This window comes from Oncorhynchus mykiss, chromosome 8 (genome assembly GCF_013265735.2).
Source record: "Oncorhynchus mykiss isolate Arlee chromosome 8, USDA_OmykA_1.1, whole genome shotgun sequence".
Lineage (NCBI taxonomy): Eukaryota > Metazoa > Chordata > Actinopteri > Salmoniformes > Salmonidae > Oncorhynchus > Oncorhynchus mykiss.
The window spans coordinates 7,632,082-7,704,170 of record NC_048572.1 but is presented as its reverse complement, the minus strand read 5'-3'; the positions used below and the strand labels follow the sequence as shown (position 1 = coordinate 7,704,170).

General features: G+C 45.5%; 1 protein-coding gene and 1 long non-coding RNA gene across 2 annotated transcripts; both read left to right on the top strand.

The window, feature by feature from the left end:
• Positions 1-14,461: 14,461 nt before the first annotated feature.
• LOC110529176 (thrombospondin-1) lies at positions 14,462-33,376 on the top strand. Its single transcript, XM_036984653.1, has 22 exons — positions 14,462-14,663; positions 14,956-15,037; positions 15,295-15,854; positions 16,125-16,200; positions 17,144-17,236; positions 17,455-17,564; positions 18,798-18,923; positions 19,847-19,943; positions 21,254-21,427; positions 21,718-21,894; positions 23,086-23,259; positions 23,497-23,777; positions 24,179-24,397; positions 24,644-24,751; positions 25,583-25,742; positions 26,397-26,515; positions 31,215-31,449; positions 31,604-31,831; positions 31,984-32,255; positions 32,331-32,428; positions 32,542-32,681; positions 32,831-33,376. The coding sequence occupies exons 2-22, from the start codon at positions 14,974-14,976 to the stop codon at positions 32,836-32,838; spliced, it is 3,519 nt and encodes a 1,172-aa protein (XP_036840548.1). The 5' UTR covers positions 14,462-14,663; positions 14,956-14,973; the 3' UTR covers positions 32,839-33,376.
• Positions 33,377-33,949: 573 nt separating this feature from the next.
• On the top strand, positions 33,950-36,424 carry LOC118965488. Its single transcript, XR_005052767.1, has 2 exons — positions 33,950-35,521; positions 35,633-36,424. It is a non-coding gene; the product is annotated as an uncharacterized LOC118965488 (long non-coding RNA).
• The last annotated feature ends 35,665 nt before the right edge of the window (positions 36,425-72,089 follow it).

Sequence of the window (72,089 nt, the reverse complement as noted above, 5' to 3'; positions counted from 1 at the left end):
TAACAGACTGGAAGCTTCAAAAGGAGGGTGGTGCTTGGAATCATTGTTCTTCCTCTGTCAATCATGGTTACCTGCAAGGAAACACGTGCTGTCATCATTGCATGGCACAAAAAGGGCTTCACGGGCAAGGATATTGCTGCCAGTAAGATTGCACCTAAATCAACCATTTATCGGATCATCAAGAACTTCAAGGAGAGCGGTTCAATTGTTGTGAAGAAGGCTTCAGGGCGCCCAAGAATGTCTAGCAAGGGCCAGGACCGTCTCCTAAAGTTGATTCAGCTACGGGATCAGGGTACCACCAGTACAGAGCTTGCTCAGGAATGGCAGCAGGCAGGTGTGAGTGCATCTGCACGCACAGTGAGGTGAAGACTTTTGGAGGATGGCCTGGTGTCAAGAAGGGCAGCAAAGAAGCCACTTCTCTCCAGGAAAAACATCAGGGACAGACTGATATTCTGCAGAAGGTACAGGGATTGGACTGCTGAGGACTGGGGTAAAGTCATTTTCTCTGATGAATCCCCTTTCCGATTGTTTGGGGCATCCGGAAAAAAGCTTGTCCGGAGAAGACAAGGTGAGCGCTACCATCAGTCCTGTGTCATGCCAACAGTAAAGCATCCTTAGACCATTCATGTGTGGGGTTGCTTCTCAGCCAAGGGAGTGGGCTCACTCACAACTTTGCCTAAGAACACAGCCATGAATAAAGAATGGTATCAACACATCTTCAGAGAGCAACTTCTCCCAACCATCCAGGAACAGTTTGGTGACGAACAATACCTTTTCCAGAATAATGAAGCACCTTGCCATAAGGCAAAAGTGATAACTAAATGGCTCGGGGAACAAAACATCGATATTTTGGGTCCATGGCCAGGAAACTCCCCAGACCTTAATCCCATTGAGAACTTGTGGTCAATCCTCAAGAGGCGGATGGACAAACAAAACCACACAAATTCTGACAAACTCCAAGCATTGATTATGCAAGAATGGGCTGCCATCAGTCAGAATGTGGCCCAGAAGTTAATTAACAGCATGCCAGGGCGGATTGCAGAGGTCTTGAAAAAGAAGGGTCAACACTGCAAATATTGACTCTTTGCATCAACTTCATGTAATTGTCAATAAAAGCCTTTGACACGTATGATATGCTAGTAATTATACTTCAGTATTCTATAGTAACATCTGACAAAAATATCTAAAGACACTGAAGCAGCAAACTTTGTGAAAATTCTCAAACCTTTTGGCCACGACTGTAGACTCGGAGTCACTGGCCACTTTAATGATGGAACACTAGTCACTTTAATAATGTTTACATAGTGCTTTACTCATTTCATATGTATATACTGTATTCTCTTCTACTGTATTTAGTCAATGCCACTCTGACATTGCTCATCCTAATATTTATATATTTCTTAGTTCCATTATTTTACTTTTAGATTTGTGTGTATTGTTGTGTATCGTTTGATACTACCGCACTGTTGGAGCTATGAACACAAGCATTTCACTACACCCGCAATAACATCTGATAAATATGTGTATGTGACCAATAAAATTTGATTTTGATTTCATTTAGGAGTATAGGGCCAACGGTAGATGGATTTCATCCCAATTTGGATCACTGTCTTGCACGCCAAGGGGGAATGGGAGTGTGTGCGCATGTCCTCACATTCACTAACACCTCCTCTAGCAGGTCCCGCTCAGAAAAATCTTAATTGATGACTCACACTTTTGAATGGAAACCTGACTCCCTGTGACAATGTGACTGGACAATGTTGTTGTCGTGACTCCCTGTGACAATGTGACAGGACAATGTTGTTGTCCTGACTCCCCGTGACAATGTGACTGGACAATGCTGTTGTCGTGACTCCCTGTGACAATGTGACAGCACAATGTTGTTGTCGTGACTCCCCGTGACAATGTGACAGGACAATGCTGTTGTCGTGATCACCGGTGACAATGTGACTGGACAATGCTGTTGTCGTGACTCCCTGTGACAAAGTGACAGGACAATGCTGTTGTCGTGACTCCCTGTGACAATGTGACTGGACAATGTTGTTGTCGTGACTCCCTGTGACAATGTGACAGGACAATGTTGTTGTCGTGACGCCCTGTGACAATGTGACTGGACAATGTTGTTGTCGTGACTCCCTGTGACAAAGTGACAGGACAATGTTGTTGTCGTGACTCCCTGTGACAAAATGACAGGACAATGTTGTTGTCTTGACTCCATGTGACAAAGTGACAGGACAATGTTGTTGTCGTGACTCCCTGTGACAAAGTGACAGGACAATGTTGTTGTCGTGACTCCCTGTGACAATGTGACAGGACAATGTTGTTGTCGTGACTCCCTGTGACAATGTGACAGGACAATGTTGTTGTCGTGACTCCCTGTGACAATGTGACAAGACAATGCTGTTGTCGTGCCTCCCTGTGATAATGTGACAGGACAATGCTGTTGTCGTGACTCCCTGTGACAATGTGACAGGACAATGCTGTTGTCGTGACTCCCTGTGACAATGTGACAGGACAATGCTGTTGTCGTGACTCCCTGTGACAATGTGACTGGACAATGTTGTTGTCTGACTCCCTGTGACAATGTGACAGGACAATGTTGTTGTCGTGACTCCCTGTGACAATGTGACTGGACAATCCTGTTGTCGTGACTCCCTGTGACAAAGTGACAGGACAATGTTGTTGTCATCAATGTTGTAGCACACTGCCACACTACACATACAATACTGGAGCATTTACATTATCCAACCACTGTCCAGGACTCCCTCAGGACGTAAACAGGCCAACTGGACTCTGGACTCTCTGACCAGAGACGGAGAGAAGACAAATTGTTGTCGCACGAATTGTGCAAATAATTCAATCATTTGTCAAGATTATGATCCACATTTTTCACCCTGTCCTGATCGTAGGCCTAGACAGAGGACAGGATCAGGTCAGTTTCATTGACAGGTGGGAGTGAGTCGAATAGATAGATACGCTGTGTATCCAAAATATATTTTCATGACATAGACCAGTGGTCGAGATCACTTTCTGAATCAAAATGCTGAGATCTACCTTTTTCATTTTTTATTTACATGACTATGCAACATTAACCAATTAAAAACAGTACTGTAGCAATGAGGTTTGTGCAGTAAACTATAGGCCCAATAGATTAAAACCGCATGCTGGCTTTGCTTGAATTTACATGTCAACACAGCAGACTGAGGGTCCATCTCTCAATATCCTTCCACTCTCCCTTTCCTCCACTGACACTGACTGAAAAGGGACACTGTCTTCCAGCTGATGGCGAAACTCGAGTCGCACAGCATTATTTCTGCCTCATGCACAAATGCATGTTGTTAGTCCATGACAGAGAAAGTTAAATATTCCTCGATATTAAAAAAGCCCCAAGCCGCTAACAATAACTACAACGCCTATAGATCCACGTTTCTCCTCATTCACTGCTACTCTGCTTGTTGTGGCGCTGAGTGGAAATAGGAAGAACGCGCATTTTATGAGTTATAAAAGTGTTGAATACAAAGTGTTGACAGTGCGGAGTAAGAACTCATAAAAACAGCAGCTCTTTGCTGCATTCGTTGACAATCTTTCTCTAGTCGTGGTTTTAAACGTTAAGAAATCTCACAGTATCAATTTTGCCCGTAGATTTCTTCTATGCCTGCTACGTTACTGCAGACTCGGTCATCGGAGCAATCTGATTGGCCAGCGGTGCCATAACGCACATAGTTTCCTCTCCAGGCCCACCGGGAAGGTAGAGTTTGTACCTTCAGACACATGAAACGGCAACAGTTTGCCTACCCGGCGCGCAGGGCAGCTGAATTGACTACACCTACCACCAACAGCCCGAGAAAAAAAAAATAGGGACACAATGATTTATCGTTGGGTTTTTTACAGAAATGTTTGACAATCGACTAGAAATGACTTGGAGATCGACAAGTCGATCGTGATCAACAGGTTGGTGACCACTGACACAGACTGACCAGGTGAATCCAGGTGAATGCTATGATCCCTTATTGATGTCACTTGTTAAATCCACTTCAATCCGCATAGGTGAAGGGTAGGAGAGGTTAAAGAAGGATTTTTAAACCTTGAGACAATCGAGACACAGTGGCGGTTCTAGACCATTTCAACTGGGGGGGGGCCAAGCTGGGGCCAGTTGTACTGTTAGAGGGGCCAGTTGTACTGTTAGAGGGGCCAGTTGTACTGTTAGAGGGGCCAGTTGTACTGTTAGAGGGGCCAGTTGTACTGTTAGAGGGGCCAGTTGTACTGTTAGAGGGGCCAGTTGTACTGTTAGAGGGGCCAGTGGTACTGTTAGAGGGGCCAGTGGTACTGTTAGAGGGGCCAGTTGTACTGTTAGAGGGGCCAGTTGTACTGTTAGAGGGGCCAGTTGTACTGTTAGAGGGGCCAGTTGTACTGTTAGAGGGGCCAGTTGTACTGTTAGAGGGGCCAGTTGTACTGTTAGAGGGGCCAGTTGTACTGTTAGAGGGGCCAGTGGTACTGTTAGAGGGGCCAGTTGTACTGTTAGAGGGGCCAGTTGTACTGTTAGAGGGGCCAGTTGTACTGTTAGAGGGGCCAGTTGTACTGTTAGAGGGGCCAGTTGTACTGTTAGATGGGCCAGTTGTACTGTTAGAGGGGCCAGTTGTACTGTTAGAGGGGCCAGTTGTACTGTTAGATGGGCCAGTTGTACTGTTAGAGGGGCCAGTTGTACTGTTAGATGGGCCAGTTGTACTGTTAGAGGGGCCAGTTGTACTGTTAGAGGGGCCAGTTGTACTGTTAGAGGGGCCAGTTGTACTGTTAGAGGGGCCAGTTGTACTGTTAGAGGGGCCAGTTGTACTGTTAGAGGGGCCAGTTGTACTGTTAGAGGGGCCAGTTGTACTGTTAGAGGGGCCAGTTGTACTGTTAGAGGGGCCAGTGGTACTGTTAGATGGGCCAGTTGTACTGTTAGATGGGCCAGTTGTACTGTTAGAGGGGCCAGTTGTACTGTTAGAGGGGCCAGTTGTACTGTTAGATGGGCCAGTTGTACTGTTAGAGGGGCCAGTTGTACTGTTAGAGGGGCCAGTTGTACTGTTAGATGGGCCAGTTGTACTGTTAGAGGGGCCAGTTGTACTGTTAGAGGGGCCAGTTGTACTGTTAGAGGGGCCAGTTGTACTGTTAGAGGGGCCAGTTGTACTGTTAGAGGGGCCAGTGGTACTGTTAGAGGGGCCAGTGGTACTGTTAGAGGGGCCAGTTGTACTGTTAGAGGGGCCAGTTGTACTGTTAGAGGGGCCAGTTGTACTGTTAGAGGGGCCAGTTGTACTGTTAGAGGGGCCAGTTGTACTGTTAGAGGGGCCAGTTGTACTGTTAGAGGGGCCAGATGTACTGTTAGAGGGGCCAGTTGTACTGTTAGAGGGGCCAGTTGTACTGTTAGAGGGGCCAGTTGTACTGTTAGAGGGGCCAGTTGTACTGTTAGAGGGGCCAGTTGTACTGTTAGAGGGGCCAGTTGTACTGTTAGATGGGCCAGTTGTACTGTTAGAGGGGCCAGTTGTACTGTTAGAGGGGCCAGTTGTACTGTTAGAGGGGCCAGTTGTACTGTTAGAGGGGCCAGTTGTACTGTTAGAGGGGCCAGTTGTACTGTTAGAGGGGCCAGTTGTACTGTTAGAGGGGCCAGTTGTACTGTTAGAGGGGCCAGTTGTACTGTTAGAGGGGCCAGTTGTACTGTTAGAGGGGCCAGTTGTACTATTAGAGGGGCCAGTTGTACTGTTAGAGGGGCCAGTTGTACTGTTAGAGGGGCCAGTTGTACTGTTAGAGGGGCCAGTTGTACTGTTAGAGGGGCCAGTTGTACTGTTAGAGGGGCCAGTTGTACTGTTAGAGGGGCCAGTTGTACTGTTAGAGGGGCCAGTTGTACTGTTAGAGGGGCCAGTTACATTAATAACAGATGTAAAAAAAGAAAAAAAAAGAAAATAATGACAGCAAAAACTAGTTATGTAAAAATGATTTCATACTCCACATTTAGCGGGGCCGCAAGGGGGTCCAAAATAGTTGTCACAGGGGCACTGCCCCCCCCCCCCCCCCAGAACCGCTAGTGTTGAGACATGGATGGTGTATGTGTGCCATTCAGAGGGTGAATGGGAAAGACAAAATATTGATTAAGTGCCTTTGAAAGCACACCGGTTTGAGTGTGTCAAGAACTGAAACACTGCTGAGGTTTTCATGCTCAACAGTTTCCCGTGTGTATCAAGAATGGGGGGGGGGGGGGGGGGGGTGCAACTCAATATTAGGAAGGTGTTGAAAACGCCACATGTTTCAGCTTGTGGTTTTGATAGCTGAGCTGGACGCTGGATGGTGTATGAAAACATGTCTTTAGCCAAGACTCAGGGAGCCGTCTGGTGAAGGAGAGCCAAGAGACCTAGGGGCTAGTGAGGATGCCACACACAGACATCCACGAACATTAACAAACACACACACACACACACACATGTTGCGAGTGTAACCGATGTGAAATGGCTAGCTAGTTAGCGGTGGGGCGCACTAATAGCGTTTCAATCGGTGACGTCACTCGCTCTGAGACCTTGAAGTAGTTGTTTCCCCTTTGCTCTGCAAGGGCCGCGGCTTTTGTGGAGCGATGGGTAACGATGCTTCGTGGGTGACTGTTGTCGATGTGTGCAGAGGGTCCCTGGTTCGTGCAGAGGGTCCCTGGTTCGAGCAGAGGGTCCCTGGTTCCAGCAGAGGGTCCCTGGTTCCAGCAGAGGGTCCCTGGTTCGAGCCCAGGTTGGGGCGAGGAGAGGGACGGAAGCGATGCTGTTACACGAGCAAGCACTCACACTCACACTCACACACACACACACACACACACTCACACTCACACTCACACACACACACATACACTCCAGCAGTATACCCTTGCTGTGACTGTGAAAACCCCAGGATGAGAATGTCAGCTGATGTCTTTGTTATACTTTATTACCTTGCACATCATCATGTCTGACCCAGACCTTCCTACCTACCACATCATGACTGACCCAGACCTTCCTACCTACCACATCATGACTGACCCAGACCTTCCTACCTACCACATCATCATATCTGACCCAGACCTTCCTACCTACCACATCATGACTGACCCAGACCTTCCTACCTACCACATCATGACTGACCCAGACCTTCCTACCTACCACATCATCATATCTGACCCAGACCTTCCTACCTACGACATCATATCTGACCCAGACCTTGCTACCTACCACATCATATCTGACCCAGACCTTCCTACCTACGACATCATATCTGACCCAGACCTTCCTACCTACCACATCATCATATCTGACCCAGACCTTCCTACCTACCACATCATGTCTGACCCAGACCTTCCTACCTACCACATCATCATATCTGACCCAGACCTTCCTACCTACCTACCACATCATCATGTCTGACCCAGACCTTCCTACCTACCACATCATCATGTCTGACCCAGACCTTCCTACCTACCACATCATCATGTCTGACCCAGACCTTCCTACCTACCTACCACATAATATCTGACCCAGACCTTCATACCTACCACATCATATCTGACCCAGACCTTGCTACCTACCACATCATCATGTCTGACCCAGACCTTCCTACCTACCTACCACATCATCATGTCTGACCCAGACCTTCCTACCTACCACATCATGACTGACCCAGACCTTCCTACCTACCACATCATGACTGACCCAGACCTTCCTACCTACCACATCATCATATCTGACCCAGACCTTCCTACCTACCACATCATGACTGACCCAGACCTTCCTACCTACCACATCATGACTGACCCAGACCTTCCTACCTACCACATCATCATATCTGACCCAGACCTTCCTACCTACGACATCATATCTGACCCAGACCTTGCTACCTACCACATCATATCTGACCCAGACCTTCCTACCTACGACATCATATCTGACCCAGACCTTCCTACCTACCACATCATCATATCTGACCCAGACCTTCCTACCTACCACATCATGTCTGACCCAGACCTTCCTACCTACCACATCATCATATCTGACCCAGACCTTCCTACCTACCTACCACACCATCATGTCTGACCCAGACCTTCCTACCTACCACATCATCATGTCTGACCCAGACCTTCCTACCTACCACATCATCATGTCTGACCCAGACCTTCCTACCTACCTACCACATCATATCTGACCCAGACCTTCATACCTACCACATCATATCTGACCCAGACCTTGCTACCTACCACATCATCATGTCTGACCCAGACCTTCCTACCTACCTACCACATCATCATGTCTGACCCAGACCTTCCTACCTACCACATCATCATGTCTGACCCAGACCTTCCTACCTACCTACCACATCATCATATCTGACCCAGACCTTGCTACCTACCACATCATCATGTCTGACCCAGACCTTGCTACCTACCACATCATCATATCTGACCCAGACCTTCCTACCTACCACACCATATCTGACCCAGACCTTGCTACCTACCACATCATCATGTCTGACCCAGACCTTGCTACCTACCACATCATCAAATCTGACCCAGACCTTCCTACCTACAACATCATGACTGACCCAGACCTCGCTACCTACCACATCATCATGACTGACCCAGACCTTCCTACCTACCACATCATCATGACTGAACCAGACCTTCCGACCTACCACATCATCATGACTGACCCAGACCTTCCTACCTACCACATCATCATGACTGAACCAGACCTTCCGACCTACCACATCATCATGACTGACCCAGACCTTCCTACCTACCACATCATCATGACTGACCCAGACCTTCCTACCTACCACATCATCATGACTGACCCAGACCTTCCGACCTACCACATCATCATGACTGAACCAGACCTTCCGACCTACCACATCATGTCTGAAACAGACCTTCCTACCAACCACACCATCATGTCTAACCCAGACCTTCTTACCTACCACATCATATCTGACCCAGACCATCCTAACGACCACATCATGTTTGACCCAGTCCTTCCTAACGACCACATCATGTCTGAGCTTCCTAACGACCACATCATGTCTGACCCAGTCCTTCCTAACAACCACATAATGTCTGACCCAGTCCTTCCTAACGACCACATCATGTCTGACCCAGTCCTTCCTAACGACCACATCATGTCTGACCTTCATACCTACCACATCATCATATCTGACCCAGACCTTCCTACCTACCACATCATCATGTCTGACCCAGACCTTCCTTCCTACGACCACATCATTTGTCTGACCCAGATGTGTCATAGTCAATGACAGTTCACCTGTGTAACGGTTTTCTTCGTGAGAAGGAGAGTCGGACCAAAATGCAGCGTGTCGATTGCGATTCATGTTTAATGAAAAAAACACACTAAACACAAACACTACAAAAACAATAAACGTAACGAAAACCTAAACAGCCTATCTGGTGAAAACACATAGACAGGAACAATCACCCACAAACACACAGTGAAACCCAGGCTACCTAAATATGGTTCCCAATCAGAGACAATGACGAACACCTGCCTCTGATTGAGAACCATATCAGGCCGAACATAGAACTAGACCAAAACATAGAAAAACAAACATAGACTGCCCACCCAACTCACGCCCTGACCATACTAAATAAATACAAAAACAAAGGAAATAGAGGTCAGAACGTGACAGTACCCCCCCCCAAAGGTGCGGACTCCGGCCGCAAAACCTTGACCTATAGGGGAGGGTCTGGGTGGGCGTCTGTCCGCGGTGGCGGCTCTGGCGCGGGACGCGGACCCCACTTCGCCATTGTCTCAGTCCGCCTTATTGTCCGCCTCCGTGGCTTACTCACCATGCCCACCCCTCTCAATGACCCCACTGGACAGAGGGGCTGCTTGGGACAGAGGGGCAGCTTCTCGGGACAGAGGGACAGCTGCTCGGGACAGAGGGACAGCTGCTCGGGACAGAGGGACAGCTGCTCGGGACAGAGGGACAGCTGCTCGGGACAGAGGGACAGCTGCTCGGGACAGAGGGACAGCTGCTCGGGACAGAGGGACAGCTGCTCCGGGCGGAGGGGCTCTAGCGGCCCCTGGCTGACTGGCGGCCCCTGGCTGACTGGCGGCACTGGCGGCCCCTGGCTGACTGGCGGCACTGGCGGCCCCTGGCTGACTGGCGGCACTGGCGGCCCCTGGCTGACGGGCGGCATTGGCGGCTCCTGGCAGACGGGCGGCACTGGCGGCGCTGGGCAGACGGGCGGCACTGGCGGCGCTGGGCAGACGGGCGGCACTGGCGGCGCTGGGCAGACGGGCGGCGCTGGCGGCGCTGGGCAGACGGGCGGCGCTGGCGGCGCTGGGCAGACGGGCGGCGCTGGGCAGACGGGCGGCGCTGGCGGCGCTGGGCAGACGGGAAGCTCCGATGGCGCCGGGCAGACGCGAAGCTCTGGCAGAGGCGCCGGGCAGACGGGAAGCTCCGGCAGAGGCGCCGGACAGGCGGGAGGCTCCGGCAGAGGCGCCGGACAGGCGGGAGGCTCCGGCAGAGGCGCCGGACAGGCGGGAGGCTCCGGCAGAGGCGCCGGACAGGCGGGAGGCTCCGGCAGAGGCGCCGGACAGGCGGGAGGCTCCGGCAGAGGCGCCGGACAGGCGGGAGGCTCCGGCAGAGGCGCCGGACAGGCGGGAGGCTCCGGCAGAGGCGCCGGACAGGCGGGAGGCTCCGGCAGAGGCGCCGGACAGGCGGGAGGCTCCGGCAGAGGCGCCGGACAGACGGGAGGCTCCGGCAGAGGCGCCGGACAGACGGGAGGCTCCGGCAGCGCTGGAGAGGAGGAAGGCTCTGGACGGATGGGCCGGAGAGACAGCCTGGTACGGGGAGCTGCCACCGGAGGGCTGGGGTGTGGAGGTGGTGACGGATAGACCGGGCCGTGCAGGCGCACTGGAGCTCTTGAGCACCGAGCCTGCCCAACCTTACCCGGTTGAATGGTCCCGGTCGCCCTGCCAGTGCGGCGAGGTGGAATAGCCCGCACTGGGCTATGCAGGCGAACCGGGGACACCGTGCGCAAGGCTGGTGCCATGTAAGCCGGCCCAAGGAGACGCACTGGAGACCAGATGCGTAGAGCCGGCTTCATGGCACTTGGCTCGATGCCCACTCTAGCCCGGCCGATACGCGGAGCTGGAATGTACCGCACCGGGCTGTGCACCCGCACTGGGGACACCGTGCGCTCCACAGCATAACACGGTGCCTGCCCGGTCTCTCCAGCCCACCGGTAACCACAGGAAGTTGGCTCAGGTCTCCTACCTGGCGTAGCCATACTCCCTGTTAGCCCCCCCCCAATAAATTTTTGGGGCTGACTCCCGGGCTTCCATCCACGACGCCGCGCTGCCTCCTCATACCAGCGCCTCTCCGCTTTCGCCGCCTCCCGTTCTTCCTTGGGGCGGCGATACTCTCCTGGCTGAGCCCAAGGTCCTTTACCGTCTAATTCGTCCTCCCATGTCCATACCTCCTCGCGCTGCTCCTGCTGCTGCTTTCTCCTTTGCCCATTACCACACCGCTTGGTCCTGTTGTGGTGGGTGATTCTGTAACGGTCTTCTAGGTGTGAAGGAGAGTCGGACCAAAATGCAGCGTGTCGATTGCGATTCATGTTTAATGAAAAAAACACACTAAACACAAACACTACAAAAACAATAAACGTAACGAAAACCTAAACAGCCTATCTGGTGAAAACACATAGACAGGAACAATCACCCACAAACACACAGTGAAACCCAGGCTACCTAAATATGGTTCCCAATCAGAGACAATGACGAACACCTGCCTCTGATTGAGAACCATATCAGGCCGAACATAGAACTAGACCAAAACATAGAAAAACAAACATAGACTGCCCACCCAACTCACGCCCTGACCATACTAAATAAATACAAAAACAAAGGAAATAGAGGTCAGAACGTGACAACCTGCACCAATACCCAGACATATTCATCATGTCTGACCCAGATGTGTCATAGTCAATGACAGTTCACCTGCACCAATACCCAGACATATTCATCATGTCTGACCCAGATGTGTCATAGTCAATGACAGTTCACCTGCACCAATACCCAGACATATTCATCATGTCTGACCCAGATGTGTCATAGTCAATGACAGTTCACCTGCACCAATACCCAGACATATTCATCATGTCTGACCCAGATGTGTCATAGTCAATGACAGTTCACCTGCACCAATACCCAGACATATTCATCATGTCTGACCCAGATGTGTCATAGTCAATGACAGTTCACCTGCACCAATACCCAGACATATTCATCATGTCTGACCCAGATGTGTCATAGTCAATGACAGTTCACCTGCACCAATACCCAGACATATTCATCATGTCTGACCCAGACCTTCCTTCCTACGACCACATCATTTGTCTGACCCAGATGTGTCATAGTCAATGACAGTTCACCTGCACCAATACCCAGACATATTCATCATGTCTGACCCAGATGTGTCATAGTCAATGACAGTTCACCTGCACCAATACCCAGACATATTCATCATGTCTGACCCAGATGTGTCATAGTCAATGACAGTTCACCTGCACCAATACCCAGACATATTCATCATGTCTGACCCAGATGTGTCATGGTCAATGACAGTTCACCTGCACCAATACCCAGACATATTCATCATGTCTGACCCAGATGTGTCATAGTCAATGACAGTTCACCTGCACCAATACCCAGACATATTCATCATGTCTGACCCAGATGTGTCATAGTCAATGACAGTTCACCTGCACCAATACCCAGACATATTCATCATGTCTGACCCAGATGTGTCATGGTCAATGACAGTTCACCTGCACCAATACCCAGACATATTCATCATGTCTGACCCAGATGTGTCATAGTCAATGACAGTTCACCTGCACCAATACCCAGACATATGCATCATGTCTGACCCAGATGTGTCATAGTCAATGACAGTTCACCTGCACCAATACCCAGACATATTCATCATGTCTGACCCAGATGTGTCATAGTCAATGACAGTTCACCTGCACCAATACCCAGACATATTCATCAAGTCCCTTTTTGTATTCTCACTCGTCTTTACTTTCAGAGAATGTTAAGGAGTTGAATGAAATACATTTATTTTTTTTGTATTTTTTTTTTTCACCTTTATTTAACCAGGTAGGCTAGTTGAGAACAAGTTCTCATTTGCAACTGCGACCTGGCCAAGATAAAGCATAGCAGTATGAGCAGACAACACAGAGTTACACATGGAGTAAACAATTAACAAGTCAATAACACAGTAGAAAACAAAGGGGGAGTCTATATACAATGTGTGCAAAAGGCATGAGGAGGTAGGCGAATAATTACAATTTTGCAGATTAACACTGGAGTGATAAATGATCAGATGGTCATGTACAGGTAGAGATATTGGTGTGCAAAAGAGCAGAAAAGTAAATAAATAAATAAAAACAGTATGGGGATGAGGTAGGTGAAAATTGGGTGGGCTATTTACCAATAGACTATGTACAGCTGCAGCGATCGGTTAGCTGCTCAGATAGCAGATGTTTGAAGTTGGTGAGGGAGATAAAAGTCTCCATATTGCATTCATTGGAGAGTACTCACAGCGGTCTTCTGCAACTAAACTATAGTTATATTCATTCTCACATAGAGTTGGAACTATAGTCAATTTTAGCTATACAAGTACAAAAATGGTGACCCCGAACCACAGATATCCTATAAATGACTATGCCCAGAACATCCACAAATGCATTTAGGCCATAGGTCACATGGAATATAATTGTATTTTTTGACCTGATAAAAATAACAACAGGTAATAAGTACATGACATCTGTGTGTGTGGATTTTATGGAAACCCAGGTGTTCTCATCCGTATCATTGCAGAATGGCCCCTCGGCGCCTCTCTAGTGAGCTCACAACGACTCCTAGCGGACAAACCCGGAACAGCAGTAGGGAATAAAATCCCTTCCGTTGCCTGATTGAGCATCCTCTACCAAACCTCTGAAGCGCAGTCGGGGAAACAAATAAGGACCCGTTTCTATACGATTTCTAATAGCGCCTCTATTTTCATTCAACTTTTCACATAGATGTACAGCAGTCTGGTGATAAAGACACATGTGCATGACTTGCCACTTGGCCAGAAAACTTGATTGATAATGGCAATTCTGGGATTGAGAATTAAAACAACATTTATCAAACATGCGCAAAAGGTTCAAAGATAGAGAGGTGGATTTTTGTTATAAAACGAGAACATTTCAGACTGGTGTGTGAGACAATAACCGGAAACGATGTTCTATTAAGTGTGGATCCAGTCATGGAATTTGGCCTCTGGAATGTGGCGCTTTTTTTTCTCCCCCTCTCACCAGAAGCTCGTCCCTTTTTCCTTCTACCATCCGATTGGGCGAGACGCGTTCTTAGGAATGTCATGAAACTATTTAAATAGCACTTTGTCCCCTGGTTTACAGTTAAATTCTAGCGTGCGATACCGGAGAGAATTACCATTAAATTAAAGCAACAAAAGAAACGACATTTCTGCGTATTAAATCAGAACTCATTCCGTTAAAAAAAAAGATCAAGAAACGCTTGAATCTTGTGGATTATTATTGGATTTCCATTTCTATTTGGATTTGACAGTTTCTCTCTGCTCTTTTCATTCAACAGGTGGGTGAGCAATATTTCGATTTTCTTTCAAGGAATCTAATCCAAATATATATTTTTTTTTTATTATATTCTATTATAAATAAATAATGTGACATAATAAAGTGTGAAATAATAATTTGTTTTGATGATTGTTTATTTAGATGTTTAAAAAATGTATTTTATATATAAATATTAATATAATATATGACATTTAGCAGACGCTTTTATCCAAAGCCACTTGCAGTCATGTGTGCGCATACATGAACTTTTGTGAAAAGTGGACCTTTGACGTTTCTATGTTTATTTTTCATAGGTAAAAACCAGTTTCACCATGAAGTTGACAGGAATATTTCTGCTATTGATGCTTTGGACCTGCGAGAGCGTACGAGTTGCAGGTGAAATCATTTTCCTGATGAGTTCGTCTACTATAGAATGAAAGGAGTTTGAGCTTCGATTTGAACATTAAACTATAGAAAAACATCAACGTTTTTAAAAGCATTATTAAATCCTTTTAATGTATTGATTTACCCTGACAATGGTTCAACATAGAGATAATTTTAGAGTTTATTCTTCACAACAACAATAATCTATTCCCAAGACAAGTAGACAAAGACTAACTGTTTACGCTCATTCCCCGGTCTCCTGCACACAGAGAGCCGAGACGACAATAGCGTGTACGACCTGTTCGAGCTGGTCCACGTCTCCAAGAAGAACCACGGAGTGACCCTAGTGAAGGGCGACGACCCATACAGTCCCGCCTACAAGATCCTCAACCCGGACCTGATCCCCGAGGTCCCCGAGAGCTCCTTCAGGGACCTCATTGATTCCATCCACGCGGAGAGGGGATTCCTTCTCCTCCTCAACTTCAAGCAGTTCAAGCGGACCAGGGGCTCCCTCCTAACGGTGGAAAAGCGTGACGGATCCGGAGCCGTGTTCGAGATCGTCTCCAACGGGAAAGCGAACACCCTGGATGTGGTTTTCTCCACCGTGAATAAACAACAGGTGGTGTCGATAGAAGATGTGGACTTGGCGACGGGCCACTGGAAGAATATTACGCTGTTCGTGCAGGAGGACCGGGCGCAGCTGTATGTTGGCTGTGAGGAGGTGAACACGGCGGAACTGGACGCTCCCATCCAGAGCATCCTCACTCAGGAGACTCCCATCACCGCGCGTCTCAGAATCGGGAAAGGAGCGGTGAAGGACCGGTTCATGGTAAGTGAAGCGCACATGCAGAGCTTGATGGACGCGTGATGGACCCAGATAATATACGTTGTCGAGTTGCTTTAGATGTTTAGTAAGTGTTGAATATAGGATTGTGTAACACGTACACGCGTAAATATTATCGTGCGTAAAACCCATAGACCGATGCGTTAAAGTTATACACTGTATTGAAACCCATCTAAGTGATCCATAGTGTTGCATAGAGCGGAGTGATAGTAACGGGGAGGTACTAGAGGTAAAATGTACCATTGATTCTCGCAGGGGGTGCTCCAAAACGTTCGCTTTGTCTTTGGAACCACCTTAGAAGCGATACTGCGCAACAAAGGATGCCAAAACTGTAAGTAACATATACATTAAAAACAGAAAGCATCTTTGTGTGTTTATCCGTACATCACTGGTTGTTATGCTGAAGCCAGCAAGCCATTCCTAAGATTATGCATGACTGTTTAAAAGCCTCATGGGAGTTGAGAGGGGGGGGGGGGGGGGGGATCACGTTTATATTGCCATGGAAAAGCTGGGAAGTTTACTAACACTTCAATGCCTCCCCAGGGCTGGGCACATTAACTCATTAACTTTTTGGGTGATTCAAGATAGTATGATGCTGCAATGTTCTGTAATACCCTGACTGTAGTTACATATCCCCAACTGTAGTTATGTCACCAATGAGCCCTGGGGACTGTGTGTCTGTTGTGGTCTGATGTGGTCTAGTGGGTATTACCAATACAGTCTACAGTGTGTCTGTTGTGGTCTGATGGGTATTAGCATTACAGTCTACAGTGTGTCTGTTGTGGTGTAGTGGGTATTACCATTACAGTCTATAGTGTGTCTGTTGTAGTCTAATGTGGTCTGATGTGGTCTGGTGGCTATTACCATTGCAGTCTACAGTGCTCTAACTGTCTCTCTGTGTGTTCTTACTCCCTCCCTCCCTCTTTCTCCCAACCTCCTCTATATCCCTTCTTCCCTCCCTCCCACTTACTCCCCTCCCTCCCTCCCTCCCTCCAACCCTCTCCATCTCATTTATCTCTCTCTTAATCCCTCTGTATCCCTCCTTCTCCCCCGTTTCTCACTCCCCCCCTCTCTTTCTCTCTCTCTCTCTCTCCCTCTGTCTCCCCCCTCTCCCTCTGTCTCCTCCCTCTCTCTCCCTCTGTCTCCCCCCTCCCTCTCCCTCTGTCTCCCCCCTCCCTCTCCCTCTGTCTCCCCCCTCCCTCTCCCTCTGTCTCCCCCCTCCCTCTCCCCCTATGTCTACCTTCTTCTCCCCTCATGTCCTTCCCTCTCCTCAGCTGTTCTGACCGATAGAATCATCGTCATGGACAACCCCATCAATGGGTCCAGCCCTGCCATTAGGACTGACTACACTGGCCACAAAACTAAAGGTAAACTCATCCAAACTGCCGGTCTCCATATTAAACCCTGTTAAAGGCTCCTCGATAGGAAGAGAACAACACAGATCTGTTAGAAGTTAAAGCATTCTGTTCTACTGTCAACAGTTGTCTGTAGCTGTAGGGAGTTGAAAGTAAGTCTGGAAGCTTCCATGTACACTGATGGTTCCCATGGAATGAATGTATCTCTATGGTGTTTTCCTTCCCTCCAGACCTGCAGATGATCTGTGGGTTCTCCTGTGAGGACCTGGCTGGCATGTTCAAGGAACTGAAGGGGCTGGGAGTGGTGGTGAAGGAGCTGTCTAACGAGCTGCGCAAAGTGGTGAGGAAACACACCTGACTCCTGAACCAGATGTCTGTCTGCCTGTCTGTCTGTCTGTCTGTCTGTCTGCCCGTCCGTCCGTCTGTCTGTCTGTCCGTCTGTCTGTGGCATGAGACTCTGCAACAACCAGTTGTTCTGCCACTGCATGTGTACCTTGCTTAGCCTACTGGTCTCCCAGTACCAGCTAATCTGACATACTGGTCTCCCAGTACCAGCTAATCTGACATACTGGTCTCCCAGTACCAGCTAATCTGACAAACTGGTCTCCCAGTACCAGCTAATCTGACAAACTGGTCTCCCAGTACCAGCTAATCTGACAAACTGGTCTCCCAGTACCAGCTAATCTGACAAACTGGTCTCCCAGTACCAGCTAATCTGACATACTGGTCTCCCAGTACCAGCTAATCTGACATACTGGTCTCCCAGTACCAGCTAATCTGACAAACTGGTCTCCCTGTACCAGCTAATCTGACATACTGGTCTCCCAGTACCAGCTAATCTGACATACTGGTCTTCCAGTACCAGCTAATCTGACATACTGGTCTCCCAGTACCAGCTAATCTGACAAACTGGTCTCCCAGTACCAGCTAATCTGACATACTGGTCTCCCAGTACCAGCTAATCTGACATACTGGTCTCCCAGTACCAGCTAATCTGACAAACTGGTCTCCCAGTACCAGTTAATCTGACATACTGGTCTCCCAGTACCAGCTAATCTGACATACTGGTCTCCCAGTACCAGCTAATCTGACATACTGGTCTCCCAGTACCAGCTAATCTGACATACTGGTCTCCCAGTACCAGCTAATCTGACATACTGGTCTCCCAGTACCAGCTAATCTGACAAACTGGTCTCCCAGTACCAGCTAATCTGACATACTGGTCTCCCAGTACCAGCTAATCTGACATACTGGTCTCCCAGTACCAGCTAATCTGACATACTGGTCTCCCAGTACCAGCTAATCTGACAAACTGCATTTTAATTCATACATTACATCAAATTAGGTCCATTTTTCTTAATTAACTCTCACTTGGAAGACGTCTTAATGATAAACCAGTGTGAGGTGGTGACAGGCGTTCTCAAACACCTGAGTCTCCTCCAAACCACTCAGGCTATCAAGAAATTAAAATTGAAACAGTGTGTGGATTTGAAACCCTTAACCCTTGAGGGACTGAGCACTCTTCTCATATCGTATTCATACTGAATGTCTCATATCTGTCTGCTCCTGTCAGACGGATGAGAACAAGCTGTTGATGAACAGAGCGGGGATCCACAGTGGAGTCTGTCTGCACAACGGCATCGTCCACAAGAACAAGGCCGAGTGGACTGTCGACGACTGCACTGAGTGCACTTGTCAGGTAAGGACCGAAGTCGAGAGACTTTGTGTCTGTGTGTGGGGGGGGGGGGGGGACAAGCCTGTGTGTTTGCACTTGCACACAGCCACTTGCAAACCCACACTCATCCCCCACTCAGCAAGCGCCTGCTCACTACTCCAGAGCTCTGTCATCTGGCCAGTAATTGGGTAGGAGGAGGAGGCTGGAATCAGGCCAACAGTGGGTCTGTAGTGATCTGACCATGGCCCAGGCCTACCACTGCAGTGAACAGACAGAGCCTGAACAGGGGGGATGTTCCTCTCAGCACACAAACACAAACACACACACACACATATACCACACAACATGACATACACTGAATGTGCAAAACATTAAGAACACCTTCCTAAAATTTAGTTTCATAGTGTACAGTGCTGTTTTCATAGTGTACAGTGTTGTTTTCATAGTGTACAATGCTGTTTTCACAGTGTACAATGTTGTTTTCATAGTGTACAGTGCTGTTTTCATAGTGTACAGTGCTGTTTTCATAGTGTACAGTGCTGTTTTCATAGTGTACAGTGCTGTTTTCATAGTGTACAGTGCTGTTTTCATAGTGTACAGTGCTGTTTTCATAGTGTACAGTGCTGTTTTCGTAGAGTACAGTGCTGTTTTCATAGTGTACAGTGCTGTTTTCGTAGAGTACAGTGCTGTTTTCATAGTGTACAGTGCTGTTTTCATAGTGTACAGTGCTGTTTTCATAGTGTACAGTGCTGTTTTCATAGTGTACAGTGCTGTTTTCATAGTGTATAGTGCTGTTTTCATAGTGTGGCTGCTAATGTAAAAACGTCTTTAGAAAATACATTTGATAGATTCTTCTTCTTTTTTTTTACCACCTACCTGAGTGACGACACGTTCTTCAAGTTCAAGAAATGACCTAGTCCTTTGTCACTGTCTCCGCCCCTCTGTAGAACTCTGCCACCGTATGCCGCAAGATCTCCTGCCCACTGATCCCCTGTGCCAACGCCACCGTGTCTGATGGAGAGTGTTGCCCGCGCTGTGGAACACGTAAGTTTCTCTATTCTCCATTGTTCCAACTCTAGAATTAGAATGAACAGTTCTAATTCTATGGTTCCATTTGTGTCGTTCCAACTTCCAACAAAACTATTCAGCTCTCAGGAAGTAACATAAAACATACAAACAAAGGTTTACAGTATACTACTGTATTATGAACCCAAAGCTTGTTCTGTTCTACTGTAAATCTATGAATGGCCTGAGTTGTCCTAAGGCTTAATGTCTCTAAGACAAACAGGCCATTTCAAACAACACTCCATTTACTGCCAGCTATTTGGACCTCCTTCACCAACTAAAGCATGAAACCACAACAACTTTTCTGGATGTAAAGGTTTCTATTCAAGAAAACTAAATTCATTTTAAGGGTGATTTAGGTTCTCTGGCTCGTCAACGTATGAGTGTGTCGGGAACATTGGTGTGTTATCCACCCCAAAACATCTTTGAATCTTCAACTTTTAATGGCTATAATTTGGCCAAATTGGTTTAAGTGGGATGGAAAATTGTTGGGCTGTTCAGCGCTGCCATCCTACACTCAAGAACAAGTGACATTTCCCACATACCTAAGACAGCAGTGGCCCCTGAAATCTAAACACACATGGAGAACCTCTACCTTGGTCACTCAAAAGTTTTGACATGATCAAGAACCCTGCTATGAGCAAATTCAATTTGCTCTTTAAAGTAACAACAGTCAATGGGGGATCCCAGTCATATTTCTAGAAGGACTTATCCATTTCCACTGGCTTCCCTTTGGGTTTTCTCTTGCCCCTGAAATTCCTGGAGTGGGCCATCTCTCTGACTCTACACACACACACACACACACACACACACACACACACACACACACACACACACACACACACACACACACACACACACACACACACACACACACACACACCCAGGGCTAAAGTCAGTACATTAGACTGGAGCTTTAAGATCTTTAAGAGCTTATAACCCTCATTTTCTGCTTGGGGACTCTGCAGTCCAATAGCTCTCTCATTGTCTCCCTCTCTCTCCTCCTCCTCACTTCTTCCCTCCCCTCCTCTTCCTCCTCTCCCTCACTACCCTTCCATCTATCCTCGCTCTTTCTCACTCTTCCCCTCCCTCTCCTCGCTCCTTCCCTCCCTCCCTCTCCTCGCTTCTTCCCTCTCACCTCCTCCTCCTCGCTCCTTCCTTCTCTCCTTCCTTTCTTCCTCCCTCACCTCCTCTACCTCCTCTCCATCCCTCCTCTTCCATCTATCCTCACTCTTTCTCGCTTCTCCCCTCCCTTCCTCCTCTCCCTCCTTCTCTCGCTGTCTCCATAGTGAGTGACTATGCGGAGGACGGCTGGTCCCTCTGGTCTGAATGGACCCACTGTTCCGTGTCTTGTGGGCGGGGCATTCAGCAGAGGGGCCGTTCCTGCGACCGCATCAACAACAACTGCGAGGGAACCTCCGTCCAAACCAGGGACTGCTACCTTCAGGAGTGTGACAAACGCTGTGAGTTCAGTGTTCACATGACAAACGACCAAACAAATCACATTCATCAATCGTCACACAGGGAAACTTCTGTCACTGATTTGTATCCATGGTGACAGAAACGATAGACCTGCACCCACATCTAAGTATCTATCCACAGATCAGCCACCTGTGTCTCTACAGAGCAACAAGTCATAACACATATTTTACCCTGTTTTGACTGGACAATGACCTATATAGCATGACAATGACCCATAACCATTGACCCCTGACCTTTAACCTCTGACCTCTGCTCTGTGTTGTCCCTCCAGTCAGGCAGGACGGCGCCTGGAGCCACTGGTCCCCCTGGTCATCCTGCTCGGTCACCTGTGGGGCGGGTGTCATCACCCGTATTCGCCTCTGCAACTCCCCCACACCCCAGCTGGGAGGCAAGGACTGCCAAGGAGAGGGAAGACAGACTGAGAAGTGCACCAAGTCACCCTGCCCCGGTGAGTACCATTAGTCACAGGCTTTTATGCACAAGACCTGGGTCATCTCCATTTGACATCAGTCAAATGCCTTTTCATGCACACCACACTGTGAGATGTTTCCAGTCAAATGCCTTTTCATGCACACCACACTGTGAGATGTTTCCAGTCAAATGCCTTTTCATGCACACCACACTGTGAGATGTTTCCAGTCTAATGCCTTTTCATGCACACCACACTGTGAGATGTTTCTAGTCAAATGCCTTTTCATGCACACCACACTGTGAGATGTTTCTAGTCAAATGCCTTTTCATGCACACCACACTGTGAGATGTTTCCAGTCAAATGCCTTTTCATGCACACCACACTGTGAGATGTTTCCAGTCAAATGCCTTTTCATGCACACCACACTGTGAGATGTTTCTAGTCAAATGCCTTTTCATGCACACCACACTGTGAGATGTTTCTAGTCAAATGCCTTTTCATGCACACCACACTGTGAGATGTTTCCAGTCAAATGCCTTTTCATGCACACCACACTGTGAGATGTTTCCAGTCAAATGCCTTTTCATGCACACCACACTGTGAGATGTTTCCAGTCTAATGCCTTTTCATGCACACCACACTGTGAGATGTTTCTAGTCAAATGCCTTTTCATGCACACCACACTGTGAGATGTTTCTAGTCAAATGCCTTTTCATGCACACCACACTGTGAGATGTTTCCAGTCAAATGCCTTTTCATGCACACCACACTGTGAGATGTTTCCAGTCAAATGCCTTTTCATGCACACCACACTGTGAGATGTTTCTAGTCAAATGCCTTTTCATGCACACCACACTGTGAGATGTTTCTAGTCAAATGCCTTTTCATGCACACCACACTGTGAGATGTTTCCAGTCAAATGCCTTTTCATGCACACCACACTGTGAGATGTTTCCAGTCAAATGCCTTTTCATGCACACCACACTGTGAGATGTTTCCAGTCAAATGCATAATCTCAATCCTCATCTTATCTCTACATAGTCAGTTTCCCTAGCAGATTGTCACTGTTTGTTGTTTGGCAAGTCAACAAACAAGAATTTGTCTAAAGAAACAAAAACTGTCACTCGGGCCACGTGTCATTGTGCCTGTTTAATACAACACAGACCCTACTAGGGACGCCACGTACACCTGTACTGACCTGTACCTGTCTCTCTTCTTCACTCTCAGTCAACGGTAACTGGGGACCCTGGTCGCTATGGGATACCTGCTCTTCCACCTGTGGGGGAGGAGCCCAGACACGTAAACGTCTCTGCAACGACCCCGCCCCCAAATATGGTGGCAAGGAGTGCCAGGGTGACTCCAAGGCCACTCAGCTGTGCAACAGGAACGCCTGTCCCGTCGGTGAGTAGCAGGCGCTGGATGAGTAGCCGACGTCTCTTATAACTCCTACATGCTGTGAATTAGTTGCTAAAATTGTCGGTTTTAGACAGTTTAGTTAGTACACTAACACTTTCAAAATATTACTTTTAATTATCTTAGGGCTTATTAAAGACATAAAAGTCTACTTAAACACAGACAGCACTTAGTACTTAGAAGCAGTCAGTAATCAGTACTGAAAGCCAATGTCTCTCTCCTCAGATGGTTGTCTGTCTAACCCCTGCTTTCCTGGGACCAAGTGCACCAGCGTTCCCGATGGAACATGGAATTGTGGGAAATGTCCCACTGGTTACTCTGGTGACGGCATCAAGTGCGAGGACATTGACGAGTGCAAAGAGGTTCCTGACGCTTGCTTCGTGTTCAACGGAGTCCACCGCTGTGAGAACACTGACCCTGGTTACAACTGTCTGCCCTGTCCCGCACGCTACTCTGGACCTCAGCCCTTCGGCAGGGGAGTGGAGGAGGCCACCGCCAAGAAACAGGTAGGTAGCATCACCTGGTGCTGTGGACTACTGTTGGGGTGATAGTCCTGTCATACTGCATCTCTGTCCTCAGTTGATTTAGAACTTTAGAAATATGGAATTTAGAATTAAGAATTTAGAATTTAGAATTTAGAATTAAGAATTTAGAATTAAGAATTTAGAATTTAGAATTAAGAATTTAGAATTAAGAATTTAGAATTAAGAATTAAGAATTTAGAATTTAGAATTTGGAATTTACAAGATCAAAGATTGCTTTACAAAAGCCTAGCTTTTCTTTGTCCAGATCATACTGCCAACTCTGTTACATGGCGGTCAGCAGATTGTGCTCTTTGAAAACAAAGCCAGGTAGCCACAATATTTCCTGGCTTGTCTGACCAACTCTTCTATTCCGTTTACTCCAGGTGTGTACACCACGTAACCCCTGCTTGGATGGGAGCCACGACTGCAACAAGAACGCACGCTGTAACTACCTGGGACACTTTGCCGACCCCATGTACCGCTGTGAGTGTAAGCCTGGCTATGCCGGAAACGGACACATCTGTGGTGAGGACACGGACCTGGACGGATGGCCCAACCAAGACCTGGTCTGTGTGGAGAACGCCACCTACCACTGCAAGAAGGTATGCACTTCCTGACTCGTATAGATCCCTGAATAGATCCAGCTTGCTGTTTAACTAGTAAAAACCACACATCCCTTTTGAGTGACGTGTCAATGCTGACTGCAATTAGAAAGAACAAATCTTTTTGAAAGAAAAACAAAAAACAGGTACATTTAATGTCTTAAAGGACCATTACAATAGTTAAATATAATATTCATGCTTGTTGACTACATCGCGTAAACATAGGATGGGACTTCTCTTTTGTAGGACAACTGCCCCAACCTTCCCAACTCAGGCCAAGAAGACTACGACATGGATGGTGTTGGTGACGCGTGTGACAACGATGATGACAACGATGGCATTCCTGACGACAGGGTAAGTGAAGAATTAATCATTGATTCACTCATTGAAGGTCTGAAGTCCTACCCCTTACTGAGAGAAATGAATCCAGGTTATGCTACCTCCTTGGGTAGTCAGTGTGTGTGTGTGTGTGTGTGTGTGTTCAGTTTTGGCAGTGAGACATAAATGTGGTTTTACATTCATCATTCATGCTGTGAAATAAGGGGAAGAAAAACACATTTTTTTTTGCCTTCAGAGACAAAGCTCAAATCCCAACACAGAGGTGCCACTCTGAACGAGCCGCGGTGTAAACTGCTAGTCCTAACATTATATTTGGGACCGGGCCTAAATAGGCAACATGCTTTCATCCTTCCTCTCTCTATATAGGTTACACAGACCACAACAAGTTAAAAGCACAGTATCTGAAATGAATATATCATGTCAGATGTTTTCCTAAGCAAGGCATTGGACACGACTGATTCTTCTGGCAGTTCTGAGGCTGGAGTAATTGAATAGTGCTCCCTCCCTCCCCCTCTACCACTCCCTCTCTCCATCTCTCTTCCTCCCACTCTATCGCTCCCTCTCCCCCTCTCTCTCTCCATCTCCCTCCCCTCTCCCCCTCTCTCCCCTCCCCCCTCTCTCTTTCCCCCTCTCTCTCCCTCTCTCCCTCTCTCCATCTCTCTCTCTCTCTCTCTCCAACCTCCGTCTCTCTGCGTCTCTCACCTCCTCTCTCTCCCCCCTCTCTCTCCCTTCCCCCTCAATTTCTCTCCTCTGCCTCTCTCTTTCTCCCTCCCTCTCTCTCTCCCCATCTACCCTTCTCTCCCTCTCCCTCCCCCTATCCCCCCTCCCTCTCTCCCCTCTCTACAGGATAACTGTCCGTTCGTGTACAACCCCAGGCAATATGACTATGACAGAGATGATGTTGGAGATCGTTGTGATAACTGTCCTTACAACAGCAACCCTGACCAGACCGACACAGACAACAACGGGGAAGGAGACGCCTGCTCTGTGGACATTGATGGAGATGGTGAGACTCTAAACCTGCTTAGTTGGACTCTGACCTAAGAGACTCTGACCTAAGACTCTGACCTAAGACTCTGACCTAAGAGACTCTGACCTAAGAGACTCTGACCTAAGAGACTCTGACCTAAGACTCTGACCTAAGACTCTGACCTAAGACTCTGACCTAAGACTCTGACCTAAGAGACTCTGACCTAAGAGACTCTGACCTAAGACTCTGACCTAAGAGACTCTGACCTAAGAGACTCTGACCTAAGAGACTCTGACCTAAGACTCTGACCTAAGACTCTGACCTAAGACTCTGACCTAAGAGACTCTGACCTAAGAGACTCTGACTTAAGAGACTCTGACTTAAGAGACTCTGACCTAAGAGACTCTGACCTAAGAGACTCTGACCTAAGAGACTCTGACCTAAGAGACTCTGACCTAAGAGACTCTAACGTTGCTTATCTGTCCCTATTTAAGACCTATACGATATAATGAACATGCTGTAGATTGGTGTTGAATGCAGGCACCACACCGTTCAATGACAACGCTTTGAAACCAAGTGCAAATTGACAGTATGCACAAGCGTGCATTCCATTACTAACTCAACTACAAGTCATATTCCTCACCTTCCTCCTCTTCCCCGGAATAACAACTACTGTGATTGGTCCAACAGGTATTCTGAATGAGAAAGACAACTGCCCGTATGTCTACAACGTGGACCAGAGAGACACCGACCTGGACGGTGTGGGAGACATGTGTGACAACTGTCCTCTGGAACACAACCCTGACCAGGTGTGTGTACATACACATACAACCTACACACACACATGTGTGTGTGTGTGTAGAATAGGTTGTAAGTTGAGAGCGATGCACACACGTGTGTGTGTGTGTGTGTGTAGAATAGGTTGTAAGTTGAGAGCGATGCACACACGTGTGTGTAGAATAGGTTGTAAGTTGAGAGCGATGCACACACGTGTGTGTGTGTGTGTGTAGAATAGGTTGTAAGTTGAGAGCGATGCATGCACGTAGGAGTACACACGCATGCCACTATCACAAACACTGTCTGTGATTCTAGAAGAACTCTCTCTGTTGTGTGATCGCTGCACTGGGTCGCTGCACTGGGTAGATGTAATGGGTCGCTGCACTGGGTAGATGTAATGGGTCACTGTACTGGGTCACTGTACTGGGTCGCTGTACTGGGTCACTGCACTGGGTCGCTGCACTGGGTAGATGTAATGGGTCGCTGCACTGGGTCACTGTACTGGGTCACTGCACTGGGTCGCTGCACTGGGTAGATGTAATGGGTCGCTGCACTGGGTAGATGTAATGGGTCGCTGCACTGGGTCACTGTACTGGGTCACTGCACTGGGTCGCTGCACTGGGTAGATGTAATGGGTCGCTGCACTGGGTAGATGTAATGGGTCACTGCACTGGGTCTCTGTACTGGGTAGATGTAATGGGTCGCTGCACTGGGTAGATGTAATGGGTAGATGTAATGGGTCACTGTACTGGGTCACTGTACTGGGTCACTGTACTGGGTCACTGCACTGGGTCGCTGCACTGGGTAGATGTAATGGGTAGATGTAATGGGTCACTGTACTGGGTCGCTGTACTGGGTAGATGTAATGGGTCACTGTACTGGGTCGCTGTACTGGGTAGATGTAATGGGTCACTGTACTGGGTCGCTGTACTGGGTAGATGTAATGGGTCACTGTACTGGGTCGCTGTACTGGGTAGATGTAATGGGTCACTGTACTGGGTAGATGTAATGGGTCACTGTACTGGGTAGATGTAAGTCTAGGCTGTATCATGCCATGTTAAGGTGGAGTTATATCCTCTGCAGCTCAGGGGCACCTACAGCATGCACGGGGAGCCAGGCTTTTCAATAGGGCATTGACATTGGCTTTGACTGCTCAGAAGGAAAGGTGGAGTGATGGAGGGGTAGAGGCCAGGGTGGGGCCCCGGGCTGGTTGTTATTACCCAGGAATGGGCTCGCCCCTGGATGTATGCGTGCCCCGTCGGGCGTCAGCACACACACAAGCCCCGTGTGGATCCCACCTGTGCCATGCTAGACTGACGACCAGGAATGTGTTCGGAACAACAGGACTCAGTTAGGGGGGAAATGGGCGGAATTCACACCAATCCAATCCTTCCCTCTCTCCCTCCCTCGCCTCGTGTGAGGCAATGAAATCTGTGTGTAGTCTTGCCAAGCAGCAGGCACAGGAGAATCATGTCCGCAGGGATATGGCTAGAATGCTTCTGTCTGTGGAAAGACCTGCCTACTGGTGCTAGTGGAGGAGAGGAGGAGAGAGGGAAGAATGGAGGGAAGGAGGAGGAGAGAAGGAAGGAAGGAGGAAGAGAGAAAGGGTGTGTTTATAGGGTACAGGGTTTATAGAATATTTTGATTGTCAGCAGATGAAAAACTCCACCAGAAGACAAATTGATCTTGGCAGGTTTAGAGAGGGGAGAGTAAACAGAGCCTGGGGATAGTCCATCATGAGAGGAGAGATATTAGGAAATGAGAGGTTAAACGAATGGTACAGCTGGAAATCCAATCAGCATCAGGTGTCATTATCTTCCCCATGTTCTACACTTTACCTGTAGGGAGGAAACACAAAACAGACCCTAGATCAGTGTCAAAGGAGATCTACAGTAGGAGTCTAGGAGAGGAGCACAGAATTGACCCCACATCGGTGTCTCAGGGCAACTCACAGTATGTTAACTAAATACCACCAACTCACAAAATGTTAACTAATCTCCACCAACTCACAGTATGTTAACTAATCTCCACCAACTCACAGTATGTTAACTAATCTCCACCAACTCACAGTATGTTAACTAATCTCCACCAACTCACAGTATGTTAACTAATCTCCACCAACTCACAGTATGTTAACTAATCTCCACCAACTCACAGTATGTTAACGAATCTCCACCAACTCACAGTATGTTAACTAATCTCCACCAACTCACAGTATGTTAACTAATCTCCACCAACTCACAGTATGTTAACTAATCTCCACCAACTCACAGTATGTTAACTAATCTCCACCAACTCACAGTATGTTAACTAATCTCCACCAACTCACAGTATGTTAACTAATCTCCACCAACTCACAGTATGTTAATTAAATAATCTCCACCAACTCACAGTATGTTAACTAATCTCCACCAACTCACAGTATGTTAATTAAATAATCTCCACCAACTCACAGTATGTTAACTAATCTCCACCAACTCACAGTATGTTAACTAATCTCCACCAACTCACAGTATGTTAACGAATCTCCACCAACTCACAGTATGTTAACTAATCTCCACCAACTCACAGTATGTTAACTAATCTCCACCAACTCACAGTATGTTAACTAATCTCCACCAACTCACAGTATGTTAACTAATCTCCACCAACTCACAGTATGTTAACTAATCTCCACCAACTCACAGTATGTTAACTAATCTCCACCAACTCACAGTATGTTAACGAATCTCCACCAACTCACAGTATGTTAACTAATCTCCACCAACTCACAGTATGTTAACTAATCTCCACCAACTCACAGTATGTTAACGAATCTCCACCAACTCACAGTATGTTAACTAATCTCCACCAACTCACAGTATGTTAACTAATCTCCACCAACTCACAGTATGTTAACTAATCTCCACCAACTCACAGTATGTTAACTAATCTCCACCAACTCACAGTATGTTAACTAATCTCCACCAACTCACAGTATGTTAATTAAATAATCTCCACCAACTCACAGTATGTTAACTAATCTCCACCAACTCACAGTATGTTAATTAAATAATCTCCACCAACTCACAGTATGTTAACTAATCTCCACCAACTCACAGTATGTTAACTAATCTCCACCAACTCACAGTATGTTAACGAATCTCCACCAACTCACAGTATGTTAACTAATCTCCACCAACTCACAGTATGTTAACTAATCTCCACCAACTCACAGTATGTTAACTAATCTCCACCAACTCACAGTATGTTAACTAATCTCCACCAACTCACAGTATGTTAACTAATCTCCACCAACTCACAGTATGTTAACGAATCTCCACCAACTCACAGTATGTTAACTAATCTCCACCAACTCACAGTATGTTAACTAATCTCCACCAACTCACAGTATGTTAACGAATCTCCACCAACTCACAGTATGTTAACTAATCTCCACCAACTCACAGTATGTTAACTAATCTCCACCAACTCACAGTATGTTAACTAATCTCCACCAACTCACAGTATGTTAACTAATCTCCACCAACTCACAGTATGTTAACTAATCTCCACCAACTCACAGTATGTTAACTAATCTCCACCAACTCACAGTATGTTAATTAAATAATCTCCACCAACTCACAGTATGTTAACTAATCTCCACCAACTCACAGTATGTTAATTAAATAATCTCCACCAACTCACAGTATGTTAACTAATCTCCACCAACTCACAGTATGTTAACTAATCTCCACCAACTCACAGTATGTTAACGAATCTCCACCAACTCACAGTATGTTAACTAATCTCCACCAACTCACAGTATGTTAACTAATCTCCACCAACTCACAGTATGTTAACTAATCTCCACCAACTCACAGTATGTTAACTAATCTCCACCAACTCACAGTATGTTAACTAATCTCCACCAACTCACAGTATGTTAACGAATCTCCACCAACTCACAGTATGTTAACTAATCTCCACCAACTCACAGTATGTTAACTAATCTCCACCAACTCACAGTATGTTAACTAATCTCCACCAACTCACAGTATGTTAACTAATCTCCACCAACTCACAGTATGTTAACTAATCTCCACCAACTCACAGTATGTTAACTAATCTCCACCAACTCACAGTATGTTAATTAAATAATCTCCACCAACTCACAGTATGTTAACTAATCTCCACCAACTCACAGTATGTTAACTAATCTCCACCAACTCACAGTATGTTAACTAATCTCCACCAACTCACAGTATGTTAACTAATCTCCACCAACTCACAGTATGTTAACTAATCTCCACCAACTCACAGTATGTTAATTAAATAATCTCCACCAACTCACAGTATGTTAATTAAATAATCTCCACCAACTCACAGTATGTTAATTAAATAATCTCCACCAACTCACAGTATGTTAATTAAATAATTTCCACCAACTCACAGTATGTTAATTAAATAATCTCCACCAACTCACAGTATGTTAATTAAATAATCTCCACCAACTCACAGTATGTTAATTAAATAATCTCCACCAACTCACAGTATGTTAATTAAATAATCTCCACCAACTCACAGCATGTTAATTAAATAATCTCCACCAACTCACAGTATGTTAATTAAATAATCTCCACCAACTCACAATATGTTAACTAATCTTCACCAACAGGTGTATGTATCTACTGTGTTGCAACCGCTAACATTAGCTAGCATGCTAATGTAAATCGCCATTTACCTCTACAGGTTGACTCTGATGACGACCGTGTGGGAGACAAGTGTGACAGCAACCAGGACATCGATGAGGACGGCCACCAGAACAACCTGGACAACTGCCCCTACATCCCCAACGCTAACCAGGCCGACCACGACAAAGACGGCAAGGGAGACGCCTGCGACCACGATGACGACAACGACGGGATCCCTGATGAGAAAGACAACTGCAGACTGGCCTTCAACCCTGACCAGCTCGACTCTGATGGTGAGTTAGATGGAGAATAGGAGAGATACGAGATAAAAATTAGAGTTAAATTTCTTATTCAACTAATACATTTCTAGACATTAGTTAACGGTTGAGTTCACTAGCTGCTTCATCCTAAAACATGTAATTTACTGAACTTTCGATCTTCTTCCAGGTGACGGTCGCGGAGATGTTTGCAAAGATGATTTTGACCAAGACAACGTCCCTGACATCTACGACGTGTGTCCGGAGAACTTTGACATCAGCGAAACGGACTTCAGGAAGTTCCAGATGGTTCCCCTGGACCCCAAGGGAACGTCCCAGATCGACCCCAACTGGGTGGTCAGACATCAGGGCAAAGAGCTGGTCCAGACCGTCAACTGTGACCCTGGCATTGCTGTTGGTGAGTGGATTGGTTGGGTGGTTGGTTGGTTGGTTGATTGGTGGGTGGCTTGATTGAAATATTCTAGACTTTGGGATATCTCAAAATAACCCAAGCCAAACTAAAAAAACACCATCCTCTCACTGACATCTTCTCTGTTTCTCCATTCTCAGGTTTTGATGAGTTCAACGCGGTGGACTTCAGTGGAACCTTCTTCATCAACACAGAGAGAGATGATGATTACGCCGGCTTTGTGTTCGGCTACCAGTCCAGCTCCAGGTTCTACGTTGTGATGTGGAAGCAGATCACACAGACTTACTGGAGCAACAAACCCACCAAGGCTCAGGGATACTCAGGACTGTCCATCAAGGTGGTCAACTCTACTACTGGACCTGGAGAGCACCTCAGGAACGCTCTCTGGCACACGGGCAACACCCCAGGACAGGTAAGATGGACAAACACACACAGGAAACACCACAACACCACCTAACTCTCCCTATATTTCTCCTTTCTTCTCTAGGTGAGGACTCTGTGGCACGACCCTAAGAATGTTGGCTGGAAAGACTTCACAGCCTACAGATGGCACCTGATCCACAGACCAAGAACAGGACACATCAGGTAAGCACTGGAGACTCATTGGCCTGGTGGAGAGTTATGAGGCTTTCCATAATGCCAGTATTTACTGTATGTCCTCTGATGGTTTGTCTCAAGAGTCTTGTTTGTAATTTCAGAGTGGTCATGTACGAGGGGAAGAGGATCATGAAGGATTCCGGGAGCATATACGACAAGACGTACGCAGGCGGAAGACTAGGCCTCTTTGTCTTCTCGCAAGAGATGGTATACTTCTCAGACCTCAAGTATGAATGCAGAGGTAAGCAACAAGGACATTTCTACATCTTACTATCTCCAACAACACTTGTTTAGTGGAATCTCTTTCACAATAGACTGATGTGAAATACCAGACCACATAACTTAACCGTTTTGTTTTAAGTTAATGCTTGACTTTTTTTTTTTTTTCAGATGCATAATTGCACGGAGCAGGAAGCTCTTGGAACAATGCACCTTTCTGTATAAATATGAACGATATGTATTCCAATACAATGTCCAGGGACTGTTTTTTTCTACTCCTCTTTTCTTCTGCGGGACTCACACTGAAGGGGACGAAGGGGGAAAATTCTGTTGTGGTCAGCCTCGGGGTAAATTGATGCTGGTTTGGACAGAGAACCATCCGGGTGACTGCCAGTCGAAGATCAGAGAAGCTACTCCTACCCACCCAGAGCAGGTAGAGACGGGGGAAAAAAACAGCCCGTTTGCTTGGCGTGAGTGAGAGACCGACCGATGTTCCCAACCGTTCCGGACGATCTCTTTCTGATCTGAAAGACCTCATTCATCCCTGTGCGGGAAAGTCTCCCTATGGACAACTATGCACTTCCAAACTTTTACATCTCTCTCTCGCTATCCCTCTTTCTATCCATCTCTCTCTCGCTATCCCTCTTTCTATCCATCTCTCTCTCTCGCTATCCCTCTTTCTGCCCATCTCTCTCTTGCTATCCCTCTTTCTGTCCATCTCTCTCTCGCTATCCCTCTTTCTGTCCATCTCTCTCTCGCTATCCCTCTTTCTATCCATCTCTCTCTCGCTATCCCTCTTTCTGTCCATCTCTCTCTCGCTATCCCTCTTTCTGTCCATCTCTCTCTCGCTATCCCTCTTTCTATCCATCTCTCTCTCGCTATCCCTCTTTCTATCCATCTCTCTCTCGCTATCCATCTCTCTCTCGCCATCCCTCTTTCTATCCATCTCTCTCTCTCGCTATCCCTCTTTCTATCCATCTCTCTCTCTCGCTATCCCTCTTTCTGTCCATCTCTCTCTCGCTATCCCTCTTTCTGTCCATCTCTCTCTCGCTATCCCTCTTTCTGTCCATCTCTCTCTCGCTATCCCTCTTTCTGTCCATCTCTCTCTCGCTATCCCTCTTTCTATCATCTCTCTCTCTCGCTATCCCTCTTTCTATCCATCTCTCTCTCGCTATCCATCTCTCTCTCGCTATCCCTCTTTCTATCCATCTCTCTCTCTCGCTATCCCTCTTTCTATCCATCTCTCTCTCTCGCTATCCCTCTTTCTATCCATCTCTCTCTCTCGCTATCCCTTTTTCTGTCCATCTCTCTCTCGCTATCCCTCTTTCTGTCCATCTCTCTCTCTCTCGCTATCCCTCTTTCTATCCATCTCTCACTCGCTATCCCTCTTTCTTTCTTTCCATCTCTTTGTTCTGGAATGGACGTCCCAAAGAAAGAGTATGTGATGTTCCGTTTCTACAAAAACAAATCTAGGCGGATGTAGGTTCTGAACGATACAGCTCTGATGAGGGTTTTTTGGCTCAGTGGTTGAAGAACGCAATAAGACTTTTTTACTTTAAGTTTTCGTCAGGAAAGGACTTGTAGCCCTTGGAAGTCAGTTGCGTAACAACAAGATATGGAGGATGGTGTATGTATGATGTATATACGTATGTTTGTGTGTAAATAAGAAGACATTTAACGCTTGCTTTTACCCCTCTATATATGTTCCCTTGGAGAGAAAAGAAAACAAACCAAAATTAAAACGAGCCAAAATACTTTTTTTTGTCAAATACACGATTGCTTGTAGGCTTTGTGGCTGGCATTAGATTGATATAGTTCAGTTGAAATGGAACATCGTGATACTCAGGGTAAGATGGGAGCGGCCATCTTAGCATATCAAACCATTGCAGAAAATGACATGGGAGGGCCAATTAAAAAAGGGCATTGTCAGTGCCAGTAAGTCAAAGCCATTCTGTCTATTACGACACTTTCCATTTCGAACATTAAATGTTACAAATATTCTGTTAATTTATTTTACAAATGTAAAAAGATCAAATTAGAAACATTGAACATCTTTAGAAGCTTTAAAAAAAAAAAATTGTTTGACGGTTGAGTTGAAGTAGCTAAAGTAGCCTAATGTAATTAGCATGGAGTTGTAAGTAACAAGAACATTTCCCAGGACATAGACATATCTGATATTGGAAAAAAAATAAAAAATTCTTGTTAATCTAACTGCACTGTCCAATTTACAGAAGCTATTACAATGAAATAATACCATGCTATTGTTTGAAGAAAGTGCACAGTTGTGAACTTAAAAATGTATTAATAAACCAAATAAGAAAATTTGGGCAGTCTTAAAACAAAATGTTGAACAAAAATGCAATGGTTCATTGGATCCGTCTAAAACGTTGCACAAACACTGCTGCCATCTAGTGGCCAAAATCTCAATTGCACCTGGGCTTTAATAATACATTATGGCCTTTCTATTGCATTTAAAAAATGATGGTACGAAAAAGTACAAATGAAACGCATGTTGTTTTCTTTGTATTATCTTTTCCCAGATTTAATATGTTATATTCTCCTACATTAACTTAACATTTTCACAAACTTCAAAGTGTTTCCTTTCAAATGTTATCAATAATATGCATATCCTTGCTTCAGGTCCTGAGCTACAGGCAGATAGATTTGGGTATGTCATTTTAGGCAAAAAATACTTTGAGGAAGTAAAGACTATTCCCCAGGTGTTCAAGGTGTAAACTGATCCAGAGTCAGGTCCTGAGCTACAGGCAGATAGATTTGGGTATGTCATTTTAGGCAAAAAATACTTTGAGGAAGTAAAGACTATTCCCCAGGTGTTCAAGGTGTAAACTGATCCAGAGTCAGGTCCTGAGCTACAGGCAGATAGATTTGGGGTATGTCATTTTAGGCAAAAAATACTTTGAGGAAGTAAAGACCATTCCCCAGTGTTCAAGGTGTAAACTGATCCAGAGTCAGTCAGCCTGGTGCCTTTGGTGTCAGAAGTGGGATCTTACTCTAATCCCATTATAGCCATGGTTAGAACTAGGGCATCTGACTCAGAATGGCATGTATGTGACCGGTGTATCCTTTTCTTCTGAGATTAAAAACAAAGGAACCTTTGATGTATGATGTACACATAATACCTCATTGCTGTTGTATAATTAATTTGATCGAGAAAAAAAAAATGTGATTTTTTTATTTTTTCATTGTACGCTTACAGAATACAAATGGATCAACATCTTATTGCTACTGTACCATGAATCTGTAAATATTACTACTTTTCTTTTCAACACAGACACCCCCCCCCCCCCCCCCCCCCCCCCCGCCCAACACCCCCCTACAGTAAAAAAAAAAACAGTCAAATGGGAGAGTTGTTTTTATATACATATTCTATTTTTGCTTTTGTGTCTTTTGTCCAGTGCTCTTTTAATGGATAAATGATTGTTCTGTTTTGCTTTGTCTTTGCTATTCTGTGTGTGAGAGATCGATTCGTGTAGATAAATGCTATTTAAATAATTTATCAGGATTCGCTGCCTGCGGAAGGGGGCGTGTCCGTATATGTATAAACGGTTTGCACACTGACATGAGGATGTTCTGTTTATCGTTTATGTTGTTATTTTTACCGTTATTTTTGTACAATTTAGTGAGGCTTGTTGTCTGTAAACATTTTTACTTAGTTGTGCAGTGTTTTTAAAAAATGATGTTTTTATCCATAGCAATTATTTTGTTACATATACTTCAGAAACAATAAATAGTTGTTGAAATCCATTCTCTGTCTGTCTTTTCACAAACACAATGTCTACATTCCATTATTTTCATTATTTTTTTAAAACTTTTATTTTAACTAGGCAAGTCAGTTAAGAACAAATTCTTATTTTCAATGACGGCCTAGGAACAGTGGGTTAACTGCCTGTTCAGGGGCAGAACGACAGATTTGTACCTTGTCAGATCGTTTGAACTTGCAAACTTCCGGTTACTAGTCCAACTCTCTAACCACTAGACTACCCTATTGTATTGATATTTTTGTCTTAGACAAAACTAATACTAACTGCATAAAGTCTAAATATAGTGCATGGATTTGCAGCTGAGCCGAGTACAAGAGCATCCAGTGCAAGCTCAAAGTCCACGTAGAACACACAAGAGCATCCAGTGCAGGCTAAAAGTCCTCGTAGAACACACAATAGCATCCAGTGCAGAATAAAAGTCCACGTAGAACACACAAGAGCATCCAGTGCAGGCTAAAAGTCCTCGTAGAACACACAAGAGCATCCAGTGCAGGCTCAAAGTCCTCGTAGAACACACAAGAGCATCCAGTGCAGGCTCAAAGTCCTCGTAGAACACACAAGAGCATCCAGTGCAGGCTAAAAGTCCTCGTAGAACACACAATAGCATCCAGTGCAGAATAAAAGTCCTCGTAGAACACACAAGAGCATCCAGTGCAGGCTCAAAGTCCTCGTAGAACACACAAGAGCATCCAGTGCAGGCTAAAAGTCCTCGTAGAACACACAATAGCATCCAGTGCAAGCTCAAAGTCCTCGTAGAACACACAATAGCATCCAGTGCAGGCTAAAAGTCCTCGTAGAACACACAAGAGCATCCAGTGCAGGCTAAAAGTCCTCGTAGAACACACAATAGCATCCAGTGCAGGCTAAAAGTCCTCGTAGAACACACAAGAGCATCCAGTGCAGGCTCAAAGTCCACGTAGAACACACAAGAGCATCCAGTGCAGGCTCAAAGTCCACGTAGAACACACGAGCATCTAGTGCAGGCTCAAAGTCCACGTAGAACACACAAGAGCATCCAGTGCAGGCTCAAAGTCCTTGTAGAACACACAAGAGCATCCAGTGCAGGCTCAAAGTCCTCGTAGACGACACAAGAGCATCCAGTGCAGGCTCAAAGTCCTCGTAGAACACACAGGAGCATCCAGTGCAGGCTCAAAGTCCTCGTAGTACACACAAGAATATCCAGTGCAGGCTAAAAGTCCTCGTAGAACACACAAGAGCATCCAGTGCAGGCTAAAAGTCCACGTAGAACACACAAAAGCATCCAGTGCAGGCTCAAAGTCCACGTAGAACACACAAGAGCATCCAGTGCAGGCTAAAAGTCCTCGTAGAACACACAAGAGCATCCAGTGCAGGCTAAAAGTCCTCGTAGAACACACAAGAGCATCGAGTGCAGGCTCAAAGTCCTCGTAGAACACATTCAGTCACCATCATTAACATGAGCCCAGCTATCCGTCTCAAAGTCAGTGTTAGGCCCTTATTCAAAGAGCCTAATGGGGCAGTGTCTATAGACCCTCTTCTTTGTCCCTGTTAAAGACACATGCCTTCCTCAGGGGCACATGAGGAATGTAGCATTGATCTGTCTAACCCTCCGAGAACAGGGGTTAAAGATCATTGAAAGGCAATGTAAGATCGGACACCACCATGTCGTCTCTCTTTGTGATGCTGAGAGATCAATTATGTACAAAAATATTACTCGATTGGAAGATATCTCCTATATAGACATTGTTGTAATTTCTGCATGCATAACGTCAATGTTGGGGTGGAAAATAGCTTTCTCCAGACTAATAGGTTGAAGAACAGCCTTAGCCCCTCAGCCATCGGCTGTCCCAAATGGCAACCTATCCCCCATATGGCTCTGGTCAAATATAGAGCACTATATAGGGAATAGGGTGCTTTTGGGGTCTAAGCCATGGTTCATGTTTATTCAGACCCCCATTCTACTGGTCCTGCGATAGAAGAAGCACTACCACGTAGCCTACACAGATGATACATCAACCTCATTGCTAGGAAGAGAAATACACTACATGACCGAAAGTATGTGGGCACCTGCTCGTCGAACATCTCATTCCAAAATCATGGGCATTAATAAGGAGTTGGTCCCGTCCTTTGCTGCTATAACAGCCTCCACTCTTCTGGAAAGGCTTTTCACTAGATGTTTGAACAGGGTTCTGTGCATGACCATCAAGTTCTTCCACACCGATCTCGACAAACAATTTCTGTATGGACCTTGCTTTGTGCACTGTCACGCTGAAACAGGAAAGGGCCATCCCCAAACTGTTGCCACAAACTTGGAAGCACAGAATTGTCTAAAATGTAATTGTATGCTGTAGAGTTAAGATTTCCCTTCCCTGGAACTAAGGGGCCAGCCTGATCCGTGAAAAACAGCGGCAGACCATTATTCCCCCACCAAACTTTACAGTTAACACTATGCATTGGGGCAGGTAGCGCTCTCCTGGCATCTGTCAAACCCAGATTCGTCTGTTGGACTGCCAGATGGTGAAGCGCGATTCATCACTCCAGAGAACGTGTTTCCACTGCTCCAGAGTCCAATGGCGCCAACCTTAACACCACTCCAACCAATACCTGGCATTGTGCATGGTGATCTGAGGCTTGTGTGTGGCTGCTCGGCCATGGAAACTTATTTCAGGAAGCTCCCGACGAACAGTTATTGTTCTGACGTTGCTTCCAGAGGCAGTTTGGAACCTGGTAGTGAGTGTTACAATGCTTCAGCACTCATGGTCTCGTTCTGTGAGCTTGTGAGCCGTTGTTGCTCCTAGACGTTTCCACTTCACAATAACAGCACTTACAGTTGACCGGGGAAGTTCTAGCAGGGCAGAAATTTGACAAACTGACTTTTTGGAAAGGTGGCATCCTATGACAGTGCCACGTTGAAAGTCACTGAGCTCTTCAGTAAGGCAATTCTACTGCCAATGTTTTCCTATGGAGATTGCATGGCTGTGTGCTCAATTTTATACACCTGTCAGCAACGGGTGTCGCTGAAATAGCCAAATCCACTAATTTGACTTTTGTAGAATGTATATAGTGTGTATGAATAGTCAGGGTGGGGTGAATCCTGGCTTCTGCATCAGTACATTTTGCAGAATTTCCAACTGACATCATTATAGTAGGGGTTGGCAGGTAGCCTAGTGGTTAGAGTGTTGGGCCAGTAACCAAAAGGTTGCTGAATCAAATCCCTGAGCTGACAAGTAAAAAATATGTTGTTCTGCCCCTGAACAAGGCAGTTAACCCACTATTCCCCTGAACAAGGCAGTTAACCCACTATTCCCCTGAACAAGGCAGTTAACCCACTGTTCCCCTGAACAAGGCAGGTTACATTTTATAAATAAATAGTAACTTGGCCATCAGGAAAAGTAGTCTGTGTGATGTTTGAGATACAGAGGTGGTATAGAGTGAATACCATCTTGAGATACAATACTCACCCATAATCATTTTTACACCAAAGTTTTTGCCAAATCTCCCATTGACATCCATGCATAACATACACACAAACTCATGATTTGACACCTCTGTGAGGGGAGATTTGTTCAGAAAAACAAATAAAAAAAAGATTGCAGTTTTTAAACTGCAGGTAAAATTGCAGAATAACTTTAGTCGACTGTGATATTTTGGACCCAATAATTGCAGAATAACTGCAGTTATACTGAACTCTTAACTTCAAAATTACTGCAGTAAAAAAACAGGTGTTATTTTTAGACGCAGTATTTGCAGCATACTGTAGTTATACTGCAGTATACTGTAGTTATACTGCACTCTGACTGCAATATTTTTTTCCTAAGGGTAGGGTTTAGCCGACAGAGATGGCCGCCTCGCTTCGCATTCCTAGGAAACTATGCAGTATTTTGTAGTTTTACGTGTTATTTCTTACATTGGTTCCCCAGGTAATCTTAGGTTTCATTACCCACAGTCGGGATGAACTACTGAATATAAGAGCAACGTCAACTCACCATTATTGTGACCAGGAATATGACTTTCCCGAAGCGGAACCTGTGCTTTGCCCTCCACCCAGGACAATGGATCGGATCCCAGCCGGCGAACCTAAACAACGTCACCGTAAAAGGGGCAAACTAAGCGGTCTTCTGGTCAGGCTCCGGAGACGGGCACATCGCGCACCACTCCCTAGCATACTACTCGCCAATGCCCAGTCTCTTGACAACAAGGTTGATGAAATCCGAGCAAGGGTAGCATTCCAGAGGGACATCAGAGACTGTAACGTTCTTTGCTTCATGGAAACATGGCTCACTCGAGAGACGCTATCGGAGTCGGTGCAGCCAGCTGGTTTAATCACGCATCGCGCCGACAGAAACAAGCATCTTTCTGGTAAGAAGAGGGGCGGGTGGGTATGCCTTATGATTAACGAGACGTGGTGTGATCATAACAACATACAGGAACTCAAGTCCTTCTGTTCACCTGACTTAAAATTCCTCACAATCAAATGTCGACCGCATTATCTACCAAAGGAATTCTCTTTGATTATAATCACAGCCGTATATATTCCCCCCCAAGCAGACACATCAATGGCCCTGAACAAAATGTATTTGACTCTATGTAAACTGGAAACCACAGATCCTGAGGCTGCATTCATTGTAGCTGGTGATTTTAACAAGGCTAATCTGAAAACAAGACTCCCTAAATTCTATCAGCATATCGATTGTGCAACCAGGGCTGGTAAAACCCTGGATCATTGTTATACTAACTTCCGCGACGCATATAAGGCCCTCCCCCACCCTCCTTTCGGAAAAGCTGACCACGACTCCATTTTGTTGCTTCCAGCCTACAGACAGAAACTAAAACAAGAAGCTCCCGCGCTCAGGTCTGTTCAACGCTGGTCTGACCAATCTGATTCCACGCTTCGATCATGTGGATTGGGATATGTTCCGCATTGCGTCCAACAACAACATTGACGAATACGCTGATTCGGTGAGCAAGTTCATTAGAAAGTGCATCGGTGATGTTGTACCCACAGCAACTATTAAAACATTTCCAAACCAGAAACCGTGGATTGATGGCAGCATTCGCGCGAAACTGAAAGCGCGAACCACTGCTTTTAACCAGGGCAAGGTGACCGGAAACATGACCAAATACAAACAGTGTAGCTATTCCCTCCGCAAGGCAACCAAACAAGCTAAGTATAGAGACAAAGTAGAGTTGCAATTCAACGGCTCAGACACAAGAGGTATGTGGCAGGGTCTACAGTCAATCACGGATTACAAAAAGAAAACCAGACCCGTCGCGGACCAGGATGTCTTGCTCCCAGACAGACTAAATAACTTCTTTGCTTGCTTTGAGGACAATACAGTGCCACTGACACGGCCTGCTACCAAAACCTGCGGACTCTCCTTCACTGCAGCCGACGTGAGTAAAACATTTAAACGTGTTAACCCTCGCAAGGCTGCAGGCCCAGACGGCATCCCCAGCCGCGTCCTCAGAGCATGCGCAGACCAGCTGGCTGGTGTGTTTACGGACATATTCAATCAATCCTTATCCCAGTCTGCTGTTCCCACATGCTTCAAGAGGGCCACCATTGTTCCTGTTACCAAGAAAGCAAAGGTAACTGAGCTAAACGAATACCGCCCCGTAGCACTCACTTCCGCCATCATGAAGTGCTTTGAGAGACTAGTCAAGGACCATATCACCTCCACCCTACCTGAAACCCTAGACCCACTCCAATTTGCTTACCGCCCCAATAGGTCCACAGACGACGCAATCGCAACCACACTGCACACTGCCCTAACCCATCTGGACAAGAGGAATACCTATGTGAGAATGCTGTTCATCGACTACAGCTCAGCATTTAACACCATAGTACACTCCAAACTCGTCATCAAGCTCGAGACCCTGGGTCTCGACCCCGCCCTGTGCAACTGGGTACTGGACAACCTCAGGAGGCTGAAGAAATTTGGCTTGTCTCCAAAAGCACTCACCAACTTCTATAGATGTACATTCGAGAGCATCCTGTCGGGCTGTATCACCGCCTGGTACGGCAGCTGCTCCACCCACAACCGTAAGGCTCTCCAGAGGGTAGGGAGGTCTGCACAACGCATCACCGGGGCAAACGACCTGCCCTCCAGGACGCCTACACCACCCGATGTCACAGGAAGGCCATAAAGATCATCAAGGACAACAACCACCCGAGCCACTGCCTGTTCACCCCGTTATCATCCAGAAGGCAAGGTCAGTACAGGTGCAGGGACTGAGAGACTGAAAAACACCTATCTCAAGGCCATCAGACTGTTAATGACGCTACCCATCCCTGTCGCGGGATCATTTTCGTCAGCAACCGCTGAATAGCATAGTCAAATATGTCAAACAGTCAAATAATATTACTAAAAAATATTCATATTCATGAAATCACAAGTGCAATATTGCAAAACACACCTTAGCCTTTTGTTAATCCACCTGTCGTCTCAGATTTTGAAATTATGCTTTACAGTGAAAGCAATCCAAGCGTTTGTGTAAGTTTATCGATACCCTAGCATAGCATTATGTACACTTAGCATCAGGAAGCTTTTTCACGAAAATCAGAAAAGCAATCAAATTAACCGTTTACCTTTGATGATCTTCGGATGTTTTCACTCACGAGCCTCCCAGTTACACAACAAATGTTCCGTTTGTTCCATAAAGATTATTTTTATACCCAAAATACCTCTGTTTGTTTGTCGCGTTATGTTCAGAAATCCACAGGAAAGAGCGGTCACGACAACGCAGACGGAAATTCCAAATAGTCTTCATAATGTCCACAGAAACATGTCAAATGTTTTTTATAATCATTCCTCAGGTAGTTTTTAAAATATATATTGGATAATATATCAACCGAGTATGTAGGTTTTTCAATAACAGCGGGAGGAACAATGGCGGCTTTACTCTGTTGCTCAAAAACTCACTCTGAGAGCCCCCACCTATCCACTTACGCAATGTGATCTTTCTCACTCATTTTTCAAAATAAAAGCCTGAAACTATGTCTAAAGACTGTTGACACCTTAGGGAAGCCATAGAAAAAGGAATCTGGTTGATATCCCTTTAAATGGAGGCTAGGCATGCATAGGAACAGAAGGGTTTCAAAATAAGAGGCACTTCCTGATTGGATTTTCCTCAGGGTTTCGCCTGCAATATCTGTTCTGTTATACTCACAGACAATATTTTGACATTTTTGGAAACTTTAGAGTGTTCTCTATCCTAATCTGTCAATTATATGCATATTCTGGCATCTGGTCCTGAGAAAAAGGCTGTTTACTTTGGGAACGTTATTTTTCCAAACATAAAGATAGTGCCCCCTAGCTTCAAGAGGTTTTAAACAGCCACCACTATCATTGAGTGGCTGCTGCCAACATACTAACTCAACTCCAGCTCACTTTAATAATGGAAATTGATGGAAATTGATGTAAAAAATGTATCACTCGCCACTTTAAACAATGCCACTTAATATAATGTTTACATACCCTACATTACTCATCTCATATGTATATACTGTACTCGATACCATCTACTGCATCTTGCCATCTTTATGTAATACATGTATCACTAGCCACTTTAAACTATGCCACTTTTATGTTTACATACCCTACATTACTCATCTCATATGTATATACTGTACTCGATACCATCTACTGCATCTTGCCTATGCCGTTCCGTACAATCACTCATTCATATATCTTTATGTACATATTCTTTATCCCTTTACACTTCTGTGTATAAGTTAGTAGTTGTGGAATTGTTCGGTTAGATTACTCGTTGGTTATTACTGCATTGTTGGAACTAGAAGCACAAGCATTTCGCTACACTCGCATTAACATCTGCTAACCATGTGTATGTGACAAATAAAATTTGATTTGATTTGATTTGAACCACCGATTTTGGTCAGAGGAACTGTCCCATTATCACAGTTATCTTCACAGGTCTGTCAATTAGACTCCTTTCAAGTCCCAAACCGTAAGTATAAGAACAAGGAATCAACAAATGGGCCTAAACTGGGGGTCTAAATTTGGCTGCTGGATCAAAGGTCCTTCACACTAGAATTACTGGTACTTCTATAGCTCTCTGGTTGGTTTATCCTGTTGTGGGGTGAAGAAGTGCACTCCCTTACTGAAGGCTACTATGCGCCAAGCCCTCAATGTCCCTTGCCTCAACAACCACTGTCCTGTATCTACAGTACGTCATATATACAGTACTGCCTCTCCAATACATTATATATACAGTACTGTATCTACTGTAAATCATATATACAGTGCTGTATCTACTGTAAATCATATATACAGTACTGTATCTACTGTAAATCATATATACAGTACTGTATCTACTGTAAATCATATATACAGTACTGCCTCTACAATACATTATATATACAGTACTGCCGCTACAATACATTATATATACAGTACTGCCTCTACAATACATTATATATACAGTACTGCCTCTACAATACATTATATATACAGTACTGTATCTACTGTAAATCATATATACAGTACTGTATCTACTGTAAATCATATATACAGTACTGACTCTACAATAAATTATATATACAGTACTGCCTCTACAGTAAATCATGTATACAGTACTGTATCTACTGTAAAGTATATATACAGTACTGTATCTACAGTAAATAATTGATACAGTACTACATCTACAGTAAAACATATACACAGTACTGTATCTACAGTATATCACATATACAGTTCTGTATCTACTGTAAATGATATGTACAGTACTGTATCTACAGTAAATCATATATACAGAACTGTATCTACAGTAAATCATATATACAGTTCTGTATCTACTGTAAATGATATATAGAGTACTGTGTCAACAGTAAATCATATATACAGTACTGTATTTACAGTAAATAATATATGCTGAATATACCAATTATTAGGAACACCTTCCTGATATTGAGTTGCCCTCAAAACCGCCTCAATTCGTTGCAGCATGGACTCTACAAGCGGTCCATGTTGACTCAATTGCTTCTCACAGTTGTGTCAAGTTGGCTGGATGTCCTTTGGGTGGTGGACCATTCTTGATACACACGTGAGCTTGAAAAACGTAGCAGTGTTGCAGTTCTTGACACAAACTGGTGCGCCAGGCACCTACTACCATACCTTGCTCAAAGGCACCGTCTCCTGAATGGCACACATACACAATCCATGCCTCAATTGTCTCAAGGCTTAACCTGTCTCCTCCCCTTCATCTACACCAGTGGTCACCAACCGTTCGATTGCGACAGACTGGTCGAGCTTCAAGGCATTCCTAGTCGATCACCAAACATTGCTGTAGAAAAGCCAACGATAAAGGCATATAAAGGCTTGCGCCCCTTTTTTTGTGTTGCGCTCTTGTCGGTAGGCGCACTTGATACATAAGCCCTGCGCACCGGGCAAGTGTTCCCAATTTTGAACATTTCATTTTTCTTAAAAAAAAAAAACTCCGCCAACCCAGAGGACCGGGAGATCTGTGGCTAAATTGAGTCCGTCTACTGCGCTGGTCAAGCGGATAGCTCAAATCACTGTGCCTAGCTACAACCTCCCCGGCCACAGCTACGTTTGATACTAGCCTACGTAAGATATAACTTTTAAAACCATGACCAGAGAGAGGCTGTCAAATAATACAGAAAAGAGCGTCTGTTTTTATGAGTGAGTTCATGTCTAAGTTTATTTCAACACTGTCAACGCTGGTTTTATTCAACACTATTGTAACGACCCTGGATTTATAAGCGCGGAAATCGACCCTGCCGCACCAGCATGCTTTTGCGGCACAGTCGATAGCGCGCCGGACCTCGGCCTCGAAGGTCGAGGGTTCGAGACCTGCTCCCTGCTGTTTCATTAATTACACTATTATAAAACTTCCACTCGCGCTGCAGCTGTACTGAATGAGTAGCCAGGTGTATCTATAACCCTGAGCTGTGTTATTATTAGCTGCTTGTCTTGTCTATTTCAATATCGAGGAGTATTTCACTTTCTCTGGTCATAGAAACAACATTAATTTGTGCCTGAGGCAGATGCTGTGTGACTCGAGAGGCACCATCAGGAGGAAGACTGTCTGTCTGCTATCTACGGTCAGTCTCACCGGGGGAATGGAAGACGAGAGGCGGACCCTCTGCTGCTCTCTCCATCCCCCCGCTGAGACGAATGCGGTGTTCAAGACCATTGGGAACTCGGAAAAAAAAACATTTTTTTGAACGGTCATCCATCTCGGAAACTCAGGCATCTATCAGGATGCATGTTTTGGGATAAAAATGAACATTCAATATTATCTTGGTAAGCAACTCAAGAAGAGTTGCAGGCTTGCCATAACAAAGGTTTCAAACCTGAAGTTAGCCGAGGTCATGATTTGACCTCGTTTTTTCCCCCAGATTTCCCACTTGTCTTGAAAGCAGCACGACCATCAGATGCAGGTACAGTAGCATCGGACCAGTTTAATAAAAAAGCGAATTATTTGCAAATGATTTCAATTGATGCTCAGCTAAGCCTCGCAAGTGTTACAGCAATTGATCTATTTTGTTATCAAAACTCAAGTTAAAATATAATCTGGTCTGAGAATAACAATATTGGCAGAACAGGCATATAGCCAATATGCTGTGATAATGTATTAGACCAGGCATATAGCCAATATGCTGTGATAATGTATTAGACCAGGCATATATCCAATATGCTGTGATAATGTATTAGACCAGGCATATAGCCAATATGCTGTGATAATGTAGTAGACCTACTGCACAGACCTAATATCTGCAGAAATGTCTTTATTAGGGCTCCCGAGTGGCGCAACGGTCTAAGGCACTGCAGTGTCACTACAGACACCCTGGTTTGAATCCAGGCTGTATCACAACCTGCTGTGATTGGGAGTCCCATAGGATAGCACACAATTGGCCCAGCGTTGTTAGGGTTTGGCCAGGATAGGCCGTCATTGTAAATAAGTATTTGTTCTTAACTGACTTTCCTAGTTAAATAAACATTACAAAAAAAGAATAATTAAGTTAATGTTACATTTAAGTAATGTTTAAAAAGAATCTGAGCGCTTTTTGACTGAGAAACTGATCTTGACTCAGAAAAGATTGGAGAGCACTGATCTACACAGATTGAAGTGGATTTAACAAGTAACATCAATAAGGTATCATAGCTTTCACCTGGATTCACCTGGTCAGTCTACGTCATGGAAAGAGCAGGTGTTCTTAATGTTTTGAGACAGGAGGGGATTTTAGATGATTTGTCCGAGGTCCAATTTCCTCCCATGTGGAATCTACAATTTTAATAGATGTTTTATTTACTGTAGACAGTAGTTTTTGTATAATAACATATATATATATATATATATATATATATATATATATATATATACACAGTGCCTTGCGAAAGTATTCGGCCCCCTTGAACTTTGCGACCTTTTGCCACATTTCAGGCTTCAAACATAAAGATATAAAACTGTATATTTTTGTGAAGAATCAACAACAAGTGGGACACAATCATGAAGTGGAACGACATTTATTGGATATTTCAAACTTTTTTAACAAATCAAAAACTGAAAAATTGGGCGTGCAAAATTATTCAGCCCCCTTAAGTTAATACTTTGTAGCGCCACCTTTTGCTGCGATTACAGCTGTAAGTCGCTTGGGGTATGTCTCTATCAGTTTTGCACATCGAGAGACTGACATTTTTTCCCATTCCTCCTTGCAAAACAGCTCGAGCTCAGTGAGGTTGCATTTGTGAACAGCAGTTTTCAGTTCTTTCCACAGATTCTCGATTGGATTCAGGTCTGGACTTTGACTTGGCCATTCTAACACCTGGATATGTTTATTTTTGAACCATTCCATTGTAGATTTTGCTTTATGTTTTGGATCATTGTCTTGTTGGAAGACAAATCTCCGTCCCAGTCTCAGGTCTTTTGCAGACTCCATCAGGTTTTCTTCCAGAATGGTCCTGTATTTGGCTCCATCCATCTTCCCATCAATTTTAACCATCTTCCCTGTCCCTGCTGAAGAAAAGCAGGCCCAAACCATGATGCTGCCACCACCATGTTTGACAGTGGGGATGGTGTGTTCAGCTGTGTTGCTTTTACGCCAAACATAACGTTTTGCATTGTTGCCAAAAAGTTCAATTTTGGTTTCATCTGACCAGAGCACCTTCTTCCACATGTTTGGTGTGTCTCCCAGGTGGCTTGTGGCAAACTTTAAACGACACTTTTTATGGATATCTTTAAGAAATGGCTTTCTTCTTGCCACTCTTCCATAAAGGCCAGATTTGTGCAATATACGACTGATTGTTGTCCTATGGACAGAGTCTCCCACCTCAGCTGTAGATCTCTGCAGTTCATCCAGAGTGATCATGGGCCTCTTGGCTGCATCTCTGATCAGTCTTCTCCTTGTATGAGCTGAAAGTTTAGAGGGACGGCCAGGTCTTGGTAGATTTGCAGTGGTCTGATACTCCTTCCATTTCAATATTATCGCTTGCACAGTGCTCCTTGGGATGTTTAAAGCTTGGGAAATCTTTTTGTATCCAAATCCGGCTTTAAACTTCTTCACAACAGTATCTCGGACCTGCCTGGTGTGTTCCTTGTTCTTCATGATGCTCTCTGCGCTTTTAACGGACCTCTGAGACTATCACAGTGCAGGTGCATTTATACGGAGACTTGATTACACACAGGTGGATTGTATTTATCATCATTAGTCATTTAGGTCAACATTGGATCATTCAGAGATCCTCACTGAACTTCTGGAGAGAGTTTGCTGCACTGAAAGTAAAGGGGCTGAATAATTTTGCACGCCCAATTTTTCAGTTATTGATTTGTTAAAAAAGTTTGAAATATCCAATAAATGTCGTTCCACTTCATGATTGTGTCCCACTTGTTGTTGATTCTTCACAAAAAAATACAGTTTTATATCTTTATGTTTGAAGCCTGAAATGTTTCAAAAGGTCGCAAAGTTCAAGGGGGCCGAATACTTTCGCAAGGCACTGTATATAAGGTCAGTTCTATGGTTAGTGCCATATTTAAAATGTGGTGGAATACTGGAGTGGTAAGGGTAGACACTGTATGTATAGGGGTAAGGTGACTTGACATCAAGATATATAATAAACAAAGGAAGCTTTACTGTGAGTTTTGGCCAATAAGGAAGCTTTACTGTGAGTTTTGGCCAATGAGAAAGCTTCACTGTGAGTTTTGGCCAATAAGAAAGCTTCACTGTAGTTGCGTATCAAATGGACCCTACTCTGTTTATATCAAATGCTGTAGTCTACTCCCCTGGTCAAAAGTAGCGCACTGCATAGGGAATGGGGGGCCATTTTGTGAATCTCTACTGTTACATTGGCCTCCATCCAGTGTATCAAAACAACACGTTCAAATTCAAGACCGGGAGATGGAGAATCCACATTTTCTTTTGAACCTGCTGCCACTACAGAACGTTTGATCCTATACCTTTGGAAAATGAAATTAGTTTTGTTTTGATTTTGAAAGACTCCTCCCTGGAGAGAAAGGTTCCTAATGATTATATTTCCATGAATCCCCAATGAAACATAATGTACAGGATCATAACACAGTTTATCAGTGTCTTCTAACGTACGTCTCAGGTTGTGCTCATCTGTGTCAACAACCTCTCGAGTGAACACTTTGTGGCCTGTGTTTTTTTTAGAATCATATTCTAAGAGTTCTATTGAGAAAGACAAAGAAAGGACAGAATATGTCCTACATACAGCATTTCCTCATAGTCTACAGTAGACACAAATCCCACGGGAAAACCTCTCAGGAACTCTAGCGCAAGTTGGAAGTATGAAATGTTCAAGAAGTCAAGGCACCATACCAGTCAAAGCCATACCTCTAGATCTAATAAACAATGGCCTTTTATTGCACATGTGGGTGCCCGGTAGCCTAGCAGTTAAAAGCGTTTGTCCGGTAACCGAAAGGTTGCTGGTTTGAATCCCTGAGCTGACTAGGTGAAAACAATCTGTCAATGTGCCTTTGAGCAAGTCACTTAAAACCCTAATTACTTCTGTATGTCGCTCTGGATAAGAGCGTCTGCTAAAGGACTACATTTTTAAAATGAAGCCAAACAGCAGCCTCTTGAACTCTCACAGACCCTTTTTGGCGTGTGGACATTTGTTTTTCCTATCATTACAAGGAGACAACTGAAGCAGGGAAAAGCATTTTTTGAATACCTCACGCCAGTGTTTCTAAAACAACGCTGTTAATGACCACATTTGCAGCTCAGCATGTCTGATGGTTGATGATGATGCTTGTTGTGGAACTAATTTGTAGTTTTCTTTGAGAGGTAAGCCAACCTGCTAGGACTCTACTTTTTCAAAATGATAAACATGTGTATGGACTTCTATTTATACCATCTAATGCAGGGCCTCCAGAACCTGCATGGCCTCCAGTACTCAAGGAGTGGTTCTTCACAACACAGAAATGCCAACTAGCTGACTTTTCAACGTGTTGCAGTTAAAATCACAAAGTGGTGTTGGGCAAGGTGTGTCTGGTACAACACAGTCACTAAATATAGAGACCACTTCCACCACATGAGTTTGTAGCAGTACAAAATGGATCCAGATACCCAAACAAATGTGGTCTATTTAAATATATATATATATATATATATATATATATATATATATATATATATATATATATATATATATACATACATACATACATACATATATACACAGTACATACACAGGAAGGTCGTCTCTCTGTACTTTGCTTCGTTCATCTTTGCCTCGATCCTGACTAGTTTCCGAGTACCTGCCGCTGAAAAACATCCCCACAGCATGATGCTGCCACCGCAATGTTTTTATTTTTTTATTTCACAAGTTCTCATTTACAACTGCGACCTGGCCAAGATAAAGCAGAGCAGTTTGACACATACAACAACACAGAGTTACACATGGAGTAAAGCAAACATACAGTTAATAATACAGTAGAAACAAGTCTATATACAGTGTGTGCACATGTGATAAGATGAGGTAAGGCAATAAATAGGCCATAGTGGCGAAGTAATTACAATATAGCAATTAAACACTGGAGTGATAGATGTGCAGAAGATGAATGTGCAAGTAGAGATACTGTGGTGATTGACAGATTCGAAAGCCTTTGCCAGGTCGATGAATACGGCTGCAAAGTATTGTCTCTTATCGATGGCGGTTATGATATCATTTAGTACCTTGAGCGTGGCTGAGGTGCACCCATGACAGGCTCTGAAACCAGATTGCATAGCGGAGAAGGTACGGTGGGATTCGAAATGGTCGGTAATCTGTTTGTTAACTTGGCTTTCAAAGACCTTAGAAAGGCAGGGTAGGATAGAGCACGTGCTCTGTCTGTAGCAGTTTGGGTCTTCCACTTGTGTGAGTTGCTGTGGGGGATACAGGGCTGTTCACCGGGGTAAGGGTAGCCAGGTGGAAAGCATGGCCAGCCGTAGAAAAATGTTATTGAAATTCTCAATTATCGTGGATTTATCGGTGGTGACAGTGTTTCCTAGCTTCAGTGTAGTGGGCAGCTGGGAGGAGGTGTTCTTATTCTCCATGGACTTTACAGTGTCCCAGAACTTTTTTGAGTTTGTATACAAGATGCAAATTTCTGTTTGAAAAAGCTAACCTTAGCTTTCCTAACTGCCTATGTATATTGGTTCCTAAGTTCCCTGAAAAGTTGCATATCACAGGGGCTATTCGATGCTAATGCAGTACGCCACAGGATGTTTTTGTGCTGGTCAAGGGCAGTCAGGTCTGGAGTGAACCAAGGGCTATATCTGTTCCTGGTTCTACATTGTTTTTAATGAGGCATGCTTATTTAAGATGGTGAGGAAGGCACTTTTAAAGAATAAACATGCATCCTCTACTGACGGTATGAGGTCAATATCCTTCCATGATACCGGGGCCAGGTCGATTAGAAAGGCCTGCTAACTGAAGTGTTTTAGGGAGCATTTGACAGCGATGCGGGGTGGTCGTTTGACCGCAGACCCATTACGGACGCAGGCAATGAGGCAATGATTGCTGAGATCTTGGTTGAAGACAGCAGAGGTGTATTTGGAGGGCAAGTTGGTTAGGATGATATCTATGAGGGTGCCCGTGTTTACGGATTTGGGGTTGTACCTGGTAGGTTCATTGATAATTTGTGTGAGATTGAGGGCATCAAGCTTAGACTGTAGGATGGCCGGGGTGTTAAGCATGTTCTCTGAAGATAGATGGGGGGTAATCAATTCACATATGGTGTCCAGGGCACAGCTGGGGGCAGAGGGTGGTCTATAGCAAGCGGCAATGGTGAGAGACTTGTTTCTGGAAAGGTGGATTTTTAGAAGTAGAAGCTCGAATTGTTTGGGTACAGACCTGAATCTACTCTGCAGTAGATTGCAACTCCGCCCCCTTTGGCAGTTCTATCTTGTCGGAAAATGTTATACTTAGGGATGGAAATGTCAGGGTTTTTGGTGGTCTTCCTATGCCAGGATTTAGACACGGCTAGGACATCCGGGTTGGCAGAGTGTGCTAAAGCAGTGAATAAAACAAACTTAGGGAGGAGGCTTCTAATGTTAACATGCACGTGTAGCAAACAGTGCTAGACAGAAACCCAGCCTAAAACCCCAAACCGCAAGCGATGCAGATAGAAGAAGCACGGTGGATTGGAAAAACTCCCTAGAAAGGCGGGAACCTAGGAAGAAACCTAGAGAGGAACCAGACTCTGAGGGGTGGCCAGTCCTCTTCTGGCTGTGCTGGGTGGAGATTATAACAGAACGAAAGCGTTCCACAGGGATGCTGGCCTATGTTGACGCCAATGCTTCTCACAGAGGTGTCAAGTTTGCTGGATGTCTTTTGATTAGTGGACCATTCTTGATACACACAGGAAACTGTTGATCATGAAAAACCCAGCAGCGTTGCAGTTCTTAACACAAACCGGGGTTTCTGGCACCTGCTACCGTACCCTGTTCTAAGGCACTTAAATATTGTGTCTTGCCCATTCACCCTCTGAATGACACAGACACACAATCCATGTCTCAAGGCTTAAAATTCCTTCTTTAACCTGTATTCTTCCCTTCATCTACACTGATTGAAGTGGATTTAACAAGCAACATCAATAAGGGATCATAGCTTTCACCTGGATTCACCTGGTCAGTCTATGTCATGGAAAGAACTTAATGTTTTGTACACTCAGTGTATATAACGTCAAACTACAGGTTGTCTGCTTTGATAGCCTCGGTACCAAGGTGAGTGCCTTTATACAAACACAAGGGGAAGAAGGAAGTTGAAGACTAATAGTTTGCTATTCATTACTGGCAGCAGATGAGAGGGTATAGGGAGTCTGAAGGAAGTAGCTCCAGCTTTTAATTTCCTGAAGGGAGTACGCCCAGCTACAGCCCAGATACTCCCCTACAACCTCTGCTTAGAGAATGGCCTGTAAAGCCTGTAATTCTCTCAGCCATGGTCCTATAGCCCTATAGCCTTAACCTGGACTGTTAAAGAGGGTTTGGGCCACACCACACCAAGACGCCATACCAATACAATGTATTATGCTTCATACTGAATCGTGAGCAGTGGAGATGTTTAATTATATTTAAAGACATTCAGGATTTAAAGGCTTTGCAAAAATGTAACATATTGGGTTGTAGATGTAGTAATTGAGTATTTGGCTAAGGGAACAAAATCACAGTAACGCTTGCTAGGAAGGAGACGTGTGCCACACGTGAACTACTGCTAGGTTAGATCAAACCGTCTGTCTCTGTGATACTGCCTGAGCTGATCCAGAGTCAGTAACGCCACTACTAGGTAGATCAAACCGTCTGTCTCTGTGATACTGCCTGAGCTGATCCAGAGTCAGTAACGCCACTACTAGGTAGATCAAACCGTCTGTCTCTGTAATACTGCCTGAGCTGATCCAGAATCAGTAACGCCACTACTAGGTAGATCAAACCGTCTGTCTCTGTGATACTGCCTGAGCCTGTTTAGAGTCAGTAAAAGACTTGAAGTGTCAGTCCACACACAAGATGACTGGTTCTGAACACTTGAACACACTCGTTACCCCAGTGAAGGAAATCGTCATCCGAGCTATGCTGCTCTGTGGTTTTCCACCATATCCACCACCCACAGTCCACAGGTACATGGTAAATATTAGATACCTCTGTGATGTAGAGATCCCCATGCTAGGCCGGAGTCTCTTATGAGTCTCTTATGAGTATGCCATGAGTCTCCTATGAGTATGCTATGAGTCTCCTATGAGCTAGGACGAAGTCTCCTATGAGTCTCCTATGCATTTCCTATGAGTCTCTTATGAGTCTCCTATTCATTTCCTATGAGTCTCCTATGAGTCTCCTATGAGTTTCAGTTTCCTATGAATTTCCTATGAGTCTCCTATGAGTTTCAGTTTCCTATGAGTCTCCTATGAGTTTCAGTTTCCTATGAGTCTCCTATGAGTTTCAGCTTCCTATATGTCTCCTGTGAGTCTCCTGAGTCTTTTATGAGTCTCCTATCAGTTTCCTATTCCTATTTTTTTTTATTTCATCTTTATTTAACCAGGTAGGCAAGTTGAGAACAAGTTCTCATTTACAATTGCGACCTGGCCAAGATAAAGCAAAGCAGTTCGACACATACAACGACACAGAGTCACACATGGAGTAAAACAAACATACAGTCAATAATACAGTATAAACAAGTCTATATACGATGTGAGCAAATGAGGTGAGATAAGGGAGGTAAAGGCAAAAAGGCCATGGTGGCAAAGTAAATACAATATAGCAAGTAAAACACTGGAATGGTAGATTTGCAATGGGAGAATGTGCAAAGTAGAAATAAAAATAATGGGGTGCAAAGGAGCAAAATAAATAAAATACAGTAGGGAAAGAGGTAGTTGTTTGGGCTAAATTATAGGTGGGCTATGTACAGGTGCAGTAATCTGTGAGCTGCTCTGACAGTTGGTGCTTAAAGCTAGTGAGGGAGATAAGTGTTTCCAGTTTCAGAGATTTTTGTAGTTCGTTCCAGTCATTGGCAGCAGAGAACTGGAAGGAGAGGCGGCCAAAGAAATAATTGGTTTTGGGGGTGACTAGAGAGATATACCTGCTGGAGCATGTGCAACAGGTGGGAGATGCAATGGTGACCAGCGAGCTGAGATAAGGGGGGACTTTACCTAGCAGGGTCTTGTAGATGACATAGAGCCAGTGGGTTTGGCGACGAGTATGAAGCGAGGGCCAGCCAACGAGAGCGTACAGGTTGCAATGGTGGGTAGTACATGGGGCTTTGGTGACAAAACGGATTGCACTGCGAAAGACTGCATCCAATTTGTTGAGTAGGGTATTGGAGGCTATTTTGTAAATGACATCGCCAAAGTCAAGGATTGGTAGGATGGTCAGTTTTACAAGGGTATGTTTGGCAGCATGAGTGAAGGATGCTTTGTTGTGAAATAGGAAGCCAATTCTAGATTTAACTTTGGATTGGAGATGTTTGATATGGGTCTGGAAGGAGAGTTTACAGTCTAACCAGACACCTAAGTATTTGTAGTTGTCCACGTATTCTAAGTCAGAGCCGTCCAGAGTAGTAATGTTGGACAGGCGGGTAGGTACAGGTAGCGATCGGTTGAAGAGCATGCATTTAGTTTTACTTGTGGCCTATGGCCTGTTTGCGTGAGAAGTGGCAATATCGCACTTTGCGATAGAGACGGCGGCTGATCATTTTTCTGTACCTCTGGGAATGAAGTCCAGTTCTTCACGTTCATTTTATTGCCTTAAATTGTAAGTGAAGAGAGTGTGAAGCGGTAACACCTGGAGAATAGGTCACTGGTAAAACTCAGATCCGGGACGTCCTTGTCCCATCGCTCTCTAGCGACTCCTGTGGCGGCCCGGGCGCCTGCACGATGACACGCTCGCCAGGTGTACGGTGTTTCCTCCGACACATTGGTGCGGCTGACTTCCGGGTTAAGCGAGCAGTGTGTCAAGAAACAGTGCAGCTTGGCGGGGTCGTGTTTCGGAGGACGGACGGCTGCGATGAGACAAGACTTTAACTACTAATTGAGGAGAAAAACAGGTCATTTGTTTTGAAATGTATAAATAAAATAAAATATATATAATTCCTCTGATCTTTCACAAAACCATGCAGAGACTAAAGACGACAGGGTTTACTGAGAACAGGACGTACAGGAAGTGAAGCTAGCAGGAAGTTCAGACAGGGGGCTTGATCCTCCACTTCCTGCATCATGGCTGACCGATGTGGACCAGACCAGGGCCAGACCAGAGCCCGGCAAGACTCAACCTGCCTTAGCCTTCCAGCCTGGAGGGAGTCCCAGGGCCTGTGCCATGCTAAGCCAGTCTGTCTGTCTGAGCTGAGAGGTGGATTGGCAGAGTTTCCCCTATGCAGAGACTGAGAGTGAGGTGCCAATCTGTCAGTGCCAACCGCAGGAAAAACACACACAGATGAAATATGCTTTGAAGACATTTCACAACCCACAACAGTACAGTTAGTAGGGTATTGCCAGATCACTGAGATATAAAGTCTCTAAACAGCTCACATTTAAAGGTTTCTTGTTTTTTTTATTCAGAATACCACAGTGTTACAGAAGTCAAGGTGGTGAAACTCAATGCCAACGTCAACCTGGTTATGGGGCCAGAACGTTAGCTTTGTGAATTCCCCTACTGCTGTGAGTAACCCACGTTATCCACTCTCCCAGGCATGGAGCTACTTTAGCAGGAAGTACACTCCTCACATTACATGGGACAATGGCTTTGCTTTACTGGCCAACACACCTGGGACACAGGCAGAGTGGTTAACAGGAATTCCTTATCAAAGGACATTTGATTTCAATACTGGCCCCAGAGCCATACAAAACATACTTTACGTATTTCTGAGTACCTGAGAATCAGATTACCTGGCCTCCACAATCACCTGACCTCAACCCAATTGAGATGGTTTGGGATGAGTTGGACCGCAGAGTGAAGGAAAAGCAGCCAACAATTGCTCAGCCTTTTTTTGGCTGCTTGTGGGAACTCCTTCAAGACCGTTGGAAAAGCATTCCAGGTGAAGCTGGTTGAGAGAGTGTGCAAAGCTGTCATCAAGGCAAAGGGTGGCTACTTTGAAGAATATAAAATATAACACTTTTTTGGTTACTGCATGATTCCACATGTGTTATTTCATAGTTCTGATGTCTTCACTATTAATTATTCTAGTAGAAAATAGTCAAAAATAAATAAAAACCCTTGAATGAGTAGGTGTGTCCAAACTTTTGACTGACACTTTATGATACCTACTAATGGTCTAGTTACTGTAGATAGAAACAAAAGTAAGGAGGTTGGTCGGGGAGGATGGGTGGGCGTAATTCGCTTCAGTTGCGTGTTTGAGTCGCGTTGGGGACAACTGTAGCAATTTAGTTAACCCTTGTTCTAAACTTAACCCAATTCACCTAACCTGCTATGTACATTTACAGTGCCTTGCGAAAGTATTCGGCCCCCTTGAACTTTGCGACCTTTTGCCACATTTCAGGCTTCAAACATAAAGATATAAAACTGTATTTTTTTGTGAAGAATCAACAACAAGTGGGACACAATCATGAAGTGGAACGACATTTATTGGATATTTCAAACTTTTTTAACAAATCAAAAACTGAAAAATTGGGCGTGCAAAATTATTCAGACCCTTTACTTTCAGTGCAGCAAACTCTCTCCAGAAGTTCAGTGAGGATCTCTGAATGATCCAATGTTGACCTAAATGACTAATGATGATAAATACAATCCACCTGTGTGTAATCAAGTCTCCGTATAAATGCACCTGCACTGTGATAGTCTCAGAGGTCCGTTAAAAGCGCAGAGAGCATCATGAAGAACAAGGAACACACCAGGCAGGTCCCGAGATACTGTTGTGAAGAAGTTTAAAGCCGGATTTGGATACAAAAAGATTTCCCAAGCTTTAAACATCCCAAGGAGCACTGTGCAAGCGATAATATTGAAATGGAAGGAGTATCAGACCACTGCAAATCTACCAAGACCTGGCCGTCCCTCTAAACTTTCAGCTCATACAAGGAGAAGACTGATCAGAGATGCAGCCAAGAGGCCCATGATCACTCTGGATGAACTGCAGAGATCTACAGCTGAGGTGGGAGACTCTGTCCATAGGACAACAATATATTGCACAAATCTGGCCTTTATGGAAGAGTGGCAAGAAGAAAGCCATTTCTTAAAGATATCCATAAAAAGTGTCGTTTAAAGTTTGCCACAAGCCACCTGGGAGACACACCAAACATGTGGAAGAAGGTGCTCTGGTCAGATGAAACCAAAATTGAACTTTTTGGCAACAATGCAAAACGTTATGTTTGGCGTAAAAGCAACACAGCTGAACACACCATCCCCACTGTCAAACATGGTGGTGGCAGCATCATGGTTTGGGCCTGCTTTTCTTCAGCAGGGACAGGGAAGATGGTTAAAATTGATGGGAAGATGGATGGAGCCAAATACAGGACCATTCTGGAAGAAAACCTGATGGAGTCTGCAAAAGACCTGAGACTGGGACGGAGATTTGTCTTCCAACAAGACAATGATCCAAAACATAAAGCAAAATCTACAATGGAATGGTTCAAAAATAAACATATCCAGGTGTTAGAATGGCCAAGTCAAAGTCCAGACCTGAATCCAATCGAGAATCTGTGGAAAGAACTGAAAACTGCTGTTCACAAATGCTCTCCATCCAACCTCACTGAGCTCGAGCTGTTTTGCAAGGAGGAATGGGAAAAAATGTCAGTCTCTCGATGTGCAAAACTGATAGAGACATACCCCAAGCGACTTACAGCTGTAATCGCAGCAAAAGGTGGCGCTACAACGTATTAACTTAAGGGGGCTGAATAATTTAGCACGCCCAATTTTTCCGTTTTTGATTTGTTAAAAAAGTTTGAAATATCCAATAAATGTCGTTCCACTTCATGATTGTGTCCCACTTGTTGTTGATTCTTCACAAAAAAATACAGTTTTATATCTTTATGTTTGAAGCCTGAAATGTGTCAAAAGGTCGCAAAGTTCAAGGGGGCCGAATACTTTCGCAAGGCACTGTATCTAAACTTTGCCGTTAGTTCCCCTATCTGCCAACCTAACCTGGTCTCAGAGAAAGACGTATAATACTATAAGTCTCCTCTAAGATGCCTAAGTTACATCATTCAGTTTGTATGCTATTGTGCGAATGTGGATGACGTACGATACTTTCCTTCTCATAATTTGTCTGATATTGTATGACTGCTATTCCATTCATAATGTAACCTAACATAAAATAACATAGCATATTAAATGAGGTTTTGAGACTTACGTACAGAATTATATGCATTGCCCTGAGACCATGTTGATACATTTGAACATGTTGTTGAAGAATAAATACAAGTGTCATTCTAAAGGGCAAATCTAAAGTCAATCCAATACTTCATTGGACAGGAATGGATGGGGTATAGCCATAGTAAAAAAAACAAATCCTACAAAGTTTGAATCACTCTCCACAAAAACATTCTCTCTCTTCTCTGCCCTGTGGGCTAGAAACAGAAACATTGAAAGCAAGGCGCAGGGACCGATGAGAAACGTGAGGGTGTGGTGTTGGGTTCCCTCCAGACCCCATTCTGTGTCCTCACTCGGTGACGCGAGACAAAAGCCCCCACAGAAACCAAAGCCTGAGGTAGCACTGCTCTGCTGCCGAGACTCAGAGAGGAGAAGAATGGGCTCCTTTCTCTGTCCAGCCAGCCGGGCTGGACTAACTGTACAGTACACCTCAGAGAGGCACTCAGAGGAGAGGGGAGATGGGTTACCCAGATAATGGACATGTACAGGGACCTCTTCAGGATCTCATCTGGCAGCCAGAACGAGAGAGAGAGAGAGAGAGCGAAACTGTCCTGGCCGTTGTCTGACTCTTTTGTCTGTTTGGGTACTTTCCGGGCACCGAGAGGCAGGAGAGAGTGAGAACCGCAGTGGCATTCCAGTTTCATCTGACACCATGGCTTTTGTTGGAAACTTCAGTCCACCGGAGTGACTGTTATTGGGTTTGGTTTTCAGCGTGGGGGTAGCTAGCTATGAGGTCTGACACAAATACTTTGAGGGGATGTAACTAACCATTGCCAATTCACCCAAAAGTTTCTGTGTCCACACTCTGTCCTCACAGACAATGCCAGTGGAGGAGTATTCAGAGAAAATGGGCACAACCATTGTTCCCACAGCAGAACATCATGAGCCGCAATGTCCTTTATGTCAAAGCCTACATATATTACAATGCTGTCAAAACAAAACGCATAGTCACTCTACATAAGCTACAGTACACAACAAATTCTTCAGTTTTGATTGACAAGAGCCTCAGTCTCAATTGGAAAAATGACAAAGAAAAAACAACCTAAGGAGACATTAGCTTCGCCCTCTCAGCCAATCCTTTTTTATTGTACCTTTATTTAACTAGGCAAGACAGTTAAGAACAAATTCTTATTTTCAATGACGGCCTAGAAATAGTGTGTTAACGATAATGATAGCTCTCCAGGAACAGGGTTAATGATAGCTCTCCAGGAACAGGGTTGGAGAGAAAACCTACAGGACGGTAGCTCTCCAGGAACAGGGTTGGAGAGAGAACCTACAGGACGGTAGCTCTCCAGGAACGGTAGCTCTCCAGCCATGATCTAAATTATGACAGGTAGAGGTGCAGAACAGTAAGATTGAACTTCAGACTTTACCGTGGTTTCATATTCAGAGAAAGTGACGCATGGATGTTTGGAAGTAACTGCTGTTGTAAATTAGTCACAGATACCAAATCCTGCCAAAATCCTGTCCAGAGAATCTACAATTAAAACCCCTGCATGATTAACCCTTGAATCGTGTTCATGTTTTTGTTATTCACCCAATGTTCTTATTCACCCAATGTTCTGATGGACCCACAACAATACAGCCATAGCAGTTTACGTAAAAAATACTTAATACCTAGATGTTAACTTATATCAATTACAAGAAATATAGACAGCATACATGGTGAGTTGCCATTTACCTCTGCTAGATTACATTCATCAATAAAAGCGCTATTTGTTTTTTTGTTCTGGTTTTTGATGTTCCTGGCCACAGATTCTCCCATCCCTATGCAGCGTACTCATTAGTACCACATTTTTGCCTTTCTTTGGCACGTATGACACTAGGGACGTGTCGGCAGTGAACACAAACTTAGAGGAATTGATAGGCCTGTTCCGTGTATTCAGCAGCTGGGGAGGAAGCTCTGGCTTGTTTTTTTTTTCCGTACTGTTCATACCATCGTCAGCTTCCTCTTGAGGAGCTCCTGTCCCAGCTTGTGCAAAGTAAAAAAGTTATTACATGTGATGTTGTGGTCACGCAGTCCCTGTGTCAGGTCCAGGACAACCTGCATCCCTTGGTTCTTCTCAGGGGCTCCTCCATCTGGCTTACCCATATACACTTGCAAGTTCCACGTATATGATGACGTGCAAAACATTCAGACAGGTGGCTGATTTAACATTACAACGCCCTCATCTTTCAAGACCCTTAAACAGCTCAGTAGCAGTACAAACACGAGGCTTTCCCAATGCGATAAAACTATGTTTTCTTGTATATTTCCTAAAGCTAGTGATTACTGAGTTAATCACATACATTCCTGTGAGTTCTTAGAGGCTACTGCCATGTCAGAGAGGATTCTCCAACAGTGGGGTCCTTGTTCTAGGGGCTTTAGCTGGCCTTATGCCTGTTCAAAAATATGTTTTTGTATCTTTTAGGAAAAATCCAACTGGATCATTTATAGAAGAGTTTATTAGAAGAAACAGAGAAGTAGACAGAAAATATTATGCAGGGACTACTTCCTGTCATGACAAGATATTATATGTTTATATGTTAATAATATTATTTTAAAGAGATTAAAGTTCAAAGAGTCCAGTCCTTTGTAGACTTGTTTTTTGGCAAATTTAAAATAAAGGCAGTTGAAAATAAAGGGGAGTTTTTGATTTTGGAGGGTCTGGAGTCTCAGTCTAGATGGCTATGACTGCATGTCATCCCAAGAATTGTTAACCACCAAAGTCCAAACTACTGTGAGGGAGGGAGCATCACTGTGAGGGAAGGAGCATCACTGTGGGGGAGGAAGAATCACTGTGAGGGAGGGAGAATCACTGTGAGGGATGGAGAATCACTGTGAGGGAGGGAGAATCACTGTGGGTGAAGGAGAATCACTGTGAGGGAGGAAGAATCACTGTGGGGGAAGGAGAATCACTGTGAGGGAGGGAGCACCACTGTGAGGGAGGGAGAATCACTGTGGTGGAAGGAGAATCACTGTGAGGGAGGAAGAATCACTGTGGGGGAGGAAGAATCACTGTGGGGGAGGGAGAATCACTGTGAGGGAAGGAGAATCACTGTGACGGAGGAAGAATCACTGTGAGGGAGGAAGAATCACTGTGAGGGAAGGAGAATCACTGTGAGGGAGGGAGCACCACTGTGGGGGAGGAAGAATCACTGTGAGGGAGGGAGAATCACTGTGAGGGAGGGAGAATCACTGTGGGGGAAGGAGAATCACTGTGAGGGAGGGAGCACCACTGTGAGGGAGGGAGAATCACTGTGAGGGAGGGAGAATCACTGTGGGGGAAGGAGAATCACTGTGAGGGAGGGAGCACCACTGTGAGGGAGGGAGAATCACTGTGGGGGAAGGAGAATCACTGTGAGGGAGGAAGAATCACTGTGGGGGAGGAAGAATCACTGTGGGGGAAGGAACATCACTGTGGGGAAGGGATCATCACTGTGAGGGAGGAAGCATCACTGTGAGGGGATATTCACTGTGTGTGTAGCCCCACCTGCGAACTTCAAATCCAGTGTCTCCCCTCAGGTCTAATCTCTCGTGGGCAGATGAAACGACGAGAACGGTGGTTTTCATTGTGAATTATTTGGGGGATTATTGTGGGGGAGCATCACTATGAGGGAGGGAGCATCACTATGAGGGAGGGAACATCACTATGAGGGAGGGAACATCACTGTGAGGGAGGGAGCATCAATATGAGGGAGGGAGCATCACTGTGAGGGAGGGAGCATCACTGTGAGGGAGGGAACATCACTGTGAGGGAGGGAGCATCACTGTGAGGGAGGGAACATCACTATGAGGGAGGGAACATCACTGTGAGGGAGGGAGCATCACTATGAGGGAGGGAACATCACTATGAGGGAGGGAACATCACTATGAGGGAGGGAACATCACTGTGAGGGAGGGAGCATCACTATGAGGGAGGGAACATCACTGTGAGGGAGGGAGCATCACTATGAGGGAGGGAACATCACTGTGAGGGAGGGAGCATCACTATGAGCGAGGGAAAATCACTGTGAGGAGGGAGCATCACTATGAGGGAGGGAACATCACTGTGAGGGAGGGAGCATCACTGTGAGGGAGGGAACATCACTGTGAGGGAGGGAGCATCACTGTGAGGGAGGGAGTATCACTGTGAGGGAGGGAGCATCACTGTGAGGGAGGGAGCATCACTGTGAGGGAGGGAGCATCACTATGAGGGAGGGAACATCACTGTGAGGGAGGGAGCATCACTATGAGGGAGGGAACATCACTGTGAGGGAGGGAGCATCACTATGAGGGAGGGAACATCACTGTGAGGGAGGGAGCATCACTATGAGGGAGGGAACATCACTGTGAGGGAGGGAGCATCACTGTGAGGGAAGGAGTATCACTGTGAGGGAGGAAGCATCACTGTGAGGGGATATTCACTGTGTGTGTAGCCCCACCTGCGAACTTCAAATCCAGTGTCTCCCCTCAGGTCTAATCTCTCGTGGGCAGATGAAACGACGAGAACGGTGGTTTTCATTGTGAATTATTTGGGGGATTATTGTGGGGGAGCATCACTATGAGGGAGGGAGCATCACTATGAGGGAGGGAACATCACTATGAGGGAGGGAACATCACTGTGAGGGAGGGAGCATCAATATGAGGGAGGGAGCATCACTGTGAGGGAGGGAGCATCACTGTGAGGGAGGGAACATCACTGTGAGGGAGGGAGCATCACTGTGAGGGAGGGAACATCACTATGAGGGAGGGAACATCACTGTGAGGGAGGGAGCATCACTATGAGGGAGGGAACATCACTATGAGGGAGGGAACATCACTATGAGGGAGGGAACATCACTGTGAGGGAGGGAGCATCACTATGAGGGAGGGAACATCACTGTGAGGGAGGGAGCATCACTATGAGGGAGGGAACATCACTGTGAGGGAGGGAGCATCACTATGAGCGAGGGAAAATCACTGTGAGGAGGGAGCATCACTATGAGGGAGGGAACATCACTGTGAGGGAGGGAGCATCACTGTGAGGGAGGGAACATCACTGTGAGGGAGGGAGCATCACTGTGAGGGAGGGAGTATCACTGTGAGGGAGGGAGCATCACTGTGAGGGAGGGAGCATCACTGTGAGGGAGGGAGCATCACTATGAGGGAGGGAACATCACTGTGAGGGAGGGAGCATCACTATGAGGGAGGGAACATCACTGTGAGGGAGGGAGCATCACTATGAGGGAGGGAACATCACTGTGAGGGAGGGAGCATCACTATGAGGGAGGGAACATCACTGTGAGGGAGGGAGCATCACTGTGAGGGAAGGAGTATCACTGTGAGGGAGGGAGCATCACTGTGAGGGAGGGAGCATTACTATGAGGGAGGGTACTTCACTGTGAGGGAGGCAGCATCACTATGAGGGAGGGAACATCACTATGAGGGAGGGAACATCACTATGAGGGAGGGAACATCACTGTGAGGGAGGGAGCATCACTATGAGGGAGGGAACATCACTGTGAGGGAGGGAGCATCACTAGGAGGGAGGGAACATCACTGTGAGGGAAGGAGTATCACTGTGAGGGAGGGAGCATCACTGTGAGGGAGGGAGCATTACTATGAGGGAGGGTACTTCACTGTGAGGCAGGCAGCATCACTGTGAGGGAGGGAGCATCACTGTGCGGGAGGGAGCATCACTGTGAGGGAGGGAGCATCACTGTGAGGGAGGGAGCATCACTGTGAGGGAGGGAGTATCACTGTGAGGGAGGGAGCATCACTGTGAGGGAGGGAGCATCACTGTGAGGGAGGGAGCATCACTATGAGGGAGGGAGCATCACTGTGAGGGAGGGAGCATCACTATGAGGGAGGGAACATCACTGTGAGGGAGGGAGCATCACTATGAGGGAGGGAGCATCACTGTGAGGGAGGGAGCATCACTGTGAGGGAGGGAGCATCACTATGAGGGAGGGAACATCACTGTGAGGGAGGGAGCATCACTATGAGGGAGGGAGCATCACTATGAGGGAGGGAGCATCACTATGAGGGAGGGAGCATCACTAGGAGGGAGGGAGCATCACTATGAGGGAGGGAGCATCACTATGAGGGAGGGAGCATCACTATGAGGGAGGGAGCATCACTAGGAGGGAGGGAGCATCACTAGGAGGGAGGGAGCATCACTCTGAGGGAGGGAGCATCACTAGGAGGGAGGGAGCATCACTATGAGGGAGGGAGCATCACTAGGAGGGAGGGAGCATCACTAGGAGGGAGGGAGCATCACTCTGAGGGAGGGAGCATCACTAGGAGGGAGGGAGCATCACTATGAGGGAGGGAGCATCACTAGGAGGGAGGGAGCATCACTAGGAGGGAGGGAACATCACTATGAGTGGTGAGCGTACATACTTGTAATAGTAGATGTCGCCGACAAAATAATAAACAATACCAAAACGTGAAGCTTAAGGCTATGTGCCATCAAACAAAGTTAATTTCCCACCAAGACAGGTGGGAAAAGGCCTACCTAAGTATGGTTCTCAATCAGAGACAACGATAGACAGCTGTCCCTGACTGAGAACCCTACCCGGCCAAAACATAGAAATACAAATAATAGAGTATAGAATACCCACCCCAACTCACACCCTGACCAAACCAAAATAGAGACATAAACCGGATCTCTAAGGTCAGGGTGTGACAGTACCCTATCCCCTATCACGCACCCTATCCCATATCATGCACCCTATCCCATATCACGCACCCTATCCCATATCATGCACCCTATCCCATATCACGCACCCTATCCCATATCACGGACCCTAACCCATATCATGCACCCTATCCCCTATCATCCACCCTATCTCCTGTCATGCACTACTTTCCACCCTATCCCCTATCATCCACCCTATCTCCTATCATGCACTACTTTCCACCCTATCCCCTATCATCCACCCTATCTCCTATCATGCACTACTTTCCACCCTATCCCCTATCATGCACCCTATCTCCTATCATGCACTACTTTCCACCCTATCCCCTATCATGCACCCTATCTCCTATCATGCACTACTTTCCACCCTATCTCCTATCATGCACTACTTTCCACCCTATCCCCTATCATGCACCCTATCTCCTATCATGCACTACTTTCCACCCTATCTCCTATCATGCACTACTTTCCACCCTATCTCCTATCATGCACTACTTTCCACCCTATCTCCTATCATGCACTACTTTCCACCCTATCCCCTATCATGCACTACTTTCCACCCTATCTCCTATCATGCACTACTTTCCACCCTATCTCCTATCATGCACCCTATCTCCTATCATGCACTACTTTCCACCCTATCTCCTATCATGCACCCTATCTCCTATCATGCACTACTTTCCACCCTATCTCCTATCATGCACCCTATCCCCTATCATGCACTACTTTCCACCCTATCCCCTATCATGCACTTTTCTAGCCATTTCGAACACGAACTCAAACTGTTTCACGTACAAAAAGAATACACTTGTTGACCCAATTCGACAGTGTCGGCAGACTCCCAAAATGACAGAGTTGGCTAATGTTAGAGGCTGAGCGCTGAGCTACAGACACACTGTAATGAGACAAAGATTACGTCTCTGTCTTTCGTCTGAACTCACTGTCCTGCATTACCATTACTCAGGTCAGAGGTCAACAAAAACACGACCTGTCTCAGCTGTGATGTGCTGCTGGTTCATTCCATGGGCTGTATTGGATCCCCCGAGCTGACAAGGTAACAAATCTGTTGTTCTGCTCCATGAACAAGGCAGTTAACCCACTGTTCCTAGGCCGTCATTGAAAATAAGAATTTGTTCTTATTAACTGACTTCATCCCTTCAGTCTAGTTAAATAAAGTTTAAATAAAAATCAATAAATAAAGGGTTGATAGACATTATTATTTTTTATTTTTTTTAACCTTTATTTAACCAGGAAAAGATCAGGTCAGAGGTCAGAAACCTGTTTGTGGATGGGGACCTGTCAAGAGGTCAACAGGAAGTAGTCAGTCTGTACACATAACACAAGAAGACAATAACAATACATTTTAAAAACAATTACAACTGCATTTTTTTTTTCTGTCAGAGCTTTCAACTCAGCCTCTCCTCCATTATGTTGTAGCCATTCAACTGGTGTCTCCCACTTTGAGTTTACAGGCTCACTCCTGGGACAACAGACGAGAACGACTTGGGTTCCAATATAATCTGTTTTTCATTCAAAGACTTTATCTGTGATTTAATGAGCTTGCCTGGCGCAATGGCACTAATGGAACAGTCCCAAAAGTGCAAAACCTAACCATCTGGCACTCCTACAAGTTAGAACGCTCACACTTAGAAAATATATTTCTATTTTTTAAAAACCCCCACTGTGTGAGACAGAGTAGCTGTGGATATTGGAAACTGTTCCCGCCTAATATGAGTTTACAATGGGAGCAATTACCCAACAAGGACTGACACTAGCAAAAAGCTCCACACACACACACACACACACACACACACACACACACACACACACACACACACACGCACACACACACACACATGGATGAGGAACAAACAACTAAAAAAAAACAACTAATGATTCTGGATCTGTATCCAATTCAGATTACACAGGCAGACGGTGCCAGCCGAGGCTGTTAGTTATTTTGATCCCAGAGTTATAAATGGCAGAGTTCGGTCTGTAATTACAGCGTTGAACATTATGTAGTGTTCTACTCACTTAGCTGCCTGTGTATTTAGGCTGTTATCTACATGGCTATTTGAGAATGAAAGAGGTTGGGTTTCCATTTGCTGCCAACCACCAGTAAGTAGTGAATTACTGTCAAATGGCTCTCATTTTTCCGACACCTCAAGGCTTTTAAATTCAATACTCATTATGGTTGTTTTACAAGACACTGACCAGGAGGAGGATGTAGCGTAGCAGCCATACTGTAAACAAAGTAGTATATGTACTATATATATATATATACACATACATACATAAACACACACACACACACACACACACACACACACACACACACACACACACACACACACACACACACACACACACACACACACACACACACACACAGCAATTGAGCAGTATAAACAAGCCTGCCATGTGAGGTTTTACCCTGGCATTACCAGCAATCCTGTAATTCTGTACTAACGGTAACTAATTAGTGTTCGAAACATAGTCTTGTTGCTGTTAAATAACCATGACGATATAGTTGGCTACACTACATTACCAAAAGTATGTGAACACCTGCTCGTCCAACATCTGATTCCAGATGGGAAGTCTTTCCACTAGATGTTGGAACATTGCTGCGGAGACCATTCAATTCAGCCACAAGAGCATTAGTGATGTCGGGCACCGATGTTGGCCAATTAAGCCTGGCTCACAGTCGGCATTCCAATTCATCCCAAAGGCGTTCAATGGGGTTGAGGTCAGGGCTCTGTGCAGGCCAGTCAAGTTCTTCCACACTGTTCTCGACAAACCATTTCTGTATGGACCTTGCTTTGTGCACGGGGGCATTGTCATGCTGAAACAGGAAAGGGCCACCCCCAAACTGTTGCCACAAACTCGGAAGCACAGAATCATCTAGAATGTCATTGTATGCTGTAGCATTAATATTTCCCTTCACTGGAACTAAGGGGCCTAGCCTGATCTATGAAAAACAGCCTCAGACCATTATTCCTCATCCACCAAACTTTACAGTTGGCACTATGCATTGGGGCAGGTAGCATTCTCCGCCAAACCCAGATTCGTCCGTTGGACTGCCAGATGGTGAAGTGTGATTCCTCACTCCAGAGAACACGTTTCCACTGGCGGTGAGCTTTACACCACTCCAGCCGACGCTTGGCATTGCCGACGGGCATCTTAGGCTTCTGTGCGGCTGCTCGGCCACAGAAACCCATTTCATGAAGCTCCAGACGAACAGTTATTATGCTGACGTTGCTTCCAGAGGCAGTTTGGAACTCGGTAGTGAGTGTTGCAACCCAGGACAGGCGATTTTTATGCGCTACGCGCTTCAGGACTCGGCGATACCATTCTGTGAGTTTGTGTGGCCTACCACTTTGGGGCTGAGCCGTTGTTGCTCCTAAAGGCTTCCACTTCACAATAACAGCACTTATAGTTGACCGGGGCAGCTCTAACAGGGCAGAAATTTGACTAACTGACTTGTTGGAAAGGTGGCATCCTATGATGGTGCCACGTTGAATGTCACAGAGCTCTTCAGTAAGGCCATTCTACTGACAGTGTTTGTCTATGGAGATTGCATGGCGGTGTGCCTGATTTTTATACACCTGTCTACCACTTTGGGGCTGAGCCGTTGTTGCTCCTAAAGGCTTCCACTTCACAATAACAGCACTTATAGTTGACCGGGGCAGCTCTAACAGGGCAGAATGTTCCAACATAGCCAAATCCACTCATTTGAAGGGGTGTCCACATACTTCTATATATATAGTGTATGTCTTCAATTGATTTTTATCAGACATAAAATGTAATGGTTCTTCTAAGTATAATTGAATGGGGGGGGGGGGGGTATCGTCTGCTTAGCATTGAAAATCAATGCTGTGCTTTCTGATAGGACAAACATAGAGAAGCCCCAGGAATCCCGTTGTTCATGAGGACAGTGAAAGGATCCAGAGTTTCAAAACCATTTTTAGAACTTTCAGGCCCGAAGGGATCACTTTAGACTGCTAACTCAAGCGGGGGAAGATGTTTCACAAAATGCCTTGGAAAACCCGGCCCGTAACGCTAACCTTGACCTAAAACTGAAACGGAACCTTAACCAGTATCAAATGTACGGTAAGAACCAAGGGGCTTCGGTCCTTAATCAAATCTTAGTCATTGTGCCGGTGCACTATAAAGGGAATAGAGTGTAATTTGGGATGCATGCTTAGAACAGAATCACAGAATAACTGTAAAAAAATGTAACGCCTCAAAGGGTCAAGGGTCAAGGGTCAAGGGGGGGGGGGGGGGTCTAGATATATGAGATACCAATCTGTCAGCAGCACGACTGTGCTTCAGTCAGCACGGTCCCTCGAGTCCCTGACCCGGGTCGCCACGCTAGATCAGGTTCCTCTTTTCTCTCCGCTGATACACACTCAACTGTGTGCTCCGCTGGACATCCCTGTAGCTCCCACACACACGCACGCACGCACGCACACACACACACACACACACACACGCACGCACACATGCACACGCACACGCACACACACACGCACGCACAGGTCATTTACTCTAATTAGGTTGATGGTATAGAGAAGATAGGAGGACAACCCAGTGTTCGACCCTGACTGAGTTTTACATAACACCTGTGTATTAGATTTCATCCCATGCAAACGGGGGACTTAGACGAACTGGTGAAAGGAAGACCAGTAGAGAACAGACAGGGGGTGGCTTTAGACCAGACCAGTAGAGAACAGACAGGGGATGAGGGATGGCTTTAGACCAGACCAGTTGAGAACAGACAGGGGATGAGGGATGGCTTTAGACCAGACCAGTAGAGAACAGACAGGGGATGAGGGATGACTTTAGACCAGACCAGTAGAGAACAGACAGGGGATGAGGGATGGCTTTAGACCAGACCAGTTGAGAACAGACAGGGGATGAGGGATGGCTTTAGACCAGACCAGTAGAGAACAGACAGGGGATGAGGGATGGCTTTAGACCAGACCAGTAGAGAACAGACAGGGGATGAGGGATGGCTTTAGACCAGACCAGTAGAGAACAGACAGGGGATGAGGGATGACTTTAGACCAGACCAGTAGAGAACAGACAGGGGATGAGGGATGACTTTAGACCAGACCAGTAGAGAACAGACAGGGGATGAGGGATGACTTTAGACCAGACCAGTAGAGAACAGACAGGGGATGAGGGATGACTTTAGACCAGACCAGTAGAGAACAGACAGGGGATGAGGGATGGCTTTAGACCAGACCAGTAGAGAACAGACAGGGGATGAGGGATGGCTTTAGACCAGACCAGTAGATAACAGACAGGGGATGAGGGATGACTTTAGACCAGACCAGTAGAGAACAGACAGGGGATGAGGGATGACTTTAGACCAGACCAGTAGAGAACAGACAGGGGGTGAGGGATGGCTTTAGACCAGACCAGTAGAGAACAGACAGGGGATGAGGGATGGCTTTAGACCAGACCAGTAGAGAACAGACAGGGGATGAGGGATGACTTTAGACCAGACCAGTAGAGAACAGGCAGGGGATGAGGGATGACTTTAGACCAGACCAGTAGAGAACAGACAGGGGATGAGGGATGGCTTTAGACCAGACCAGTAGAGAACAGACAGGGGATGAGGGATGGCTTTAGACCAGACCAGTAGAGAACAGACAGGGGATGAGGGATGACTTTAGACCAGACCAGTAGAGAACAGACAGGGGATGAGGGATGACTTTAGAACAGACCAGTAG

Excerpts from the sequence above, each read along its gene's own strand:
- LOC110529176 (XM_036984653.1), top strand. The coding sequence starts at position 14,974 with ATGAAGTTGACAGGAATATTTCTGCTATTGATGCTTTGGACCTGCGAG. Across the intron at positions 15,855-16,124 it reads CGGTGAAGGACCGGTTCATG|GGGGTGCTCCAAAACGTTCG; the intron begins GTAAGTGAAGCG and ends TGATTCTCGCAG. Across the intron at positions 32,256-32,330 it reads CGGGCAACACCCCAGGACAG|GTGAGGACTCTGTGGCACGA; the intron begins GTAAGATGGACA and ends TTTCTTCTCTAG.